The sequence below is a fragment of the Coffea arabica genome, chromosome 1e (genome assembly GCF_036785885.1).
Source record: "Coffea arabica cultivar ET-39 chromosome 1e, Coffea Arabica ET-39 HiFi, whole genome shotgun sequence".
Taxonomy (NCBI): domain Eukaryota; kingdom Viridiplantae; phylum Streptophyta; class Magnoliopsida; order Gentianales; family Rubiaceae; genus Coffea; species Coffea arabica.
The window spans coordinates 17028629-17100717 of record NC_092311.1 but is presented as its reverse complement, the minus strand read 5'-3'; the positions used below and the strand labels follow the sequence as shown (position 1 = coordinate 17100717).

The 72089-nt window shown below is 38.5% G+C and overlaps 2 long non-coding RNA genes across 2 annotated transcripts; both read left to right on the top strand.

The window, feature by feature from the left end:
• The first annotated feature begins 29273 nt into the window (after nucleotides 1-29273).
• Nucleotides 29274-47127, top strand: LOC140021337 (uncharacterized). The gene is made up of 3 exons (XR_011825139.1): nucleotides 29274-31381; nucleotides 34894-34956; nucleotides 46936-47127. It is a non-coding gene; the product is annotated as an uncharacterized lncRNA (long non-coding RNA).
• Nucleotides 47128-51219: 4092 nt separating this feature from the next.
• On the top strand, nucleotides 51220-54512 carry LOC140021334 (uncharacterized). Its single transcript, XR_011825138.1, has 2 exons — nucleotides 51220-51366; nucleotides 53161-54512. It is a non-coding gene; the product is annotated as an uncharacterized lncRNA (long non-coding RNA).
• Nucleotides 54513-72089: the final 17577 nt, after the last annotated feature.

Here is a 72089-nt window from a genome sequence, read left to right as displayed (position 1 = left end):
AGTTTTGCATATTTTTCGATTCTTCTTATTAAGAGAGATTCGAGTCTTAACTTGCTTTGGCAAGGGTGTTTGAGCAATCTCGTGCCTGTCCAAGATTGTTCTACCGACCTATCCACTAGAGTAACCACCTCTGTTGGAGTCGTCGTTCTACCACCTTAAACCAACTCGTGTCGTCCGTGTTGATTTTAGGTCCCGCAATCCAAGCGTTGGACAACCTCGCTAGATCCTTGGGCAAACGTGCTATGTGTCTCGAAACATGTTGATCGAGGACCGTATCACAGATGCTGCAGAATTTTTAATTGTAACAATAGTAATGTATTTTGTAGGAAATTGAAAAGAAGAGTTAAATGCGAATAAAACATTCTTAACAAATTTAAGATGTCGAACTTTGTCAGACTTTAGATGGTACAAAGATATGTTTTTAACAAATGTATTAAGAAGACCAGATTGTAATGCTTCATTTTGGAAAGAAAGATTTATTACAGGATTACCAAGTTTATTTTCACAAAGAATAATGGATAATTTACAAAAGGAAATAGGAACGGATGTTATTTCATTTGAAAATATTGCTTTTGGACAATTATTTGCTTTTGTGAAAAAAGAAGGTTTAATAATATGTTCAGAATTAAAACTTCAAATTAAGTATGGTTCCAAAACAAAAGAAGTAGGATCATTTTGTGAAGCATTTGGTATAAAAAGAATTAAATCCCCATCAGCACATAAAAAGAAAAGTAAAAAAGATAAAAAATACATAAGATATAAAAAATCCAATAAAGATGGAAATTATGAGAAAAAGAAAAGCAAAAAATTTTATAAAAAGAAGATTGATTGTTATAAACGTGGGAAAGTAGGACATAAAGCAAATAAATGTAAATTAAAAGAAAAAATAAATGAAATCTGTGCAGAAGACGAAGAAATAAAATATAAAATAATAAATTTATTAATAAATGAAAAAGAACAAAGTACAGAAAATGATTATTACAATGACGTAAGTAATTCAGAAAGTGAAGAAGAGTGTAATTGTTCAAGTAATCTAAAATATATAAATGTAATTACAAACCCAAAGTACATAAATGTAATTACAAAAAAGGAAGATAAAGAATTTTATTAGATATAATAGAAAAATTTTGATGATCCTTTAGCAAAAAAAGAATATTTGGAAAGATTAAAAGGTTTAATCATACAAGAAAACAAGATGCCAAAAATAATTGAACCATTTAGTATTTCAAAATTAATAGATAAATATCCTAATATAAATAGTATGAAAAAAGAAACTACAAAAGATCTTCAATCAGAAATTAATAGTTTAAAGACTCAAGTAAAACAATTACAACAAGAAATTATTGAATTAAAAACTAAAGATTTAGAAATAGAAGCTAAAAGACATTAATAGAAAATAAAAAAGATCAACCTTCTGCTTCAAAAACATTAACTACAGAAGAAATAATTATTCCAAAAAAACCAGTAAATGAACAACAATATTTAAATGTAATAGAAAAAATGACATTTCAAAAGTGGTATGCTTTAGTTACAATAATAGTAGAAGATTTCAAAGAAACATGTGTAGCTTTATTGGATAGCGGAGCAGATTCAAGTTGTATAGAAAAAGGAATAATTCCAACTAAATACTGAGAAAGAACAAATGAAACATTAATGGCAGCAAATGGAGAAAATTTACAAGTAAAATATAAATTTACAAAAGGATCAATATGTAATAATAATTATTGTCTTAGACATAATTTTTTAATTGTAAAAAATATAAGCAATGATATAATATTAGGAACACCCTTTTTAATTCAAATATATCCATTTTCAGTAGGATATAAAAGAGTCTCTACTAATATTATGGGAAAAAACTATTACTTTTAAATTTTTAACTCCAATTAAACAAAGGGAATTACAAATATTACAATTATCCTCTATTTATAAAACAATAAATACTATTACTAAAGTTAAACAACATATAAACTACATAAAGGAAGAAAAATCTTATTTAAAAATTAAAGAACAATTGAAAGAGATAAAAATGCAAAAAAGAATTTCAAAATTAGAAAATTAATTAAAAAAGAAGTTTGTACAGATATTCCGAATGCCTTTTGGGATAGAAAACAACATATGATAAATTTACCATATGAAAAGGATTTTAATTAAAAAAATATTCCAACAAAAGCTAGACCTATACAAACGAATACTGAATTATTAGAATTTTGTAAGAAAGAAATACAAACATTAATGGATAAAGGATTAATAACACCTTCAAAATCACCTTGGAGTTGTGCAGCTTTTTATGTAATGAATCAAGCTGAAAAAGAAAGAGGAGTTCCAAGATTAGTTATTAATTATAAACCATTGAATAAAGTATTACAATGGATTAGATATCCAATTCCAAATAAAAAGGATTTATTAAATAGATTATATAATGCAAAGATATTTTCATATTTTGATTTAAAATCAGGATATTGGCAAATAACAATAGCTCCTAAAGATAGATATAAGACAACATTCACAACACCCTTTGGTCATTATGACTGGAAAGTAATGCCATTTGGATTAAAAAACGCACCTTCAGAATTTCAAAATATAATGAATGATATATTCAACCCTTATAGTTCATTTAGTATAGTCTATATTGATGATGTGTTAATATTTTCAGAATCATTAGAACAACATTTTAAACATCTAAATATATTTTTAAAGGTAGTTAAGAAAAATGGATTGGTAGTATCAGCATCTAAAATGAAATTATTCCAAACTAAAATGAGATTTTTAGGACATGACATAGGTAAAGGAACATTAAAGCCAATAAATAGAGCTTTAGAATTTGCAACTAAATTTCTAGATGAAATAAAAGAGAAAAATCAATTGCAAAGATTTTTAGGATGTTTAAATTATATTGTAGATTTCTTTCCTAAACTAAGACAAGAGTGTTCCATATTATTTAATAGATTAAAGAAAAATCCTAAACCGTGGTCAGAAGAACATACTCAAAAGGTTAGATATCTTAAAGAAAAAATTGAATCGTTATCATGTTTATGTCTTTCTCATCCTAAAGCTTTTATGATAGTTGAAACAGATGCATCAGAATTAGGATATGGAGGAATATTAAAACAAAGACTAGATGATTTGAAAGAAGAATTAGTTAGATTTCATTCAGGAACCTGGTCTGTTCCACAAAAAAATTATTCAACTATTAAAAAAGAGATTTTATCTATAGTATTATGTATATCAAAATTTCAAGATGATTTGTATAACAAAAATTTTTTACTTCGAATAGATTGTAAATCAGCAAAAGAAGTTTTACAAAAAGATGTCCAAAATATTGTTTCAAAACAAATTTTTGCTAGATGGCAAGCAATTTTATCAGTATTTGATTTTGAAATAGAATTTATCAAAGGAGAAAACAATTCTCTTCCTGATTTTTTGACAAGAGAGTTTCTACAGGGAAATGGAGCAAAGTAAGCAATTGCTTAAGGCAATTCGAAAAGGATACAATGATAAAAATAATATGAGGAAATATCTTCGTATTATTTCGAGAGATACAATACATTATGTAGTTCAAAGGGAAAAAACTAAGAGAATTCAAGTATATGATATTCCTAAATATGATGAAGTGAAGATGAGACCTTCAAACGCTATTCTTAGCACTAGAGAACAATGTTTTGCAAAAAGGCGATTGAATGATCTTACTATATTTCAAAAAGAATGGGCCAAAAGAGTTCATGGAAAAGAAGATGAGTCAATAGAAAGATATAATTGTGAGATTAGAGAGGAAAAACAAAAATTGAGTTGTATTATTTGTTTTAAATTTTGCAGGATCATGGATTCAAAAGCAGGAAGTTCTAGACTTAAGACTCCTCAAGACTATGAGATGAGTCTTACTCCTGTAACTCAAAATAGATTTCAATTATTGCAAGATTTTCCAGCATTGACTTATAGTCAAGCTGCTCGTACCCCAACTTCTTCTCAAATAAGACCAATTCAACAAATTCCAAGAACTCTTGAGAAATCTAATGAAAATCCCTATTTCACAAAACCATTTACTCAACATATTACTTTAACTAGATTTCAAGAAGTGCCTCTTTACAATGCACTCAATTCCTTTACTCAAAGACTTTTCCCTTCAAAATGTTTTTGGCAACCAGATGACCCATCCAAAAATTTAGACTATTATGAATTGATTCTCACAGATACTCAATCTGTGGAAATTTTCCCTATTCCAGATAAAAAGAACCAGAAATAATTAGCCATTCAAAGTGCATTATAAAGAAAGTTTGTTCTCCTAATGAATGGACTTCTCTTTATTCAAAAAAGTCCTTCTCAGTTAGATTCATTCCAGATGGATTTACTTATCAGGATTACAAAATGGCATGGTATCGTGCTTTTTTGTATAGACCTTTCAATCATTCATGGTTTTTTACATTCAAAGAAAGTTTCAGCAGAGAATTGCTAATTCGGTTTAATCACTGGTGGCAATAGTTTGGGCTTCAAAAAGAAATTCTACCTCCAAACGTTTTAATGGGATTACAGACCTATCTCAAAAAAGCAAAGGAGGATTCAATCAAGAATTCTGTGATCAAAAGAATGTTTTAACATTTTTAGAAACAGGAGAAAAGCTCAAATGGACAAATCCAAATCAACAGAATGCAAAAGGAGTTAGTACCCCAACAACTCCACAAAAGAAGGAAAAAGAATTAATCAGTTCAGTCTCAGAGACGATTGCAAATGATTTCTTAATGAAGAAGATGATGCAAAATCCGGAAATGCTTAAAGAATATTTGAATTATTTGCAAAATCAAGACAAAAAAGATGAGTCAGCTGGATCATCGTCAGAATTTACTTTTGATCCTTTCGGTGGTCCTTGTGCTCAAGACCCGGCAGATTTTTTATAAAGTTGTCGGCCAATTTCAACAAATAAGGATAAGAATCTCAAAACCAACCAATCAAAATAAGGTGTCAACAGAAAAAGCAAAATGAAAAGGTGTCGGCAGCAAAAGCAAATCAAATTCAAATAAAAGTGTCGGGAACCAAATGAAAATGAAATTACAAAAGCCTCTATAAATAGAGTTCAAAACCAGAAGAGGAGGCATCGAGTGTTTTAGCTGTTCTAAGAAACTCTCTGAAAGCCTCTTACTTCCATTCAGTTTTAAATTCCTTTGTACTTATATTTCAATAAAGACTTGAAGTTTGATTTCATCTCAAAGGTTCTACAATTAAAAGCTTCCGTTCCAAAGATTACTCTGAATTTCTGTAAGTTTTTTATGCTTATCTATTTAACATTATTAATTAGCTTTACTTTATATCTGGGTTGGTTTGTTGCTACTGTATAAGCTTACACCCTTCAAATTTTTAAAAAATATTATTTGGAATAATTTTTAAAAAAAGGTATTGTAACACTTTTTAGTGCGATGTATATGAGATGAAAAGGATGGTTAAAAAATTGTTGATGATGGAAGTAAACAAATTTTGACAAAGAATTCACTATCCAAACAAACCAAGCTTAACAAATAAGATAACAGGAAGGGAAATTTGGAATAAAATTTTATCATCCCTCATTAATTGCATTTTTTAGGCTTGCTTACCCATGAAGGGCTAAACATGCACTACAACAAAAATGACCTTTCCCTGACATGCCTATAAGAATACTTGATGGTTTGTGTCATTATAGCACTTCTATCATGACACTTGTTATCAACTCAATAATATATACTCTATTTTTATTTTATTTTATCTGATATAAGAATAATAATGTGCCTTTAGACTACCTATCATGACACTTGAGAAAATGTGAGATACACCCAAATTAAAAAAAAAAAGACACTAAACGACATCGACTTGTTTTAGCGAAAGATTCATTTGCCATGAAATATTCAAAACTTTCAAATTGCCGGCCAAAAGACTTAGTCAAATTTTGCTTCATCTCATCTCTCTCACAAGAAACACTCTCTCCTCAACAAATTATCCTCAGCAAATTATCTCTAGCCAAAACACTTGGAGTTTTTTCTGCTGAATCTCCCTGCAAACAAACTTTCCTTGCTTTTCCATTGAAGGTATGTAATTGCATGGTAATTTTTTTTTATTTTTTGAGCAATTAGATAATGTTTTTGCTAAATGTCACCGTAAAGAAGCTGTCCATTCTTCAAGCTTTCCTATTACTGCTAGCATTTATTTCGAGCCAAACAAAACACAATCCAATTGCCAATTGCAAATTGCAGCAGATGAGAGGAAAAAATGCTTCTGTACCTGCACTCGAGTACAGCCCCCTTACTTATATGTTCGTGTACATGGCAGCCAATCACTATTTTGCATATAAGGTAATGTTTAAGCTTTTTTCCGGACATTATTAGCTATTCTTGAAGCTGTGTACTGTATTGTGTTGAATTATGAGGGTTAAGTTTCAAAATTTGCCCTAAATTGATTACATTTGAGATTACTCCCGTCTGTTTGACATTGGAATGAATATAGTAATAGTTTATGATTTAAGTGCACTTGTTGTTCAACTTTCTTCCTCTCGGTTGTCTACTTGATTCATGTGACTATTTTGTTATGCACTTACTGCCCATAACCTGTTCGATAAAATGTGGCAACATAGCAAATAGACACTGTACTTGGTTGGCTTACTACTTAATATCCAGGTTATTTTGTGAGATTTTTGTTGACATATATATACACAGGTTTCCTTTACATATTACACATGTTATAGTCCATTGAAAATGAACACAGTGCCGGCAAATTGCTGACTAGCCATGGCTTTTTAGGTTGTCATTGATGATGCTCAAACCTGTGAATTTCTATACAGCCAGAGAAGTCCTACTCAACACAGGAACTTTGCCATCTTCTGGAAACTGTAATTGTGAAGAAGGCACGGGTGCAATCTATATTGGGTGGGTGGTCCTACTATCATAGGTATGGTAAATACTAGAAAATTTTTTATTACTTTCTATACGAAAGTCACATGTGCGCATAGTGTGTAAACAAACTACTGACTCGAATTATTGGCTCTGCATGACTTTAAAAGTCATTTTCCCATTTACTAGCAGGGTCAAGCTCTATAACTACATGTTTGAGAGACCTCATATATAGGTGATACGCTAGAGCAAGGCATCCCCAAAATATGCTGGAGTGCTAGATACGAGTGAGAAACAATTCACTGTGAGGATTTGGAGCTTTTTTTTTTCAATTGGATAAAGGTATTTTTGCCTTCTGTAATTTTCAAAAGCTTGAAGGGATTTTTTTTAATTGCTGGGAAGGAGCACATTCAGCTTAGTTGCAATTTACGATGACTAATCTGGAAGGATAGAACAATGCACAGTTCAGTGAATCCAGATTAGATATGGACAAGGTTGCACATAAAAGCCACTCAAGAACAGTGAGAATACAACACGAGGAGTTTGAGCGTAGTTGAAATGGAACATATTGACGTTTGCATCAAAAGATGAACTCTGTTGCAACAATCTGTCCAATTAAGAACAAGTTAGGATATGGGGTAATTGCAAGCAACTAGCCTAGGGAGATTGTAGAAAGCTGGGCAATATCAGAAGCAAGTCAAGGCAGCAAGGATCCTGCAGAAGCTGAAGCTAGCAAATATGATTAACCAAAGCCATTAATTTACAATTACTAATTTGAGGCTAAAGCTGCAAACATAGCCGAAGATATATTGGTCTTGAGTCCTCTGTTTTGTATGTGGTCGGTTTCAAAAGGATGTAAGGGTTCGAGAAGAGCAATGGATAAAACTTTGGGGTTATTGGAAAAGTGAAGAAGCAAAGGTACAAATCAGCTACAACATTCTTAATAAAGTTGTGTTTATTCAATGTTGTAATCTTGGTTATGATTTTGAAATTTAGAAACTAAGTTTGCACTTGTTAGGGATTTGCTATGTTAGTACTTGTTACTGACTTTTAGTTCAACAAATTATATTTGAGTATTGACATTTGCTTTTAGATTACTATATGCATTCTGTTCTTCGGGATAATTTTACAAGTCCTTTGGGTTTCTGATTGACGGAATGTATAGCAGGGAGCACTACCTGCAGGTTGCTTCGATATAAAAAAAAAGAAAAAAAAACTCCTGGCAGTTAAAAGTGTCAGCATAGAATTTGATATTCTAATTGTGACAGCCCCACCTTCCCCTAAGGCATACCAAAGGGGTTAGCGGACTGCCTGTCCAACTCTTGCCAGGACTACTAGCGCGATGATGTACAGTCTAAATCGTTCCGGAAGGTATTAGCGCGGTCAAACGAAACAAAACCATGAAATGAAAACGGAATATCGGAGCCACACATGAACAGTGCCAATCACATTTATACATGTAAGGTTCCCAACTTACAACTCAAAAGATAGTGTTAAAACAAAATACATTTAGGTTTTCCAACCATCAAGGAGTTATACAAAAGTATATTCAACTAGCTCAACTCGGCTTCAAATTCACAGTTTCCAAAAGGTATTCACATCCCTGTAAGGAAAACAAAGGCAATGGAGTGAGCTTTCGCCCAATAAGGTACACTCATGCAGATCAATAAAGTTCACATAAGCACAAAGTTGTTCAGTCCAAATGTTCAACAAGTAATCCGAACTAACATTACATTTAAATTCAATAAAAGGATACGGGCGGCTCTCAAGAGCCCTTTTCCTCGCTTGCCGTACTTGATCTCGCTCCGTTGACCCTCCGTCAACGCTTAAAGAAGTAATCAATACCGTAGACCCCACTTTCTTCAATTTCCATCCACCTCACATACCCCTACCGGGCCCGAACTCCATTCAGTTTACAATGGTAATACTCGAGTATACCGGAATCAAGGGTCTCATACCTAATGATTCCATAGAAACAGTCCCCATGGCTTATCAATCTCCTCGACCATGCCCTTGCTGACTCGAGTCAATCGACCGCCAATGGAGTTGAGCTCAGAGTAAACAGTAAGAGTCGTTGGATACATGTCCAAACGACACCAATTCAGGTATATTCAAAGACATTCAATTGATACAGTAACAGTCACATAAGCCCTTGAGTGTAAGAGTGATAAAGTACACCCTTAACTCAACCAAGCTCAGCAATACACACAAGCATTCAAGCCATAGATTTCAAGTATAGCGAAGCCATGAAGTAACAAGTATGTGAGTAATACACTCACCAATCAAACAAAAGGAATTTCACAAATTTCCGTCCAATGAGCGCCTTGGGTCACCGGCAGACCCTAAAACATTCAAGTAAACACAATGAGACTCGAATACGAGTCATAAACCGAATCCACAAACTACTAGAGTAAAATCAAATCGAACGTATAAGTGCAAAATCAAACTAGGACATGTGCGGAAATGAAGTTTAGGTTGGAAAACAAAAGGCAGATTTGACGTTGCTTAGCGGAACGAACACAACTGAAGCTACACTCATCGGATTGAGGTGCAAGTTATACCGTTTTGAAGCCAAGATAAAGGGCTACAATGTTGAAGAATGCCACTCAGTCCAGTTTGTAGTGCAACTAGGTCAAAATTTCAATGTACCAAACCAGAATCGCACAAATAAGTTAGCTAACCATATTCTGGTTAAACGACCATAACTCAGGCTACCGAAGTCCAATTAGGGAATTTTTAGGGCCATTAGAAAATTAAGATAGAGCACTAAAACTTTTGTGTTTTGGCCAAAATCAAACTCAGTACGCATCAAGGTGAACGGTCATGGTCAGTTTGGGTGAACTGCCAACCCTGACCTCCGAACTCCTACCTAGGGCAGTCTGGGTATTTTCGTCTTTTCACAAGATACCGAGCTCAGATTGGGTTGAAATTTTACAGGAAACTATAAAACATTATTTCATACAACTTTCATGTTTTAACCTAAGGCTAATTCGGCCTCTAACTGGGTCTAACAGTACCGGGCAAAACAGGGGAAATTTACAACCCTAAACTGTCATTTTCTGTGCTAACCAGAAATTTCCGCAACCAATCGTATCCAATATATATTAGCTCAAAATTACACTATAATAAGCCCTAAATCCATGACCCAACCATGATTATCATACAAAATAGAAAAATAACAATAATAAATCAAAATCCATCATAACTTCACTTCCAACCATAAACAAACCATAATCACACCATATGTCATCATATTAAGCCACTAAAGCCATCAATTGAACATTACCAAGGCTAAAGGGAAAAGTTCTTAACAACTCATCTTGTAACCTCAAGGAAACAAGCAACTTAGCACCTCTTTCTTCCAACCCACTTCACCAACTACTTCAATACCACCTAACTAAGGGTTTTTATGGAGTGATTTGAAGTTTAAACGGTTGATTTGCTAGATTGAGCAAGATTGAGGCAAGAAAATTGAGAGCTTTTCCTTTCTTTTCTTCCTAGAGAGGGCCGGCCAAGAAGCTTGCAAATAAGGATGATTTTTGGGTCAATTTTTGTTTAATTGGTAAAGTGATGAATAGTGGTCAAAGGTAAGATTAAATCACCAAGTGACACTTGTCACTCTCATTAAATGCAAAGCTATCCTTTTGTTTCTCCCACACTAATCCATTTGGTAACCTCTAATTATCTCTTAACACCTAGTAAAATAAACCCGGTATACAAAACTTAACCTAACTGGCCGAATTTTCCCGAACTTTCCGCACTAGCTGGTCCCACGTCCGGTATACGCTCTTAATTTCTCAAAGACTAACCGATACTAGAAAAATAATTTAAAAACTATATTTACTCATAAAAATTATCTAGAAAATTTTTCTAATAAAGAAAATGCAGAAAAGCATGCACTTAAATAGAATAAAACCTAGAAAATGAGAAAATTTACGGGTTCTCACACCCTCTCCCCCTTAGAAGAATTTCGCCCTCGAAATTTCTCACCTTGACTCACGAAAAGTTCAGGGTATTTCTTTTGCATTTCTTCTTCCACCTCCCAGGTAGCTTCCTCTACCCCATGATTTTTCCATAATATCTTTACCAAAGGAATCTGCTTGTTTTTCAGCTCCTTCACTTTTCGATCTAGCAACTGTACAGGTTTCTCTTCATAAGTGAGCGATTCATCTATTTTGATTTCCTCTGGCTGTAAGATATGAGATGGGTCGGGATAATACTTTTTAAGCATCGAGACGTGGAAGACGTCATGAATTCGGGATAGACTGGGTGGTAGTTCTAGCCGATACGCTGCTTTACCCACTCTCTGGAGAACCTCGAAGGGTCCGACGAACCTCGGTTGCAACTTCTTACCTCTGCCCGCTGTGACGCTCCGTAACGGTGTGATCTTGAGGAAAACACGGTCCCCGACTTCAAACTCCAAGTCTTTTCTTCGATTGTCCGCGTAGCTCTTTTGCCGGCTTTGAGCTGTTTGGAGCCTTTGTCGTATCAACTTGACTTTTTCTTGTGCCTCCTCCATCCATGGAATAGTCGTTGGATCTAGTGCCTTCCTTTCGCCGACTTCGTCCCAATAGATCGGTGACCGGCATTTTCGTCCATATAGTGCCTCGTATGGAGCCATTTGAATTGACGAATGGTAGCTGTTATTGTACGCAAACTCTACTAAGGTCATGTGTTGACCCCAGTTACCTCCAAAATCCAGAATGCAGGTCCTTAACATGTCCTCGAGAGTTTGGATTGTTCGCTCCGATTATCCATCCGTCTGAAAGTGATAGGTGGTGCTTAGGTTGAGTTTAGTCCCTAGAGCCTCTTGGAATTTCTGCCAAAACCTAGATACGAAGCGGGGATCTCTGTCCGAAACGATACTCACAGGAACTCCATGCAGTCTTACTATCTCGTCCATGTACACCTGAGTCAATTTCTCCATGGAGTATTTCATGTTTACCAGCAAGAAATAGGCCGATTTGGTTAATTGATCAACGATCACCCAAACGGCATCATGTCCTCGTTGCGTTCGCGGCAATCCTGAAACGAAGTCCATTGTGATGTTTTCCCACTTTCACTCGGGTATCTCAAGGAGTTGTAACAAGCCCGATGGTTTTTTATGTTCCGCCTTAACCTATTGGCAAACGAAACATTTTTGCACGTACAGAGCGATCTCCTTCTTCATGTTATCCCACCAATATGTTCCTTTTAGGTCTTGATACATCTTGCTACTACCCGGATGGATTGTGTATGTGAGAACCCGTAATTTTCTTAATTGCTAGGTTTTATTTTCTTTTAATTGCACGCTTTTCCATATTTTATTTATTTGAAAAATTTTAAAAATAATTTTTATGAGTAAATATGGTTTTTTAAATCATTTTTCTAGTATAAGTTTGTTTATAAGGTTTTAAGAGTGTATACCGGATGTGGGACCCACTAGTGCGGTAAGTTCGATAAAATTCGGCCAATTAGGTTAAGTTGTGTATACCGGGATTAATTTACTAGGTGTTAAGAGATAATTAGAGGTTACTTAGATGGTTTAATCTTGGGGAGACAAAAGGATAAGTTTAAACAAAAGGGATGCTAGGTGTCTTCACATGGTTGGAACTTGGACTTTGACCTTGTTTACTTTACCTTTCTTAAAGACTAAAATTGTCCAAAAATCATCACCATACTCCAACCCCTTGGCCGAGAGCTCTTGGAGAGAAAAGAAAAAGAAAACCTCCAACTAGTTTAAGCTATTTCTTGCTCAAATCTTGTGATCCAACCGTAGAATCTCAAATTCACTCCGTAGAAATCCTTTGTTAGGTGGTAGTGACTAAGTTGGTGGAGTGGTTTGGAAAGAGGAGGTGCTAAGTTGCTTGTTTTCTTGAGGTTACAAGGTGAGTTGTTAAGAACTTTTCCCTTTAGCTTTGATAATGTTCAATTGGTGGCTTTAGTGGCTTAATATGATGACATATGGTGTGATTATGGTTTGTTTATGGTTGGAAGTGAAGTTATGATGGATTTTGATTTATTATTATTATTTTTCTGTTTTGTATGATAATCATGGTTTGGTCATGGATTGAGGGCTTATTATAGTGTAATCTAGAGCTAATATATGTTGGATATGATTGGTTGCGGAAAATTTCTGGTTTGGTGCGGAAATTCCAGTTTAGGGTTTCAATTTTCCCTGTTCTGTCCGGTTTTATTTGAGCATGTTAGAGGCTGAATCAGGCTTAGATTAAAACATGAAAGTTGTAGGAAATGATGTTTTATAGGTTCCTGTAAAATTTCAGCCCAATCTGACCTCCGTACCCTGTGAAAAGACAGAATTACCCCTGCTGCCCTGTTCCTGTAAAAAATGATCATCAGCCTCTGTAAGTGGTTAGTTTGACCAGGAATATTACTGAATTGATTGTCAATGTCTTCTGAAGAATTATAGCCTTGTATCTTAGCTTTCAAATGGCTTTGGAATTACCTGAATCGGAGTTGTGTGTGCTGAGATATGCTTGAATGAATCAGGACTGCTAGTTGAATTTCACAGTGAGCTTCGAACTGGAAAATCTGGAGTTGTTTTGGTAAATTTGACCTAGTTAGCATGAGAACTGGACTGAGTGGTCTTCATCAAAGTTGTAGGCCTTTGTCTTAGCTTCAAAACAGTATAAATTTAACTTCAATCCGATAAGCGTAGTTTCGGTTGTGTCTGATACGCTAAGCAGCGGTGAATGTACCTTTTTGGTTTCCTAACTTAAAGCTCATTTCTGGTCATTTTCCTAGCTAAGTCTTGTACTTGAATGACTTTGAGCCTATTGAACGGCTGTTATGATGAATTTATATTGTGTATGACTTTGGGATTGATTGAAGCAAATAATGAAGCCATAAGTGGCTGGAAAATAGGTAAATACAGAGGGCATGCTGCCCAAAATTTTAGGGCTACGCGATTCCTTCAAGTTGCGTTGCTCTTAGTAAAAATGAAGGATTTCGAGGGTTGTTTATATCCCTAGGACCAACTGTTATCTTTTTACTCAAAATTCATATTTTTTATTCTTTTGTCCCAGTACTTAACCAGGAAAGGCGTGCGACGTGTAGTCGAGCCTCATTTATGCATTTCATTTACTGGGTTTGTGGATGTGCGAACTATAATTGTTTTATCTTGATTATTTTAGGGTTTCGTGGCTAAAAACTTTTGAAGTATCTGAACTGGAACCGGTGAGTGTACCACTCCCCTCATTTGTTGCTTAATTTGATTTCTGTACTTGCAATCTGTGATCTGAATGACTGTACTATCTGTTTATTCTGTTTGAGACGAGGGTGTACTTTATCACACTTGTTCTCTTGTCTGTCTGTATGCCTATTTACTGTGTATAATCTGCTATCTGTATCTGAGACTGTTCGGACGTCGTTTGGAGGCTGGTATCCAACGACCTTTCTGTGACCTCTGAGCTCAACACCTGTGGCTAGTTACTCGAGTCGAGCCGGCAAGGGCCTGGTTGATTAAATAACGAACCACAGTAGTCTGTTCTAGGAATCTTTGGGTAATGAGACCCTTGATTCCGGTATACTCGAGTATTACCATTACTGTACCTGTTCGGCGTTCGGGCCCGGTAGGGGTATGTTTGGTGGATGGAAATTGGTGTCAAGTAGGGTCTACGGATATGTTGGTTCTATTTACGTTGACGGAGAGTCAACCGGTTCGGATCAAGTATTGTAAATGGAAATCTGGCTCCTGAGAGCCACTTGTATCCTTTTCCTTTGAATCACTGTGTCTAACTACTTTCCTTTATATCTGGTATATGTATCTGATTGATTAAACGTGAAAGACCATGATTTTACCCCTATATGTTTGGTATCTCATTGAGCACAAACTCACCCCTTTCTGTTACATTTGTTTTCCTTACAGGGGACAAACTTGGAATCACGGTTTTGGAAGAAAAGGGTCAAGCTAGTATATATGTCATGTTGTTAAGCTTTTTTGAAAACAAAGCCCTAATTGTATTTTGTGTAGTATGAATACCTCGGATTGCACTGTATGTTAATTTGTTCAGACTCCAATGTAAATATATGTAGTTTCTGATTGTTCGTTTTCTTTGGATCCTATCGCGCGTACTATGTTGGGTTTGTGTGAACCGACTCCGTAGTCCTGGCGAGAGTTGGGCAGGCGGTCCGCCGAACCCTTTGGTTTGCCTTAGGGTGAGGTGGGGCTGTCACAGTATATCTGGACCGATGAGTTTCCTCTAAGATCTCTGTTCTTATCGCTTCATCTTTAGGCACCACCACTCGGTTTCGGTATTTTAGAATACCCTCGGGACTAAAGTTGAAGTCAGTTGATTCCCCTTTTTCCACCTTCTCTCCCCACTTTCGCACCATCGAATCCTCCTTTTGCGCTTCTTTAATTCGCTCCAGTAGGGTGGATGTTATCTTAATATTACCAAAAACCACCTTATGACTCCCAAGGCAGGGTTTCCACTCACAAACGGATTCTAACAAATCCATTCCTTCATCATTAACCCTGCTACCTGAGCCTTTCGACTTAAGACATCAGCCAGCACGTTCGCCTTCCCCGGATGGTAGTTGATAGTGCAGTCATAATCCTCCAGGAATTCCATCCATCGTCGCTGCCTCATATTCAATTCCTTTTTTGAAAAGAGGTACCTAAGGCTCTTGTGGTCTGAGTAAACCTCGAAGGTCACCCCATACAGGTAGTGTCTCCACTTTTCCAGGGCGAAAACAACCGCGGCTAACTCAAGATTATGGGTCGGGTAATTCTGCTCGTGGGGTTTCAACTTCCTAGAAGCAAAGGATATCACATTCCGGTTCTGCATTAACACGCACCCCAGGCCTTCCTGCGACGCGTCGGTATAAATAGCAAACCCATCTACCCCGTTAGGCAAGACTAAAACTGGCGCCATGGTTAATCTTTTCTTCAACTCTTGAAAACTCGCTTTGCATGTGACATTCCACACAAACCAATCATGTTTCTTCGTCAGGTCGGTTAAAGGACCGGCCAGTTTGAAAAAGTCTTTAATAAAATGCCAGTAGTACCCAGCCAACCCTCGAAAGCTACGAATCTCCGTGGAATTTTCTGGCCTCTTCCAATTGGTCACGGCCTCTACTTTTGCCGGGTCAATCGAGATGCCCTCATGAGAAATTACGTGCCCTAAGAAAGAGATTTTCTTCAGCCAAAACTCGCACTTACTGAACTTGACGTATAACCGATGCTCTCTTAGGGTTTGCAGAACAATTCTTAGGTGCTGTTCATGCTCCTCACGAGTCTTGGAGTAGACCAAAATGTTATCAATGAAAACAACAACAAATCGGTCCAAGTAGGGGTTAAAAACCCTATGCATTAGATCCATGAAGGCGGCAGGGGCATTGGTCAGTCCAAAGGGCATAACTGCGAATTCGTAGTGCCCATATCTCAAATTGAAAGCAGTTTTCGGAATATCCTCTTTCCTAATCAACAACTGGTAATACCCCTGTCGAAGATCTAATTTTGAGAAGACCACTGCTCCTTGCAATTGGTCGAACAACTCATCAATATGGGGTAGTGGATACTTATTTTTAATCGTCACATTGTTTAGCCCCCGATAGTCTATGCACATTCGCAGACTCCCGTCCTTCTTCTTCACAAACAGTACAGGGGCTCCCCAAGGAGACCCACTCTCTTGGATGAACCCCCGCTCCAAAAGGTCTTGTAACTACAATTTCAGCTCCTTAAGTTCCGCAGGGGCCATCCGATATGGGGTTTTCGAGATGGGTGACGTTCCCGGTAACAGGTTGATTTGGAATTCGATCTCTCTTTCCGGAGGTAGGGTTATTAACTCATCGGGGAAAACATCTGGATATTCCTTCACTATGTGCACATCCTCGATCTTCAGTTTATCAGTGGGGGTATTAATTAGAAAGGCTAAGAACCCTTGCGCCCCTCTACTTAGCAGTTTCCTAGCCCGGATGCCCGAGATCAAGGCGGATGGGGCTAACCTGCCCCTTATATCTAACTTTAAGGTTGCCTCACCAGGAATGCGGAACTCTACCACTTTCTTCTTGCAATTTAGTTGGGCATTATACCTGGCTAACCAGTCCATGCCCAAGATCACGTCATACCCCTTAATGGACAAGCTTATCAAATCCCCCAATAATCTCCTCTCTCCTACCCAAACCTCACAATTCTTATAAACCAAGCTAGTAACCAAACGATGATCCCCCGTAGGCGTACTAACTTTTAGGTCGTATGGTAAACTAACAGGTTTTATATCAATGCCACACATGAAATTAGTGTTAACGAAAGAATGGGTGGCACCGGGATCCACTAAGACCTTCGCAAATTGATGGAATACAGGGATCGTACCTTCTACGACCTTGGAAGAGTCAGGGACCTGTTGTGGCTCTAATGAGTACACTCGAGCCGACACCTTGGGTTTCATCCCGTCCACCTTAGCTGGTCCAGAATTGGTCTTCGGCGACGGTTGACTCCCCTTTCCATCTTGCTTTAGAATCGGGCAGGTAGCAAGCTGGTGGTCTGCGCTTCCGCAACGCAGACACTTTCCCTCCTTCTTCCAGCAGTTGTCCTCCGAGTGGTTTGGCTTTCCGCAATACCCACAGGGTCCACGGAATGCCGAACCCGATCCTCTCTGGAGGCCTCCTCTCTGGCTTCTTCCAGTTGGGCCACCTCTTGACGGAGCCCCTCTACCTACGCCCGACTGCTTTCCACCTCCTGCTCCCCGTCCAAATTTGGAAGGGACACTCTTATCCCCCAGCCCTAAACTGCTCCCAGGTAAGCCTCGCTTCTTTGTCTGGAAGTTTCTCACTTGTAACCTAGCGCTTTCCACCCGCTGGGCTTTTTCTACGGCCTCGCTAAAAGCATTAATCTGGGCCACCGCGAGATCCTTTTGTATTTCCACGTTCAGGCCCTGAATAAAGCGCCTTATCCGCCGTTGCTCGGTCATGATTAGCTCGGGGGCAAATTTGGATAGGCGGGTGAACTGGCTCTCGTACTCTGCTACGGACTGAGCTCCCTGACGCAGTCGAATAAATTCATCTTCCTTCCGTTCCTGAACTAGATGAGGGAAGAATTTAGCGTTGAACTCTCGCATAAAGTTCACCCAAATCCGGGGCGTTTGCTCCCGTTCCCACTTCTGCCGGATGACGTTCCACCAGGAACGGGCCGCCCCTTCTAGCTGAAAGACGGCGAAGGTAACCTGCCTCTCCTCGGTGTAGTGCAGGGCAACAAAATATATCCACCATTTTCTCCAGCCACCTTTCAGCTACATTTGGATCGGGCCCCCCAAGGAACTTTGGTGGGGCAAACTTCTGGAATCTTTAAAGAGCCCTGTCCTCGCTCTCCACGTGGTTGCCAGGGTTAGGATTTGGGTTTTGACCCTGCTGCTGCACCACTTGGGCCAATAAATTAGTCATTTGCTGCATTGCAGTAGCTATTTGAACGTTGGGGTCAATCCTAGATTCAGGGTCTGGTCCGGAGGAAGTTTCCCCAGCGCCCCTTTCAGACGTGGGTTGCCTACTCCCGCGTCCACGGCCTCGACCACTACGAGTGCCTTCCATAAAGTCTAGTCGATCTAGGGTAAAACGTAGATATAACATTAAAGGAAACGGTAAATTTAAATAAGGAACCAAAAAGGTGTGCACATTCAAAACATAGTCACATATCACACATCAGTGTCAAACAAGTCACATATTAACAATCAGTCAAGTACAAACAAGGAAGTCCATGAGAAAATGGCGTCACCAAAAGTTATATATACAAAGCTAGTCCAAACATATAAAAACGGCTAGTTAGGGGTTCTTTCCCCGAACTACAGTTCCCATGGAATCAAAAGTGGTTCAAAAGCGGTCAAGCCTAATTCCCTACCGAGGCCACCGACTCTCCCCCGTGGCTAGAACTAGGGGTGCTCCCCTCATCAGAGGTTCCATCACTAGGAGCCTCCACCTGCGCATTGGCGCCAATCACACCTTAGATCAACGCCTCACACTCATTAATAATGCCGCCGGAACGGTCTCTAACCTCCCGGACGACATTGGTAAGACGATGGTTAACCCCTGCAACTGCTCTCTAAGAGCGTTAGTGCGTTCTTGCTCCATAGCTATGTCCTCCCGGAGCTTCCCTATCCGGTCAGCTTGCATCCTCATGATGCCCCTCAGCCTAAGTAGCTCCGCGTGATTCCTAGCAGCGGCACGCCTAAGTCTCCTCCTTTCACCTAATACCGCCACGACCACATGATCGACATAGGAGTGATTTTGGCAACGGTCACAACGACGAGCCCGACTAGCGGTATACCAAAGCCGGATCGGGCCTCCCGGCCTCTCCTGGTAATCAATGACTCGTGGCCGCCTCTGAGGAGGCTCACCCCCACCCTCTCCGCTTGCTCCAGCCATGGCCTACAACGATAGTAAAAAGATTCATAACTTAGACAACGTAAACATCGTCACACTTAACAGTATCTTAACATTTCCCGCACACCGGTCCTAAGGAACAAAAGTCAAACTTGCCTAGGTCATTTCTAACCTAGGCTCTGATACCACCTATGACAGCCCCACCTTCCCCTAAGGCGTACCAAAGGGGTTAGCGGACTGCCTGCCCAATTCTCGCCAGGACTACTAGCGCGATGATGTACAGTCTAAATCGTTCTGGAAGGTATTAGCGCGCTCAAACGAAACAAAACCATGAAATGAAAACGGAATATCGGAGCCACACATGAACAGTGCCAATCACATTTGTACATGTAAGGTTCCTAACTTACAACTCAAAAGATAGTGTTAAAACAAAATACATTTAGATTTTCCAACCATCAAGGAGTTATACAAAAGTATATTCAACTAGCTCAACTCGGCTTCAAATTCATAGTTTCCAAAAGGTATTCACATCCCTGTAAGGAAAACAAAGGCAATGGAGTGAGCTTTCGCCCAATGAGGTACACTCATGCAGATCAGTAAAGTTCACATAAGCACAAAGTTGCTCAGTCCAAACGTTCAACAAGCAATCCGAACTAACATTACATTTAAATTCAATAAAAGGATATGGGTTCCTCGCTTGTCGTACTTGATCTTGCTCCGTTGACCCTCCGTCAACGCTTAAAGAAGTAACCAATACTATAGACCCAACTTTCTTCAATTTCCATCCACCTCACATACCCCTACCGGGCCCGAACTCCATTCAGTTTACAATGGTAATACTCGAGTATACCGGAATCAAGGGTCTCATACCCAATGATTCCACAGAAACAGTCCCCACGGCTTATCAATCTCCTCGACCATGTCCTTGCTGGCTCGAGTCAATCGACCGCCAATGGAGTTGAGCTCAGAGTAAATAGTTAGAGTCGTTGGATACATGTCCAAACAACACCAATTCAGATATATTCAAAGACATTCAATTGATACAGTAACAGTCACATAAGCCAGTCACATAGGCCCTTGAGTGTAAGAGTGATAAAGTACACCCTTAACTCAACCAATCTCAACAATACACACAAGCATTCAAGCCATAGATTTCAACTATAGCGAAGCCATGAAGTAACAAGTATGTGAGTAATACACTCACCAATCAAACAAAAGGAATTTCACAAATTTCCGTCCAATGAGCGCCTTGGGTCACCGGCACGCCCTAAAACATTCAAGTAAACACAATGAGAATTGGATACGAGTCATAAACCGAATCCACATACTACTAGAGTAAAATTAAATAGAACGTATAAGTGCAAAATCAAACTAGGACATGTTCGGAAATGAAGTTTAGGTTGGAAAACAAAAGGCAGATTTGACGTTGTTTAGCGGAATGAACACAACTGAAGCTACACTCATCGGATTGAGGTGCAAGTTATACCATTTCGAATCTAAGATAAAGGGCTACAATGTTGAAGAAGGCCACTCAATCCAGTTTGTAGTGTAACTAGGTCAAAATTTCAACGTACCAAACCAGAATCGCACAAACAGGTTAGCTAACCGCATTCTAGTTAAACGACCATAACTCAGGCTACCGAAGTCCAATTGGGGCGTTTCCAGGGCCGTTAGAAAGTTAATACAAGCACTAAAACTTTTGTGTTTTGGCCAAAATCAAACTCAGTATGCATCAAGGTGAACGGTCATGGTCAGTTTGGGTGAACTGCCAACCCTGACCGCCGAACTCCTACCTAGGGCAGTCTGGGTATTTCCATCCTTTCACAAGCTACCGAGCTCAGATTGGGCTGAACTTTTACAGGAAACTATAAAACATTATTTGGTACAACTTTCATGTTTTAACCTAAGGCTAATTCGGCCTCTAACTAGGTCTAACAGTACCGGGCAGAACCGGGGAAATTTACAACCCTAAACTGTCATTTTCTGTGCTAACCAGAAATTTCCGCAACCAATTGTATCCAATATATATTAGCTCCAAATTACACTCTAATAAGCCCTCAATCCATGACCCAACCATGATTATCATACAAAATAGAAAAATAACAATAATAAATCAAAATCCATCATAACTTCACTTCCAACCATAAACAAACCATAATCACACCATATGTCATCATATTAAGCCACTAAAGCCATCAATTGAACATTACCAAGGCTAAAGGGAAAAGTTCTTAACAACTCACCTTGTAACCTCAACGAAACAAGCAACTTAGCACCTCTTTCTTCCAACCCACTTCACCAACTACTTCAATACCACCTAACTAAGGGTTTTTATGGAGTGATTTGAAGTTTAAACGGTTGATTTGCTAGATTGAGCAAGATTGAGGCAAGAAAATTGAGAGCTTTTCCTTTCTTTTCTTCCTAGAGAGGGCCGGCCAAGAAGCTTGCAAATAAGGATGATTTTTGGGTCAATTTTTGTTTAATTGGTAAAGTGATGAATAGTGGTCAAAGGTAAGATTAAATCACCAAGTGACACTTGTCACTCTCATTAAATGCAAAGCTATCCTTTTGTTTCTCCCACACTAATCCATTTGGTAACCTCTAATTATCTCTTAACACCTAGTAAAATAAACCCGGTATACAAAACTTAACCTAACTGGCCGAATTTTATCGAACTTTCCGCACTAGCGGGTCCCACGTCCGGTATACGCTCTTAATTTCTCAAAGACTAACCGATACTAGAAAAATAATTTAAAAACTATATTTACTCATAAAAATTATCTAGAAAATTTTTCTAATAAAGAAAATGCAGAAAAGCATGCACTTAAATAGAATAAAACCTAGAAAATGAGAATATTTACGGGTTTTCACACTAATGTTGTACTATAACTATTCTGACACTTTCGATTATCAAGAAAAGGGATTTTTGTTGGCAAATGGGATGCTATAACAGTATAGTTTTCCTGATACATTTGAATGCTACGAGCCTATTCCAACATTGGAAGGGACGACACTCGTCCGAGGTGTGAGGAAAGGTAAAGTGTTAGGTTAGATTATCTATACTGACATCTTTAAATGCCGTTAAAGGTCATTTTTGTTGTAGTGATGTTGCAAAACTAAAAAATTGAATTAAGGGAGATCAGTGTGATTTTTTGGAGTTCAAAGGTTTTGCACTTTTGATTGAATATTATCAAGTTTTTTGTCAAAATAACTCTTTTTCTAAAAAAATATTTCCAATGTGATTGACTTTCAAATTTTATATCCCTAAAAATGTTATTATTGCGGCCTAATTATCCTGATTGCCATATAGAATAATAGGAAAGAAAAGCTTCAATCCAGTAGTAAATATTCTCAAAAAATAATCCCCAATTAATATTGTTTCGAATTTTGTTCTCATGTTAATCTATTTATTGCCACATAGATTCCCAAATTAAAAGAATATGATCATGTGTGAAAATTTTGCCGGAAATTTCCAATCTATCAACAGTTGTACTCTTGTTTTCTAGTGCCATTATATCTCTTGGAATTCTACTTATGTGAGAACCCGTAAATTTCCTTATTTCTAGGCCTTATTTTAATTATTTGCACGCCTTTTATGCATTTTCTTTATTAGAAAAATTTCTAAATAATTTTTATGAGTGAATATAGTTTTTAGAAGATTTTTCTAGTATCGGTTAGATTTTGAGAAATTAAGAGTGTATACCGGACGTGGGACCCACTAGGGCGAAAAGTTCGGAAAAATTCGGCCAGTTAGGTTATGTTTTGGATACTGGGTTTAATTTACCGGGTGTTAAGAGATAATTAGAGGTTACCAAGTGAATTGATGTGAGAGGAACAAAGAGATAGAGATGCATTTAATGAAATGACAAGTGTCACATGGAGAATAAGTCTTGAGTTATGACTACTATGCATCCTTTTACCATTTAAATAAAAAATTGACCAAAATTCACCCTTATTTCCAAGCTTCTTGGCCGGCTCTTTCTCAAGAAAAAAGAAGAAAAACTACTCAATTTTCTTACCTTCAATCTTGCTCAATCTTTCATTCCAACCGGTTAATCTTCAAATTACTCCATAAAACCTATTAGTTTAGGGGTATTTAGGTGATTGGTGAAGTTGTTTGTAAATCAAAAATTGACCAAAATTCACCCTTATTTCCAAGCTTCTTGGCCGGCTCTTTCTCAAGAAAAAAGAAGAAAAACTACTCAATTTTCTTACCTTCAATCTTGCTCAATCTTTCATTCCAACCGGTTAATCTTCAAATTACTCCATAAAACCTATTAGTTTAGGGGTATTTAGGTGATTGGTGAAGTTGTTTGGAAGCTTAAGGTGCTAAGTGGTCTCTTTTCTTTGGTTACTAAGGTGAGTAGTGAAGGAACTCCTCTCCTCTATCTAATGATGTTTAATTCATGACTTGTGGTAGTTTAAGGGATGTGATTAGGTGTTATTTCTTGATTTTGGTGGAGATTGATGACATTTTCTATTTAATCATGATTTTTCTGATTTAATATGATTCATATGATGTGGCATTGTATGATGATGGGAATTGATCTAGAATGAAGCTAGAAGGTGTAAATTGTGGTTAATTGCAGGAAATTTCTGTTTTGGAAGGAAATTGTGAAAGTTAGGGTTTCATTCCCCCCCATTCTACCCAGCACTGTTCATCATAGTTAGAGGCCGAATTAGCCTTGTGTTAAAACATGAAAGTTGTAGGGAATGATATTTTAGAGATGCTTACAAAATTTCAGGTCAATCTGAGTAGCGTAGCTTATGAAAACACTGAAATACTCCTGCTGCCCTGTTTCTACCCGAACTTGATAATTGCTTCTGTAGTTGGTTAATTTGGTTGGGAATACTTCTGATTTGGTTGTTGACGTCTTCTTAAGAAATGTAGCCTGGTGTCTTAGATTTCGGATGGCTTTGGAATCACTTGATTTGGACTTAGGTAGCCTGAATTACGGTTCGTTAACCAGAATACGGTTTGTTCACCTGTTTTTGCGGTTCTGGTTTAGTATACTGAATTTTTGACCTAGTTTCACTATGAACTGGACTGAGTGACCTTCTGTAACCTTGTATCCCTAGCTGTTAGCTTCGAAACGGTGTATCTTACACCTCCATCCGATAATCGTAGTGCCAATGGTGCCAAAACTGTAAAATGATGTCAAAACTGTTTTTATGGTTTAGAGCTTAATTCCATTTCCGGATTTCCCTGGTTTACTCTAGTGCTTATACATGCTTATGGAGCCCTATTTTGGTAGTATGTGGAATTGGTTTATGACTTGTAATCGAGTCTTATTGTGCTTATTTGAATATTTTAGGGCGTGACGGTGAGTAAAGACGCTTTTTGGGCGGAAGTTTACGAAATTCCACTTGCTTGCTTGGTGAGTGTACTACTCACTTGCTTGTTACTGTGTGGCTTTGTTTATTTGAACTGGATGCCTTAAATGCTTATTTGCACTGTTGAAATTGATTAAAGTGAGGGTGTACTTGATCGCCCTCACCCTCTTTTGTATTATACACGACTGTCTACTGTTTCACTGTGGTACTTGAAATGTACATGGAAAACTGGATTTGGTGTCGTTTGGACGAGGATCCAACAGCTTTTACTGTTACTACTGAGCTCAACCCCATTGGTAGTCGATTGAATCGAGCCAACGAGGGCTTGGTCGTGAAAGTTGACGAGCCATGGGGACTGTTATATGGAATCTTGTAGTAGTGAGACTCTTGATTCCGGTATACTCGAGTATTACCAAATTTTTACTGTTTGGAGTTCGGGCCCGGTAGGGGTATGTTGGGTGGAAGGAATGGAAGTAAAGTGGAGCCTACGGTTGGTTACTCGTAAACATTGACGGAGGGTCAATGAAGTCCGATCAAGTATACAAGCAAGGAAAGGGGCTCTTGAGAGCCGTCTGTATCCTTTTACCAACTTTATTGATGTGTACTCTTGGCTTACTTTTATTAGATGAATTGGAATGAAATGCTATCTGCTTATATGATCTTTGTTGCTTGAGTGGTAGTGTCTCACTGGGCGTAAGCTCACTCTATTCCTTTTGTTTTCCTTACAAGAATTTGAATACTTTTGGAAAGGCTATCCATGTTGGTTGACGAGTTGAGCTTATGTGAATGTAATTTGAATAGCTCCTTTTGGACAAAACCCTAAATGTATTTTGATCCAATTATCTCCCTTTCATTTTGTAAATTTACAAACGTATGTGTATAACACGGTTTTAACCCGTTTATGTGTCCTATTTAGTTGGGAATGTTTTTCCGAATTATATGACATGGCACCCACTATTCACCGACGGTTTAGTTTGCGTTTGGCTATTTTGCGATTTCGGCTTGTGTGAGCGCGTATTATTTTCCCGAAACATCTTAGATCGTGTTTGCCTGCACCGTTAGTCCTGGCGAGAGCTGGGCAGGCAGTCCGCTAACCTCTTTGGTTCGCCTTAGGGGAAAGTGGGGCTGTCACAACTTAACTATTGTATTGTAATTCCTTTCTTTTTGTCTTGTTATTTGTAATTATATGTATAACATTTTAGTATTTTGTAGTATTTTATATTAGAATACGTGCACATAAATTCTTGATAAAAAAAGTAATCAAAACTGAATTTGACATAAAAGAATTCCATGTCTAAAGCAAAATGAAGTGAATAAAAATCGCTTGCATTCGAAAACCCCAGATTATCGCTAGAAACTCAGAAATTGCCCAAATCTTTCTTGTTATTATTCTCTTATCCATACTGTGTGGTGTAAGCTGCGACCATGCGGACCTTCTAGATTTCCAACACAGTCTGTCAATGAGAAAAGTCAACACACAATATGTCTTTCATGTTGTTGAGTTTTCCAACATTTAGTGGTGCATATTTAGGTTTAGGGATAATTTCAGAAACCTCCCTTGAGGTTTCATGAAATATCACCTAGCTCCCCTAAACTTTTCAAAATCGCACTTAGCACCCTTGAAGTGATAGTAGGGCCATATACTAATATCAAAGGTGATAAATTGTCAACAATACCCTCATATTTAAATTTTCTGAACTTGTTTTTCTTTCTCTAAATTTCCTACTTTTCGTTATCAATGTCTATACAAACATACATACATATATACATACATATATATATGTATAATTGAATTGCAAATGTCAATGAAATATAGGATTTAATCAATGAAATATTCAATGCATTTGGAGAAGAATAGCTGCAGGTTCTTTTTATGTTTTCCCTTTTTTGGTGTTTCCCAACTTTATTTATTTATTCCTATTCATGTAGAGCGCAAGAGAAATAACGTAGTTCCAAAGAAGCTTTTATTTGAGGTTGACAGATTCGTATGAAGGAATTGCTTCAATTCAAGGTCATTTCTTCTATCCATTGATTACACTCTGCAATTTTAGTGCTTAAATTTTGTTCTACATTAGTGCACCATCCACAATATGATAACTAAATGTATGCGTCATATGACTATTTTTTTCACATTTTGCCTTGTACTATTTAATCACTCTAATTGGTCGAATATGATAATTTCAAACGATTAGTTTGCACCTTTGTATCTCTTGCTCAACTGCTCCTATGTAGCAGTTTGCATTTTACATATATATAATTTATTATCTCTCTTGATTACCTATTATTACTCACATTTTTCTTACTACTACTCTCATTAGGATGCAAAGAAAAAGGAATGCAAGTGAAAGCTTTAGTTTAGTAGATGAGTGGTTTGATGAATGCTACAATGCTGAGGCTTCACTAAAAAGGAACCCAAATAGCTCTCATAAAACAATACAATGTCAAGAGCTATCAAGAAATCTCCCACTTTCTCAACATCATCCTCCTAATAAAATTCATATCCATTCTGATGCTGGATATGCAGATATTGAGACTTCAACAAATAACACTCATCTAATTGGTCTCGTTCTCCATTCTATGACAGACCTAACTAATAACATTATTGGGAAGGATCATGAAAATTATAATAGTGGAATTCTGCCTGTTTTGAACCATTTATCCACTCCCAATATCACAGTTATGCCTACATTAGATGGTTCTCATCTAAACACCTTAGATCAATTTAATCGTGACTAACTCTTATTAACCTTTAATATTGATGAGGTTTTTGCTCACTCTCAATATTCACCTCCCATCAATTTTACATGTGTCCTTGAAATCCATACTCCTTATATCAGGAATTATCCTCAACCTAACGATATCGATCTTAGATCAACCTCAAATAGAACATCCTCATGTCAAAACACCTTTAATGAAAACTATAATCTAACGGTCATGCGACCTCATGATATAAGTGAAACACAAAACGTTTCCACTTCTCAACCACCTTCTTCCTTACTACCTTTTTCTGCTATACCTTCTCATCTTCCTCCATATTATCTTCAAGAAGCACACTTGGAGAGAAAAAATTATAGAAGACAAGCATACATAAAGTAGAAATCTAAGAAATTATGCACACATGTTAGAGCTAAAATGCAACATATACCAACCATCAGATTGGAAAGGGTTCAGAGTTGCACAACTGCTGCCAATCTTGCATTACAACCTGACGTACAATCACTAATACGAAAAGGTAATTAATGCTCTATCTAATATATGTCTATTTCTACGTTCTTCTATAAATGATTTCATGCAAGAAAACGTTTTCTCCAATAATAACCATTCAGCTTTATACTCACTTCTATTCAATTTTTACCATACAAAAAATTGCAACATTTGAGTAATACTAATCAATGAATGCAAATCACGTTATAGGTAAAATCCATCCAACTAGAAGATAATTGTTAAGCTTCATACCTAATTGCCCTAATAGGTTCCCGTTAGAGCCACAATGTCAACATTTTGGAGCAACAAAATTCTATTTTGAGACAATAAATTTCTGCTGTTCCAACGGTGAAGTAGTCCTCTCTCAAAATAAATTCCCCGATATTCTAAAAGAGCTCTTAACTTCATCCTCAGAAGAAGCAAAAATCTTTAGAGCTATGATTAGAACTTACAACAACCACTTTAGCTTCACTTCTTTTGGTGTTAAATATGACAAAAAACTCTGCAGAAGAAATAAAGGAGTTTATACATTTAGAATTCAAGGGTAAGTTATCATTTTCTAAACGACTTAAATTCAACCAATGATCATGGCGAAAACCTTCAATTATATTTCTGTGATCCTGAAATTGAGTTAGCCAATCGAATATTGTCTTGCTCGAGATTATCAAAAACTTTAGTTAGGAAACTGATGTGCTTATTGGAAAACAATCCTGATGCTAAATTTTTTAGAACTATAAGTGGAGTGCCTAACCTTGATAATCATCACATCGTCTTAAAGACCATTCGTGGTCTAGACCAAAGAGTCTACAATAAACCTACAACTTCACAAGTAGCAGCTTTGTGGGTTGAAGGTGAAAACAATGGTTAGACAGGAATGTGAAACATTAGAGTGGACACTCATAGTGGGACTCAAAGAATATTCAATATTATTACAGATGTTATAATCTATTTCAATACCCACTAATGTTTCCTTTTGGTGATCTAGGATGGCACCAAGGTATTCCCAAAAAGGGAATAAAAGCACAAACTAAGAGATTGAGGAAAAAAAACTTACAACTGAATCTATTTGCCCAATGAATATATGTGAGAACCCGAAAATTTTCACATTTTCTAGGCATTATTTTATTTTTGCCTATATTTTTTTATTTGCCTTTAAAATATTAAAGTTTCTATGCATTTTTATAAGTAAGTACAATTTCAAATCATTTTCCTAGTTGTAGACACCAAAATTTGGCTTTAATTTTTTTAATTTAATTTAATTTTTTTAATTTTTAAACTTTATCGATATTTTTATTTTTGTTATTTTTGTTTTACTAATCTCATTTTTAGACATTTTAGCATAAAATTGAAAAAAAAAAGAGAAAAAAAGAGGTCAAGTCATGCTGCAAAAAGAAAAGTCAATTAAAAGATACATGGAACTATTTGGAGGATGAGATCTTGGCCTTTCATCTTAGGTTTAGTTTCTTTGGGTGCCTTTAAAATGAAAGGAGCCGCAAGCCAAGGGGAGGAAGCTTCAGCAGGAGGAACGGAAAAAAGAAGAGCAGAAACAAAAAGGGGGAAAATAGGGGGGGCTTCGGCGAGGAGGAAAAAAAAAACAGAGGAAGGAAGGGCTACGGGGATAAAGCAACAAAAGATAAAAAGGCTGAAAACAGAGAGGAGGGCAGCGACTGGAACAAAAAGAACAGCGGATGAAAAAAAGCAAGGGAGATTGTGAAGGAAAGGAAAGGAGGGGCGGCCAGATGGAGAGGAGGTAGCTGCGGCCGGTAGCTGCTGGGTAGAGAAAAGCTAAGGAAAATAGAGGGGGAGGCTCTCGGTTGAGCGGAAGAGGAGAGCTTCGTGAGGCAAAAGGGAGCCGGTTGGGGAAGAGAAAGAAAGCCGAGAGAAAGCAAGAGGGAGGAAACTAGAACAGAGGGCTTCGGCTGACAAGAAAAGAAAAAAAAAGAAAACGAGGCAGAGGAAGGAAACAGGGAAAGGGAGAGAGAGCAGGTGGAAAGAAACAGAGAGGTGAGGGCTTCGGCCGAAGAAAAGAAAGAGAGCTACGGTTCAAGGGAGTTTGAGAAAGCTTCGGGGTCGGTTGAAAAACAGAAACAGAGGAGGAAGACAAAGGCGTTGAGCAAGAGGAGAAGGGGTAGTCTGAGGAAGAAGCCACGACCGGAGCCGCCACTGCCGCCACCGAAATCCACCATCGTCGCCAACTTTGCTCCCACTGCCAGCTTCCCGTCCCTTGCCACCGCCATCAGCAAAGCCTCGCCGAGGAAACGCGTATGGTAAGTGATCCTTTCTTCGAATTTCATTTTTTTGCTCAAAATTCATATTGTTAAAGCTCAAAGCAGAGGATGATTTCTGCAATTGTTTGTGTGGATTACCCACAATTTTTGACCGAGTATGTTTTATGGGTTGATTGGAATGATTTTTCTTTGCATTTGACGAAATTTTGGGGGCTGTTTTATGTCAATTGAGCGAGAAATTGGTGAAATTTTAATGGCCGTTTGTTTTTCGACGAAATGTTCCATCGAAAGTTCGGCCTGAAGGATGGATTAATTTCTGATTTGCATACGTTCGACTGTTTCATGCTTGTCAAAATAATTGTTTCGAATGGTTTTGTTTGGGCATCCGTTTGTTCTGGCACTCTGTTCTGCTTCTCGTTTGCTTGGTGTTTGGATTTAAATTCATGACATGAAATGGCATGCGAGGAGATTCATGTAAGTGTTTTGTTTTGGGGAGCCTGAAGATGACTTTCACTGAGAAGTTACGAATTTTGCCGTGTAATTTTGCTGAATTGATGAAGCATCAAAAGTTGCAGAAACTTTTCCTTCTCATTTGCATCAAAAAAGAAAGCTTCTGCGAGGCATGAAGCATAAATTTCTGCTTTAATCCCTCATTTTCTTTCTCATTTCATTGTGGCCAAGAAATCTGGAAAAATCAAACTAATTTCCCCCTCTTAAGCTTAATCCTCTGTTTGCATATTGTATGTGATTTCTGGATAGATTAATGCTGCGACTTGATGCATAATCAGAGGTTAGCAAGTTTTAGTTGGGTTTTTTTTATTTTGTGGGGTTTTATTAAATAAAATTAGGTTTGGTTTGGACTTATTGTTTGGGTTTGACAAGTGGATTAATGACTTATTTTTCTGGATTTTGATTTGGGCTTAGGAGACTGGTATCTAATACTTTTGCTTGGGCTTTATTTGGGGTTTAAAATTGGGTTTAATTGGCAAAAACAATTAGGCTAGCCCATCAGTTTTGCTTGGGTTTCGATTGGGCCAAGTGACTTTTGGCCCCAACAAATAAGAAATGACCCAAGTGGCCTGATCCATTAAGAAACCAAAAAAATGCATTTGCGAGTCAGTCCCTGGATTTTTCCTTAACTATACAGTGGCCCTAGAAACTTTCCATTTCTTTCAATTGGGTCCCTAGTTTAATTGTAAATAGGTCCCTCAACTTTATTTTTCTTTATTTGTGACCTTGAATCTTTGTGATAACTGTAATTGAACCCCCAAAGCTTTGTTAATTCTTGCAATCAAGTCCTCGCTTGCTTTAATTTCTTGAATGTAGGGTGTTTACATGATTTAAATGCTTCAATTTCATGATTATTTGTTAATTAAAGTGGTGCCTTGACCTTTTCTTTGTATTTTGGAGGGCAAATAAGTGATTCTGTTTCATTGGAACTCCAACTCAAGGGAGGTACACTCTATCCTTTATTCTTGACTTTATTTGACCTTATGTGCCTTATGTGACTTTATGTGCTCAATTGCATGCTATTTGAATGCTTTCATTTTATTTATTTATTTATTCGCTTTATTTGTTTTAATTTAGTATTTTAATTTAGTTCAATTTTTGATCATTTGAAAGGCACTTGAATGCCACAATTGTAATAGTTAGGCTATTATATCATTTCATTTAATTCCTTCCCTCTTAGATTGTAGTAGGTTTCTCCCCCCGAATGTAATAGTTAGGGTTTTATTTGTCTTAATTGCCTTATGTGTTTTGCATGCTTAGGTGCTATGTGTTTAATCGCTTTCCCTAGGTTTTGGCATCTAGATAAGCATGCTTATGTGCTATGTGTTATGTGAAAATACGTGCCTCGCATGTCTACTTGCTTTTATTTATATTTGCTTATATAGATGAATGTACGTCACCGTGGCTAGTCCAATGCTAGTCATGGTCTTCCCCCTCGAATTCTCGCAAGTCCAATGCTTGTGAAAAAGCGTTAGTGAAGGGCTAGTCCAATGCTAGATCCATTAGGGCCGTCCACGCGCAAGCACATACTTGCATGCCTTCATTACATCTTCATTCATTCTTTCCTTTTAGCTTTGCATTTTTGCATGACCCTTTACTCCTTTTCCCTTACATATTTAGGATTACATTTTCATTTAGATTTGCTCATTTGCTTGTATAGGTTAGGGAGTCACTCTTTTGGTAAGGGGGATGAGCGAGTATGGCTACACATAGCCTTAGCACGCTAGTTTTCCCTTCTAACCAAAAGGTAAATCAAGTCACGATTTAGGGGCCCCCATACCCATCTTGCTTGCATTCCTCTAGGGCTCATGCATTTCATATTGCACATGACGCTTATCTTACACATTCTCACTCTACCACTAGCACTTTATATGCTATCACGTGCACACATGCACTTCATACTATCACTTTACTTACCTCACTTTGCACATCCATTTGCACACCATTGTTTTTTATATATTACTTTTCCACTTCACACAAACTCAAATTTTCACATTGCATACATTCATTCCACTCATTTTACGTCATTAGCATTATTCGTGATCTCTCCAAAGGGTCATTATTGGGCATCACTATTAATGTGATTGGCACCACTCAAGCTTTGAAGAGAAATTTTGCCCCCCGATGTCCCCATAGGTCTAGGTTTTGCATTCATATAGTGCATCCAAATGTGATAAATTCTTTGGTTAAAAATAAGAGAATCCTTGACTAAATTACGCAACTAGCCTTGGCTACGTCGAAGGGGTGCCTTGGATTTTTATCCTTGCCTTCCCCTTCGTCAAATGTGACTCCCGAACCTTTCCTTTGATTTTCGTGGACTAGGAGTCGTTTAAAAGGGGTTTTTCTACTTTTTTCCTTTGAAAACTCATTTTAGGTGACTTGGTACACCTTAACTCAATACCAAGTGGCGACTCCGATTTTTGTTCAAAAAAACCCTTTTTAAACTATTATTTTGGGTCAAATCGTCGCATTTTCAAGTCCCATTTAGACCCATATTTTTTTTCTTCATTTTCTTTGTAAATCAAAAATTCACTTTTCAAACTATTTATTTTTCTTGTAAAAAATGGGGCGCGACACTAGTATAAGTTAGTGTACGTTAAATTTGAAGTGCATTATAGACGTGGGACCCGCTAGTGCGATAAAATTTTGGTGACTAAGTGATTTTTGTGCTAAATGTTATTATTTTATACGGTTCTAGGAGATGATTAGAGGTTAGTTAGATAGATTAACCATTGGGAGAAGGAAGATAAGCTTAAAACATTCAAGGTGCCACGTGTCGCGAACCGATTGGATGTTGGACTTGACCAAGACTTTCTCACCTTTACTAAACCAAAATTTGACCAAAAATTCCTTTATTTTTCTTGCTTCTTGGCCGGCTGTTTTGAGGAGAAAAACAAGAAGAGAAACTTTCTTTTCTAGCTTCCAAATTTGCTCAAATCTTGAGTTTTAGCCAACCAAATTGGAAACTACACCATACAAGTGTTCACTAAGGAGGTTTAAAGGTTTTGGTGGAGTTATTTTGGAGGAGGAAGGTCTAAGCAACCATTTTTCCTTGTGGTCATAAGGTATATTGTCAAGAAAATCCTTCTTTACATCTAGTAATGGCATATTAGTGGTTTAGAAATAAGAAATATGTAGTTTTATGAGAAATATTGTGATTTGAAGTAATGATTGAGGAATTTTCAGTTTTCTTAGAGAATTTTCTGCCCTCATGTGATGATTAATGGTTGGCCATGATTTATTAGCTTTGATATGTGAAAAATCTAGTGTTTTGATGTTAGTTTAATTTGCCTAAAGGAATTTTCAGCTTGGGTGTTAAATTTCAGCTTTAGTAGAGAATTCTGCCCTATTCTGACCAGTTTCATTTGGCCATGATAAAGGCTGAATTGGGCTTAGCATAAAACATGAAAGTTGTAGGAAATGATGTTTTATAGCTGTCTGTAAAATTTCAACTCAATCCGAGTACTGTATCAATGAAATACCAAAAATACCCTTGACTGCCATAGGTAGAGTTTTGCGGAAAGTTTTGACATTTCATCATTTTGGCTTCATTTTTTACCTTGATCCGTATTAAATCAGCAGTTGACCAAAACATGAAAGTTGTAGTTTTATGTTTTAGCTTTCCAACGCATCTGAAAACGTCTCAATCGGACTTGTGTAGCCTGAGTTATTGTCATTTGAACCCAGTGCTGTTATCCAGCCTAACAGTGAAATTCTGATTCTGTAATCTGTAAATTCGACCTAGATAAACTATGAACCAGGCTGAGTTGTATTCATGAAAGTTGTAGCCCTTTGTCTTAGTTTCGAAACGGTATAAATTGTACTCCAATCGTATCAGCGTAGCTTCAGTTGTGACCGATACGCTAAGAGACGTCAAACCTGTCATTTTGTTCTTTACCTTAAACCTTATTTCCGGTCACTTTTCTAACTTGGTTTTGGAATGGAATGACTTTTAGCCTATTGAACGGCTATTGTAATGAGATTATTTGTGGGTGATTTCGGGGGTTGATTGAGGAAAATAATGAAGCCATAAATGGCTGGAAAATAGGTAAATACAAAGGGCGTGCTGCCCAAATTTGCACTCGAGGGCTAGGTAGATGTACTCGCGACTTGAGTAAGGGTTGAGGATGAAACTAACTTGAATCATCTAAGGTATTCAAATCTTCTTTATTAGAGGTATATAAGTTAGAATCTGGTCGAAACTTGTACCCTTGGAAAAATGAAATTTACGACTAATAGAAATACGTTTTCTTTGTTTCTTCGATTCAAATGGAGATTTCAAAGTTTTACGAGCGAGCATAAGTTTTACAAATATTTTACTCATGGCCTTTGGTTTAAATGTACTCTTTTCACTTCTAAAACTATACTTATACTTTGTACTAGTAGTTATTCGAATTTTCTTTGGTTCACCTAAACTTTGGATGGTAACTGTAATATTTTCTCATGGTTATTATTAGGGTTCCTTGGTGATTGAGGGTATTATCCGGAAAGAAACTTTGGACATTATTTTGCTTAAATAGGTGAGTGTTCTTTGTACGTTATGTTTCCAATGACTATGTGGATTGTTGTGACTATGTGACTATTTGTGAATGTTGGATTAAATGTTAAATGTTTTCAATGATTTTTAAAAATGAATTTTGCTAGGCGAGTGTTTATTTTATCGCACTCGACCTAAATGAATGTGAAATTTACAATGATTAAATGTTTAAATACTACTTGTACATGAATGTAAGCCTTTTGGCTGAACTGGACCCTTGCCTTTTGTTGCCGGTCGACTCGAGCTAGAAGCGGACTCGGTCGAGCGATTGGTGACCCTGGGTTAATGTTTGGTATACTCGAGTATGACCACGAAGTCTGGTGGAGACTGGCCAATGTCCAGTAGGGGGAAAATGAAATGAATGAATGAATGGCAAGAATAATGGGGGGATTTTCACTTACAAATATAATTTTTAATGACTGAAGGAATAAGGAAATGATTGGTGGAAGGAATGAACGAAGGGCTCCACGTGAGCATGTATCCTTTTAATGAGTGTGTTATCATTGCTTTATATTGTAAACGTTTTCTAGATTACTTGTTATTACATGATTAATGTCCTTGTTTAATTACTTGGCTATGTGTATGGAACCTCACTGGGCTTTTAGCTCATTCCGTTAGTTTTGTTTTTGTGAGAACCCAAAAATTTTCACATTTTCTCAGTATTATTTTATTTTTTTCCTCCATTTTATACTTTCCTTGGCAATATTAAATTTTCTATGCATTTTTATAAATAAGTACAGTTTTCAAATCATATGAGTTAGTGTACGTTAATTTGAAGTGCGTTATAGACGTGGGACCCGCTAGTGCGATATAATTTTGGTGACTAAGTGATTTTTGTGCTAAGTGTTATTATTTTACAAGGTGCTAGGAAATGATTAGAGGTTAGCTAGATACAAGAATCATTGGGAGTGAAAAGATAAGTTTAAAACATTCAAGGTGCCATGTGTCGCAAACCGGTTGGAGGATGGCTTTTGACTTACTATTCATCACCTTTACTAAAACCAATTTTTGACCAATTTTCTCTCATATTTCCTTGTCTTGGCCGGCTGCTCTTGAGGAGAAAACAAAAGGAAGAGCTCTTCAATTTTAGCTTCCAAACTTGCTCAAATCTTGTGATCTAGCCAACCAAACTTGAATCTACTCCATACAAGTGGTCAACTAGGAAGCTTGATGGTTTTGGTGGAGTTGTTTTGGAGGAGGAAAGACTAAACCACTATCTTCTTGTGGTTTTAAGGTATCTTGCCAAGAAATCTCTTTTTACTTTTAATACTAGATTTGTTGTTTGCTTATTTGTGGTTCAAGGGTGCTTGTAATGCTTATATCAAGTGATTTTGGATGGTTGGGGGGTGATGAATTTGAGTTAGGGTTTGAATGAGTCACTTATCATACTTATTGTGTGGATGGTATATGATGTATATAAGCTTGTATATGAGGTGGTAGTGATGGTTTTAAGCTAGAAATGTGACTTATACCTTGATTGTAGCAAATTTCCAGAATTGAAGTTAGTATGCACCCTGTTCTGCCTGGTTCTAGTTCACCATGTTAGAGGCCAAATTAGGCTTAACATAAAACATAAAAGTTGTAGAGAATGATATTTTATAGTTGCCTGTAAAATTTCAGCTTAATTGGAGTAACGTAGCCTGTGAAAAGACCGAAATACCCTGACTGCCCTAGGTGAATCCAGTGATTAGTTTTGAATATTTCACCAATCTGATCGTATCTTTTCACCTTGATACGTACTGAACTAACATTTAGCCAAAACATGAAAGTTGTATTACTATGTCTTAGATTTCCAACGCCCCTGAGAACGCCTTAATCGGACTTTGGTAGGTTGAGTTATGGCCATTTGAATGTAGTGCAGTGAACTAGCCTGTTGGTAGGAATCCGGTTCTGTAAATTGGGAATATAACTTGGATACACTAGAAACTGTGTGACGACCCCACTTCTCCCAAGGGCGAACCCGAGGGTATCGGCGGGCCGCCTGCCTAGCTCGCGCCAGGACTCAAAACTTAAAACAATAAACGCCGGAAAATTCAAAAGATTTCTATATACAATCCCAAAAGAGTTATAATTACATTCTCAAAAGTACCTGCTCACACTATTACATCCTTATAATTGCCACCAAAACCAAAACATAGACCCTAAGGAAGGTCCTTATACAAACCACCAAAACTAGAACAAACATCCTAACTGTCCAACTATTACAAACGAGACCTAACTATACTAACGGCAGAGTCCCAAAGTTCCCCGCGTCGTCCCCTGCTAAGGAAAACAAAGGAAACGGGGTAAGCTAGAAGCTTAGTAAGTAAACAGGGTAAAACGTAAATTTCACGTAACCACATTTACACAGTAGGAATAAAGCAAAAGCAGAAAAGTAACATCACATAATAAGGATACAGGTGGCTCCAAAGCCAATTCATATGCCATACGTGATCTCCTGCCGACACTCCGTCGACCGCAAATAATAGTCCGTAGAACCCCGCTTGTACACCCACCGAGCACCTTATCACCCTCACTGGCCAGTCACCTCACAAACTTGCTCGAGCGAACGAAATTGAACTTGCGGCGCAAGCTCGGTTCACAAACTTGGTCACCTTCTCGGTGAATCGGATTCACAAAATTGGTTCATAACATGAACCTACAAACTTGGTGACCTCAGACTAAGTTGGACTGATTTCGACCAAGCCCTAACCGGCTCGAATAGTCCATACAGGTCTTAGATCGGGCCCACGAACTCACAAACTTTGCAAACTTCACAAACTTTACTCGAAAGTCACCCCGAGCCACAAGCTCAAGGGTTTTGGTTCCAAAAGGTTCATATACATATGCCAAGTACAATTATACATTCAAATTAGGGTTTAGGTCGAGTGCGATAAAGTACACCCTCGCCTAAGTACCCTTTTCACACATCTCAAACACATAGCAAAGAAAATACACCAAACTGGCCTGAATACTTACTCAGAATCTGAAATAGCAAAAACACGAAGTCGGATCGAAATGAACAGCTAGTAGTGGGCCCCACCAGTTCCGCCCAGCTCACCACCGTCTGAAATAGAAGATTGTGTCACATAATATCGCAAACGGCTACTATCGTACCTAAAACAAGCAAAACGGCAAAAACGACACGCGCGCACGTCAATACGACGGACGGAAACGGAAACGGCCGTTAGCGGAAACGGCAGATTTGACACTCGTTTCTAGTTTACTCATAAGTTGAGCTACGAATATCGGATTAAGGCGTATGAGATGCCATATCGAAGCTTAAAGGATGAACAACAACTGTTATGAAGACATCCAGAACTGAAACTGGAGGCTTCAGTCCCAAATGAACCAAACACAATCACTTACGAAATCTGGCCAATACACAAATGGTCAGTTTTGAGTGCAAACTGTTTTCCATGCTACACATGGTCAAAAGAGCTGAAAATTGGCAGTTAGATGGTTCATTCCAAATGGAACAACTTTCATGAAGGTCGACACTCCAAATTCGGAACGGAAATTGGTCATCAGGACCAAAACAGATCTGACCAGAAAATGGTCATTTTCACGGGCAGGCCTTGTTTGCTCGGCTATATCTCAGGTTTTATAAATTCGATTCATGAATTTCCAAGGGTGTTAGAAATCTCTGATATAGGGCTATAAGTTTGGTGTTTTGGTCACAAGCCTAAACAGCTTGTAACCTAGTCAAATGTGAAGCCAAAGTTCCAGTCGTAAACTGTCCGGATATAAAAACAGTTCTGACATGCATTCTTATTTCGATCATAACTGGAGCTACGGGACTCGGATTTTGACGTACTTTATAGCGTTTCAAAGCTGTGGCCAAGATCTACATTTCTTATGAAGAAGTCGACACCCAGATCATACTCTATCAAAATCGAAAAAAATCACGGTCAGAAACTTTCCAAAAACGTAACAGAATTTGACGGTCACAACAGGTCTGAGTATTTCGTTATAACTCAGGATATACTAATCCATTTAACCTGAAAATTTACAGGGATATCCAGGAATTAAGGGGCTACAATGTTGAAGAAGGAAACTTTGTCCAATTTTGAATGTAACAAGGTCAAAAATGCAAGACACTATACCAGAATCGCAAAACAGGATCACAAACCGTATTCTAGTACAAACATCATAACTCAGCCTACACAAGTCCAAATCCAGAAATTCCAAAGGCATATGATAGCTAAGACATCCAGCTACATTTCATCATAAGACACCAACATCCAAATCCAAAGAAATACCAGTCAAAACAACCCATTTCAAACACAGTTCGCACATTCTGATTAACCCAGAACAGCAACAGTAAAATCGACATATCTCACTCTACACTAATCTAAATGACCTGAAATTTTACAGGCACCTCAAACACATCAATACCTACAACTTTTATGTTTTAAGCAAAGACCAATTCAGCCTCTAACCACATGATCCAAAACCGGACAGAAAAGGGGGTTATGAAACCCTAACTTTTCCCATTTCAAACCAAACCCAAAATTGGTTGCATTTATCAATAATTCACACCTACTAGAGTCATAACCCCTCATCATAAACCATCATAAACAACCACAACACCATGATCAAATTAAACCAGAAAATTTCTCAAAAAAATAAAAACTTCACCAATTCATCACAAACCAAGAAATAAATCACATAATCCATCACTTTAGCTCCCATTAGGCACAAATTAAACATCATTAAGTATAGGAGGAAGTTTAAGCATCACTTACCTAGTAAACAAGAGAGGGGAAGTTGTAGGACACCTTAGCTCTCCAAGAAAACTTCACCAAATCACTCACTAACACCCAAGAGAAGGTTTTTATGGAGTGGAAACTAACTTAAGCACTTGTTTTGGTTGATTTGAGCTAAGTAGTAGCTAAACTTTGAAGAGTTTTTTCTTTCTTCTTGCTAGAGAGGGTCGGCCATAAGGAGGTAAGAAAGAGTGAATTTTGTGGTAATTTTTAAGATATTTAACTAATTGGGTCAAAAGTCAAAAACATGAATAGTGTTCCATAAGTCAAATCCAATAAAAGGTTGCCACTTGTCACTCCTTAAATGCAATCTTATCTTTTCTTTTTCCTCTCACATCAATCACTTCACATCCTCTACTTATCTCTTAGCACCCGATAAATTTTACACAGTATCCAGAATTTAACCTAATTGGCCGAATTTTTCCGAACTTTCCGCACCAGTGGGTCCCACATCCGATATACGTTCTTATTTTCTCAAAAGCTAACCGATACTTGAAAAATCATCTAAAACCCATATTTACTCATAAAAATTATCCTGGAAATTTTTCTAATAAAGAAAATGTAGAAAAGGTGGGCGATAAATAATCTTCCACTTAAACTTTCTAATATTGTAACACTAGAGGTTTGCTAATCATTCAAACTTACTAAACCTTTGTAATTAAAACAAATCCTGTATTTACTTACGTCAAGGCACAAACTAGAATACCGAATATAAATTATAGCTTGAACCTTATAATAATAATACGTAAACTAGGATTTTCAAACTTAACCGAATTAGGGTTTCCTTCCTAGCCATAAAACCCTATTTTCCATACCGAATATCAAATAACCCTAATATCGACTTACGATCGGACTGGGGCCTCACAATCTCCCCCACTTAGGACAATTTCGTCCTCGAAATTAATTCGTTGATCATAGCGTACCTTCGCCCTCTACCTCTACCTCGAGTACCGGAGGCCATTTAAATGCCAAAAGTCTATGGATCCAAGCATAACGTGTGCTTAGTATTCAAACTAGAAACAAAACAAAAACACAAAACAGATACACGAAAGGCACGCAAAGGATAGGTACAAAAGATAATACTCGCATATATACATTTACTTACAAAGTCACACCAAAAGATATGCAAATTACCCGACCTCCAGTCGGGTCAAAACCCAATATACACACGAGCACTCCGGCTCCAAAAATCTAGTCAACCAACCAGATAACAAAAGAAATTAGCCAGGCCAGTTCTAACAAAAGTAATCTGCCAGCTAATCAAAATACAAAAGCGACCCTAAACGCCTCCCCTAGGGCCCCGGTTCCCTACGGAACCTAACGTACCAATCTCACCTATCTGCTCTGTCCCGGTAGCTCGTGGGGGTGCCTCCGTGGCCAGATCTAGTAAGACCCCACAATCAAACGTGATACTCCGGGCCCTCTCCCTGAGCTGCCTCTTCATAGCGAAGAGGTGCTGGTGTGTGTCTCGGAGATCCCGCTCCAGGTCTCTAACGCGCACCGCCTGCCAGCGGCTAAACTCTCTAGCCTCCTCCAGCTGCGCCCGCAAAGTCTCGACCGTCTGGTCTAGGTGATAACGCTCGTCATCCAACGCTAAGACAACCTCGTCAGGATAGCTATAGGTATACCAGCACGCACAGGGTCGGCGCGACACCTGGCCGAAGGGAGAATACAAAGTATAGGGCTCCCCAAGCCTCCTCCGATAGCGGATGGCCCGCTTACGCAGAATCCGGTCATCCGGGCCCCTCCCACTCGGAGGTCTCGGTCCCGGTCCCACGCCGCTAGAACTGCCCAGATCCATACCTACAAACATTAATTCGTTAGTTGACCGACATTTCAGCTTAAAATATATCATTCAACTTAAAGAGAATCACATAATCCTAAGTCATCCTAATAAACCTATCACGTATGTCCCACAATTGCCCAAGTCCTCTAACCTAGGCGCTCTGATACCAACTGTGACAGTTCTCAGGGTCACATCACAAGGTACCTATCAGCTTGCCACCCGCACGCGGGCATCCCCTACGGAGAGTTTCGCTTCGTGACTCTTCACGAACGAGAGGCTCGGGGCTTTTCCAGTAAAAGGACGTAGAGTCCCAACCGTCGGCATATGGCTCTGATACCAACTGTGACGACCCCACTTCTCCCAAGGGCGAACCCGAGGGTATCGGCGGGCCGCCTGCCTAGCTCGCGCCAGGACTCAAAACTTAAAACAATAAACGCCGGAAAATTCAAAAGATTTCTATATACAATCCCAAAAGAGTTATAATTACATTCTCAAAAGTACCTGCTCACACTATTACATCCTTATAATTGCCACCAAAACCAAAACATAGACCCTAAGGAAGGTCCTTATACAAACCACCAAAACTAGAACAAACATCCTAACTGTCCAACTATTACAAACGAGACCTAACTATACTAACGGCAGAGTCCCAAAGTTCCCCGCGTCGTCCCCTGCTAAGGAAAACAAAGGAAACGGGGTAAGCTAGAAGCTTAGTAAGTAAACAGGGTAAAACGTAAATTTCACGTAACCACATTTACACAGTAGGAATAAAGCAAAAGCAGAAAAGTAACATCACATAATAAGGATACAGGTGGCTCCAAAGCCAATTCATATGCCATACGTGATCTCCTGCCGACACTCCGTCGACCGCAAATAATAGTCCGTAGAACCCCGCTTGTACACCCACCGAGCACCTTATCACCCTCACTGGCCAGTCACCTCACAAACTTGCTCGAGCGAACGAAATTGAACTTGCGGCGCAAGCTCGGTTCACAAACTTGGTCACCTTCTCGGTGAATCGGATTCACAAAATTGGTTCATAACATGAACCTACAAACTTGGTGACCTCAGACTAAGTTGGACTGATTTCGACCAAGCCCTAACCGGCTCGAATAGTCCATACAGGTCTTAGATCGGGCCCACGAACTCACAAACTTTGCAAACTTCACAAACTTTACTCGAAAGTCACCCCGAGCCACAAGCTCAAGGGTTTTGGTTCCAAAAGGTTCATATACATATGCCAAGTACAATTATACATTCAAATTAGGGTTTAGGTCGAGTGCGATAAAGTACACCCTCGCCTAAGTACCCTTTTCACACATCTCAAACACATAGCAAAGAAAATACACCAAACTGGCCTGAATACTTACTCAGAATCTGAAATAGCAAAAACACGAAGTCGGATCGAAATGAACAGCTAGTAGTGGGCCCCACCAGTTCCGCCCAGCTCACCACCGTCTGAAATAGAAGATTGTGTCACATAATATCGCAAACGGCTACTATCGTACCTAAAACAAGCAAAACGGCAAAAACGACACGCGCGCACGTCAATACGACGGACGGAAACGGAAACGGCCGTTAGCGGAAACGGCAGATTTGACACTCGTTTCTAGTTTACTCATAAGTTGAGCTACGAATATCGGATTAAGGCGTATGAGATGCCATATCGAAGCTTAAAGGATGAACAACAACTGTTATGAAGACATCCAGAATTGAAACTGGAGGCTTCAGTCCCAAATGAACCAAACACAATCACTTACGAAATCTGGCCAATACACAAATGGTCAGTTTTGAGTGCAAACTGTTTTCCATGCTACACATGGTCAAAAGAGTTGAAAATTGGCAGTTAGATGGTTCATTCCAAATGGAACAACTTTCATGAAGGTCGGCACTCCAAATTCGGAACGGAAATTGGTCATCAGGACCAAAACAGATCTGACCAGAAAATGGTCATTTTCACGGGCAGGCCTTGTTTGCTCGGCTATATCTCAGGTTTTATAAATCCGATTCATGAATTTCCAAGGGTGTTAGAAAGCTCTGATATAGGGCTATAAGTTTGGTGTTTTGGTCGCAAGCTCAAACAGCTTGTAACCTAGTCAAATGTGAAGCCAAAGTTCCAGTCGTAAACTGTCCGGATATAAAAACAGTTCTGACATGCATTCTTATTTCGATCATAACTGGAGCTACGGGACTCGGATTTTGACGCACTTTATAGCGTTTCAAAGCTGTGGCCAAGATCTACATTTCTTATGAAGAAGTCGACACCCAGATCGTACTCTATCAAAATCGAAAAAAATCACGGTCAGAAACTTTCCAAAAACGTAACAGAATTTGACGGTCACAACAGGTCTGAGTATTTCGTTATAACTCAGGATATACTAATCCGTTTAACCTGAAAATTTACAGGGATATCCAGGACTTAAGGGGATACAATTTTGAAGAAGGAAACTTTGTCCAATTTTGAATGTAACAAGGTCAAAAATGCAAGACACTATACCAGAATCGTAAAACAGGATCACAAACCGTATTCTAGTACAAACATCATAACTCAGCCTACACAAGTCCAAATCCAGAAATTCCAAAGTCATATGATAGCTAAGACATCTAGCTACATTTCATCAGAAGACACCAACATCCAAATCCAAAGAAATACCAGTCAAAACAACCCATTTCAAACACAGTTCGCACATTCTGATTAACCCAGAACAGCAACAGTAAAATCGACATATCTCACTCTACACTAATCTAAATCACCTGAAATTTTACAGGCACCTCAAACACATCAATACCTACAACTTTTATGTTTTAAGAAAAGACCAATTCGGCCTCTAACCACATGATCCAAAACCGGACAGAAAAGGGGGTTATGAAACCCTAACTTTTCCCATTTCAAACCAAACCCAAAATTGGTTGCATTTATCAATAATTCACACCTACTAGAGTCATAACCCCTCATCATCAACCATCATAAACAACCACAACACCATGATCAAATTAAACCAGAAAATTCCTCAAAAAAATAAAAACTTCACCAATTCATCACAAACCAAGAAATAAATCACATAATCCATCACTTTAGCTCCCATTAGGCACAAATTAAACATCATTAAGTATAGGAGGAAGTTTAAGCATCACTTACCTAGTAAACAAGAGAGGGGAAGTTGTAGGACACCTTAGCTCTCCAAGAAAACTTCACCAAATCACTCACTAACACCAAAGAGAAGGTTTTTATGGAGTGGAAACTAACTTAAGCACTTGTTTTGGTTGATTTGAGCTAAGTAGTAGTTAAACTTTGAAGAGTTTTTTCTTTCTTCTTGCTAGAGAGGGCCGGCAATAAGGAGGTAAGAAAGAGTGAATTTTGTGGTAATTTTTAAGATATTTAACTAATTGGGTCAAAAGTCAAAAACATGAATAGTGTTCCATAAGTCAAATCCAATAAAAGGTTGACACTTGTCACTCCTTAAATGCAATCTTATCTTTTCTTTTTCCTCTCACATCAATCACTTCACATCCTCTACTTATCTCTTAGCACCCGATAAATTTTACACAGTATCCAGAATTTAACCTAATTGGCCGAATTTTTCCGAACTTTCCGCACTAGTGGGTCCCACATCCGATATACGTTCTTATTTTCTCAAAAGCTAACCGATACTTGAAAAATCATCTAAAACCCATATTTACTCATAAAAATTATCCTGGAAATTTTTCTAATAAAGAAAATGTAGAAAAGGCGGGCGATAAATAATTTTCCACTTAAACTTTCTAATATTGTAACACTAGAGGTTTGCTAATCATTCAAACTTACTAAACCTTTGTAATTAAAACAAATCCTATATTTACTTACGTCAAGGCACACACTAGAATACCGAATATAAATTATAGCTTGAACCTTATAATAATAATACGTAAACTAGGATTTTCAAACTTAACCGAATTAGGGTTTCCTTCCTAGCCATAAAACCCTATTTTCCATACCGAATATCAAATAACCCTAATATCGACTTACGATCGGACTGGGGCCTCACAAACTGGACTAAGTGGTCTTCGTCAAAATTGTAGCCCTTTTTCTTAGCTTCGAAACGGTATAAATTGTACCTCAATCCGATAAGCGTAGCCTTGGTTGTGTCCGTTACGGAAAATAACGTCAAATCTGTCTTTTGTTTCTTGACTCAACCTTCATTTCCGCACATGTTCCTAGCTTGATTTTGTACTTGTATGACTTGGAGCCTATGGAATGGCTATTGAAATGAGATGATTTTGTGTGTGACTTTGGGATTGATTGAGGAAAAGAATGAAGCCATAAATGGCTGGAAAATAGGTAAATACAAAGGGCGTGCTGCCCAAATTTACGCTCTAGAACTAGGTCGATATACTTGCGACTTGAGTAAGGCTTGAGAGTGAATACCACATGAACTATCTAGGGTATTTACGTCTTCTTTTATCGAGGTATATAAGTTAAAATTCGGCCGAAACTTATACCCTTGGAAAAATGAAATTTTACATTTTCTTTGTCACTTCGACTCACATGGAGATTTTAAAGTTTTACGAGTGAGCATAAGTTTTACAAATATTTAACTTATGTCCTTTGGTTTCAATGTACTCTTTTCACTACCAAAACCATATTTATACTTTGTACTAGTACGTATTAAAATTTTCTGTGAATCACTTACATCTTTGATGGTTGAAGCATAATGTGGTCTTTTGATTATATTAGGGTCCCTTGGTGATTAAGGGTAATACCCGGAAGAACACTTTGGATTTTATTTTGCGTAAATAGGTGAGTGTTCCTTGTTTGTTATAATTTCGTTGACTATGTGGCTTGTTCTTGATTATATGACTTGTTATGAATGAATGGTCACATGTTAGATGTTTTCAATGATTGCTGAAAAAGAGTTTTCTAGGCGAGTGTGTACTTTATCGCACTCGACCTAAATGAATGTGAAATTTACAATGATTGAATGATTATATGTGCATGAATGTAAGCCTGATGGCTGAACTGGGCCCTGCCCTTCGTTACCGATTGACTCGAGCCAGAAGCGGACTCGGTCGGGCGATTTGGTAATCCTGGGTGAATGTTTGGTATACTCAAGTATTACCTTGTAGTCTGGTGGAGCCTGGCCAACGTCCAGGAGGGGGTGAATGAAATGAATGAACGATTGTCAATGCAAATGAGGGGTTTTACTTATCAAAATGCATTTCAAATGATTGGAGGAATAAGGGAATGAAAGGAGAATGAACGAATGAATGAATGAATGACTCCCTGTGAGCACGTATCCTTTTAATGAATATGTTAGTACTGCTTTCCATTGTAAATGTTTCTTGAATTATTGATTATTTATGGTTAATACATTGAACTTATTGTTTGATTATGTGTTCGGAACCTCACTGAGTTATTAGCTCATCCCTTTAGTTTTGTTTTCCTTAACAGGGGAAGGCGAGCAAGGACGAGAGTTCGGTATAGACTAGCCTAGACTAGTTTCAGATTTTTGTAATGGTTCTCGCCCTACCTTTCGGCACGGGCTGGATGTATGAAGGATTGAGAACCTTTGTATATTCAGTGTTTGTACTCCCTTTTGAGACAGCAATGTATATAAGTTTCACTTTAAGTTTTGAATTGTTATTTCGTTTGATCTTGTGGTTTTATTTCGGATTTGATTGAGGTATGATTGAGTCCCGGCGAGAGCTGGGCAGGCGGTCCGCCGAACCCTTTGGTTTACCTTAGGGTAAGGTGGGGCTGTCACAGTTTTCCTTACAGGGGATGCGAGTGAGGGCGTGAGATTTGTGCAGACTAGCCTGGACTAGTTCTTTTGAATTTTATTTTTTTTCGATTTTCTCGCGCTAGTGTTTGGTTAGGGTTGGATGTATTGAGGATTTAAAGCTTTTGTTATATCTGGGACTGTATATTTTGGTTGAGATTGAAATGAATGTAAGTATACGTTTCAAGTTTGGGAATTGTTATTTCACTTCCTCGAGGTTATATCTTATTTTGTTTGAGGAGAGCGTTTGAGTCCTGGCGAGAGTTGGGCAGGCGGTCCGCCGAACCCTTTGGTTCGCCTTAGGGGGGAAGTGGGGTTGTCACAATGTATCTAATGTAGACGAATTAATTGACAACGAAGAGGCTTGATAGTTGCAGCAGAACCATCACTAACTCATGCCAAGATGCTTGAGAGTCTTTTCAACCCAATCCATGACATTCAAAACTCCATTGGAATAAATGAAGTCATGGAGGCGATTGAACGCCAGTTATGTGATTTTCGGATTTTTAATTTCTTTTGTTTTGCTTATTTTTTCTTATTTAGTTGGTTAGTTAATCATTATTATGAATAAATATGGCCAACTATGTGAGCTATTTGATCCATTTAAAAGTAGTTAGGGAAATAAGTGACTAAATTCTTGTCCAAATTGGATTAGTCTTAGTAGTTTAGGTTTTAGCTATAAATAGGCTTCTTCTACTCCATTGTAAGACAACTTTTGATAGATGAATTAATAAAAAGTAAGTTATTCTTTTTTTATGGAGTTTCTTGATGGAATTTGAGTTTCTTCTTGAATTGTATCAAGTATTTAGCTTGGATATTTGTCGTGTCAAGGCAAGATTGTGAGGACCCGCAAATTTCCTACATTTTCCCTCAAAAATGCCTTTTATTCGAAAATTATTATTTATTAAGACCCCTACCTCATTATATCACACTAAGTGTAAATAAACCTAGAAAATACGGTTTTACGCTTTGGTTTCAAGTTTTGAGCAAAATTAGGGTTTTTGCGATTTTTCCGCCAGATGAATTTTCGGTACTGGCCAAGGATCAATTTGATGATTAAAAGTGACTCTTAAGTGAGAAATAATATGTGAGTAGTAGCAATGATATAAGGTTAGTGAATGGGAGGTAAAAACCCTAGTACGTGAGTTTTTAAGAAAAACGGCGCGAACCGGCGGGTCCCGCGCATTACCGATTGAACGCACCGCTTGACCACCATTTTTTTTTTTACCCAACAAGTTGTTGACTTTTGCACATAATATCTTCTCTCTTGGCAGCATGTTGACCGAAAATTGGTGGCTAAGAAAGGCAAGAAAGAAAGAGAAAAAAAGAAAGGGTGGTGGTGGTGACACTTGTCACCACCTCATGGCTTCTTACCAAGACAAACTCCATCCATATAACCTTAACACTTAGCCAATTCTTCCTCATTTCTGCTGGTGCTGGCCGAACTTAGCTTGGAGAAAACACCAAGGAAGATTTCTTCATTTCACCTTCAAATCCAACAACTTAGTGAGAAAATCCACAAAGTAAACCGATTAAACCTACTCTTGAGTGATTATCTAGTGATTGGTGGTGGAAATTTGGGAAGAGAAGGCTTGGGGCTGCTCTTAGGGACTTCTAATCAAGGTAAGAGGATGATATCTCTCTAACTTTCTCTTTCAATCATGGTTAAAGTAAGCTTGGTAGCTTGATTGGTGGTAGATTCATGGATGCTAGCATGTGTAGGAGTTTTTCCCCAATTTATTTGATGAACTAGGGTTTCTGAATTTCTGCTCAAGTTGAAGTATGATGCATGAATGTTGCAATTAAAGTTATATAAGGTTGTTTAGTGGTGATTAGAACCAGAAATTTGAGGAAATTACACTTAGAGCTAAAAATTCCAGATTTCTGGAAAATTTCCCAAGCATTCTGTCCGAAATTGTACCTATATGTTAGAGGCCGAATTGGCCTTTGGTCAAAGAAGGAAAGTTGTAGAGAATGGTGTTTTATAAGTGCCTGTAAAATTTCAGCTCAATCGGAGCAACGTAGGACGTGAAAAGTCCAAAATACCCCTACTGTTTTAAGAATTTCCCAGCAGTCCGTTTCTTCAGTTCAGTCCAGTTTATCACGATTTTTGACCAGGATCCATTCTGATTTAGCTCTGGGCCAAAACATAAAAGTTGTAGTGTTCTGAAGTAGCTTTAAAATGCCTCAAAGAAAACCTGATTCGGACTTGTGTACACTGAGTTAGGTCCGTTACAGCATAATGCGTTTAAACTGCCGGTGAATTGGTTTCTGGTTTAGTAATCTGAGATTTTGACTAAGTTACATTAGGAAATGGACTATGTGACCTTCATGAATGTTTTAGCTCTGTGTCTTAGCTTCGAAACGGCGTAGGTTTCATTTTAATCCGATAAGCGTAGCCTCAGGTATGGTATTACCGCATTTGTACGTCAAATCTGTCTTGAACTACATTGCGTTTCTGCACTTGTACTTGATGCGATTCTTGTTGTTATGATATTGTGAGCCTATGGAACGGCTCTTGACATAAATTGCTTATTTGTATGATGTTGGGATGTTGTTGAAGAAAAATAATGAAGCCTAAATGGCTGGAAATTAGGTAAACACAAAGGGCATGCTGCCCAAATTTTTACTCGAGGTCTAGAAAACCATCTTTGCGATTTGAGTGAAGGTTAAGTGATTATCACTTGATCTATCGAGGACCTTTGTCACTTGTTTATCAAGGGTTATATGTTAGGACTTGGCCGAACTTGTACCCTTAGGAAAACGATATGAATCACTACGAAACCGTTTTACTTGCACTTTTGACTCAAGAGTCATCTTCAAGCAAAAATATTATCAAATTTTTCAGTTTAAAGAGCGAGCAACTATTTCACGACTCTTCTCCAGTGAATTTCAATTTCTTGATTCTTATTGAACGAAACGCTTAAGTTTCGAACCTTGGTTGATTTCAAAGTTCTCAAGTAAAGTTTTATCGCAGATTTGGACTCCCAACCCGGAGTACCACCTCGACGCGAAAACTAGAAGCACTATTGTGGTGAGTGCTTCCAAATATCCGATTTTAATTGATATGTGTACTCCCTACTTGACTTGCGTGATTACATGACAATGAATGAAAGGGCAAGGGTGTACTTTATCGCACTTGCCCTAATATGACCTGTTCTTGCTATTGATCATACTTGACTTGTTGTACATGTACTTGAATTGTATCTTGCCTGGAATTCCAGAAACCCTGTGGCTAGTTAATCAAGTCGAGCCTGTGAGGACTCGTAAAAACTATTATTTTTTTTAGCCTAATTTGTGGCTTAATAAATTATTTAATTGGATATTTGCCTCGAGGAATATTTTCTAGTCTTATTAGACCTAAATACATGGTAATATAACTTCGTTATATTTTTAAAGTAACTCATTTCATGAATTAATTTCCTGGAGCGCGTTTAGTAAAAACAGTGAATAGTGCTTGAAGATTTTATCCGCTTGAGAGTACAATAAGTTTGGAATATTGGAGACATGTATAATGGACCTAAATTCGGTATTTTAATGTTTAAATACTCAAGTGATAGTTATTAGTACTATCGTTATAAGAATTTCCCGGAGGTTTCGCGTTATAGCGTAAAAAATTGACGGTACGCGTTTTCACACGCGCGACTTTATTTGAGGGACTTTAGACCTTTATTTCGGGACAATTAAGAGTGAATATTATCTACATGAATATAAATACATTGGAGGTTTAGTGCACTAGTGAACCAAACGCGCGAGAAAATCGAGCCCTAATCGCGCCAAACGCACCCTAATGTGAGTTGACTAATGGGTGACTTGAGGCCACAAGTTAATGTCTTCTCTTGGAAGCTAAAATCTGATCACTCTCTCTCTCTCTTGAGCTTCAAACAGCCGGCCAGCTCCCTCCTCTCTCTAACTCATTTGCAACAAAATTTCTGCTCACTAATCTCATTCAAAACCACTCCAAATCATCTCCAAAATTAACCAAACTTGCACCACACCTAGCTTGACACTTGAGGATCATTTTGAGCTGCAAACAAGGGCTGGAAATCACGGTTTTTCTGGGGTAATAGAGGGCCGAAAATTCTGCTGAACATCAACCCAAAGTAAGTGATGATCCACTCTTGAAAACTTGAAGTTTGGAAGCTATCTTACCTTGTTAAGTTCATGCATGCATTTGGTTAGCTTGTGTATGGTGTAAAAATGTGATAGTGGGCTCTTGGAATTCCCACACTTGGGTTATTGTTGCTGATGTGATGATTGATGGTGATTATATTGTTGGTTTAGTGGTTATAATGATGCATTAGTGGTGGGTAATTAGTAGAAACTTCATTGGGTGTAAGAAGCAAAAACTTCCGATTTTGCCCCTGCCATGTTCGGCCATTTCCAGGCCAATTTTTAATGGTTTAATGGCTTGAATTAGATGTTTATAGGATGTATTAGATGTGTGAAAAATTTCATTGGAAAATATTGAGGTTTGATTGAGCAAATGAATTTTTCTTGAGAAACTAGCAATCTGGAAAACTGTTCGCGTATGATTCTGACCAGTGGTAGTATTTTGGCTATAACTCTGTCCTCGGATGTCGAAATCATGTGCCGTTGGTGGCGTTGGAAACTAGACATTCCTGGCTTTAATTTGGTATATAATGCACGTTCTGATTCTTTGTGAGCAAGCCGAACCAAATGTTTTAAGTTCGCTGTCCTGTTGCTCTGTTCATCTGGAATGAAGTGTTCAGGCAGCAACTTGATGCCCGATTTTGAACCAGATTGGTGCCGAATTTGGAAATGATTTCTTCTGTGATATTTTACCCCTATGAACGTATTTTCCAACGGCGTAAGCCATGCTCTATTTCGAGTTAAATTGACTGAGTTGTGACTGAAACAAGTGGACTGCTCTGTTTTGGAAAAACCCTAATGTTGGACTGGTTTGGAACAAGATATTGGAGTGAACTTGTTAATTGATGTTCTTGATACTAAACACTTACCAAAGGCATTATGGATGTTTCTTAGGCCTTTATTTCACAAATGAACCATGATTGTATAGTTTGCTTGATTAGACGTTTTGAATTGGGTAATGAAAGTCTCAAGGCAGATTGCCTTATAATTTTCCTGAACTTTGGTTGACTAATTAACTATCTTACCGAAAGTATTTTTCCCTGAAATTTGATAGAGTGGTACCTTTCATATGGGAGTAAAATACTGCCAATTTTGGTACCAATCCAAGTTCGTTTCGATACCCAATTAAATTTCTAGTGTTGGAGGTTCAAAACTGGAAATTCTTCTTCAGTCTTGAATCTTCCTCAACTTGGGGCTACTATATCTTGGTGCTCGAAACTCCGTTTCTCAATCCGCTTGTTTTGTTATACTCTTGGATTGCAACACTATTTGATTTCCAAATTTCAAAGGTTAGTTCAAAACAAGTGAATTTTACTGAATTTCCAAAATTGGCCAAAAACCAACCTTGAAACTGTCTTAGTATTCTACAGCAGTAACTTTGATCCAACTTTTGAATACCTTCCATTTCGAATCATGGAAAAGTGTCTTCTAGAAACTTGTAGTACTCGGAATGTAGTTTCCAATGGTATCAAGCTTTCCAATTTTGGACCTACGTAGTGCAAGATACGATTTTTCTAGAATTGACACCCAAAGCTAAAATTTGACAATTTCTTAGAAATGAGATTTTGGAAACTTGCCTTCTTTTCTCGATACCGATTGAACATTTTGAACTCGATTTCATGAAAAATGTTAGTCTCTTTCTTTAGACTTTAAAACTTTACTCTTGAGCCTCGATTATTAATAATTAAGGCCCAATTCATGAATTCCCTTTAGATTGTACAACCTTCTTTGATAAGTAGGAGTTCTAAGTGATAGTGTATAATAGTTAATGGTTATTTGCTCAGGCGCTCAAGGGGACCTTCAAGAAGAACTCGAAGTGGACGCCTAGACACTTGTTTGAGTATTACTCTCTTGTTGCTATAGGTGAGTGTTCCATATAGGAATACGTAATTGGAATAAGTCTATGACATGCATAACCCATGATTATTAAGTGTTAAGTGCTATATGTTAAGTATTTACCACACTCATGCATATCTGAATAAGGTATACTTGAATTACTCGACATGAAATACCTGAAATATGTATATTTGAACTATTCGATATGAAATGCTTAAAGAGCATATTTATGTGATTACTTGAAATACTAGATATGAAATGTTTGGAGAGCATATCTACATGATGTGTTTAAATGATTAATTATGCTATGACAGCATAAGTCGGTTGGAGTGAATCTCCTCGACCCTTATGTGGAAAAAGTGAAAATCGGCCAATGGTGGCCTATTAAAATGACATATGTCTGCCAATTAACCGTAATTACCACCGTTTACCGTTTACCGTGTTTACTTACCGTTTTCTAATCCATTCGGCTACTTGCTTACTTGATTATCTGCTTACGTGATCACCAACTTACTTGATCACTTGATTATCATGAATCGCATGTTATATGAAGTTGTCCATCATTGTTAGGCGAGTGTGTACTTTACCTCACTCGACCTACTCAAATGATGAATTTTACCTTTTGCCGAATTACTTGATTACTTGTGCATGTTGTAAGCTCTAAGCTGAACTTGGGCCCTGCCTCGGTTACTGACCTACTCGAGCCAGGACTGGGCTCGGTCGGGTAGGTTGGAACCCTGGACAACCGTTTCGGTATACTCGAGTATTACCACTGGAGGGATAAGGTGATGGCCAGTCAAACCGAGGGGATCCGGAAGTCATAAGGTGCAGATGACCGACAGAGTTCCACTGGAACACCGTATCCTTCAATGTGTGTTTATTTTACATAATGATAACCGTTTTATGAAAACGTGCCATACCTATGATATGCTCAAATTACCTGTACAATGATTATTGCCTCATGATAACATGCCATTGTGTAACCTTGAACCATGCGTATGATATGCCCAACTTATTTGATTTATTTGAACTGTTAGAGTGTCTTGGAACCTCACTGGGCTGTGTAGCTCATACCACGTTGTGGATTTCTTTTACAGGGTTCGAGACCAAGGGTGCTCGTGAGTAGTACTAGATTGTTTTCTTTTGAAGACTTTAAGTTATATTATAACGGATGGCTATAGTACCCCTTTTCCATTGGGTTGTATTTAAGCTTGACAGCTGCATAATTGTAAGTGTGAGATATTCGAAGTACTTTAATTATGTATTGAGGTTACTTAAAGTATTTCGAGCTTTTGAATGATCGATTGTAGTGAGTCCCGGCGAGAGCTGGGCAGGCGTCCCGCGGATACCCTTTGGTTCGCCTTAGGGAGAAGTGGGGGCGTCACAGCCGGCAAGGGCCTGGTCGATTAGATAACAAACCCTGGGTCACTTGTAATGTCGAGTGGAGTGTTATCTCCTCGACTAACGGTATACTCGAGTATTACCACCCATGTTTATATGGCGTGCGGGCCCGGAATAGGGGGTTGATCGGTGGACGGAAATTGGCGTGTAGTGGAGTTTATTTGGACTTGAAATTACTTGAAAGTTGACGGAGTGTCAACTACCACTTGACCAAGCTGGAATGGAGCCGTAACATGAATACCGTATCCTTATATGTGAATGTGCATCTAATACTACTTGACTAGCTGAAGTACTATTTCCTTTATTTGACTTGTTTGCTCGCCATTTCACTTTTATTTTGCTATAACTTGGTTGCTGACCAATTTGATATTTGGGAACTTCACTGAGCTTTGGCTCACCCCATTAGTTTGTTTTCCTTACAGGGGTACGGGTGACGCGAGAGACTTGTAAAAGACTAGTGTAGCCTTTTGTTTTGACTTTTGACTTTTGGTCTTGTACTCGCGTTTTTCCTCGAACGAAACATGTTGTACTAGGATCGTATACGTTTTGTACTAGTTGGTGTATTAAGACTTTGTACCTGATTCCTATCAATGTAAATTATAAGTTTGAATCGTGAATATTATTTATGGTGCATGGTTGTGTATATATGATTCGATTGAGATAGTGAGTGAGTCCTGGCGAGAGCTGGGCAGACGGTCCGCCGAACCCTTTGGTACGCCTTAGGGAGAGGTGGGGTCGTCACAGGTGGTATCAGAGCTTAGGCTTGAATTGATCTGGATAGATTGAGTGCTTGACTTGATAGGCTAGGGTTTTATTATCGCGTTTAGCCTTAGCCTTGTTTTGTGCTTGATGTGTACTTACCTTTGCAATGTTATTTGCAAACTTAGGTGATGGCAGACACTGACTCTTCTGGGGGTGCTGGACCGTCCCAGCCTGCACCTACTGACATACCGACCGAGATACCTACTGAGGTGCCTGAGGTGTCTGAGGTGCCTGAGGTGCCTACTGACGCACCTACTGACGCTCCCGTGGTCGAGCCATATCTAGCGGGCCCTGTATGTCGCGTGATCACATACCAGGAGGTTCCCGGCGGGCCAGTGCAGCGGTGGTCCCCAGCGCGCAAGATCTGGCGCTGCGATTGCTGGAAGACCTACTCTTACCCTGACCGAGTAGTGCTTGCTATAGATGACGATCGGAGACGATTGGGTAGCACCAATCGTAGGTGCTTTGCGGAGATAGAGCGTCTCCAGGCCACTCTCCTAGATCAGGGAGCTCGGATACGCGAGTTGGAGGCCGCAGTTCTGGCAGAGCAGCAGCAGTCTGATGCTTACCGTGATCAGGCTCATGCGGTGACTGGACGTTTGATGCACATAGTTGGACACATACGAGACCGGACCGACCACATCCTGACTGAGTGCGAGGCACTTGTAGAGGATGTGATGCAGGACTTGGCCGAGGAGGGCCAAGCCCCTGTAGCTCCTGCCGCTCCCGGTGGCCCTGAGGAGGATCCTGAGGAGGACATGGAGGAGGAGCCGAGCGCGTCCTCGGAGTCAGTTGGGTCGGCGTCTAGCCAGACCACTTGTTAGGATGGAGGTTTTAGGAGTTTTGTGGGCTAATTAGGAACATAGTGGGACGACATGTCTTCTTTTGGTTTTGTTTTAGACGTGTCCTGGTGGATGTAAATATCTTTTGTTCTATGTTCCTTGGCTGTCATAGCCTCTGACTACGTGACTTGTTGGCTGTATATATGGCTTGGTTGTTATATGTATAAAGTGCTTGTTTATTACATGCTCGATTGCCTCTATTTATTCTGTTGCAACGTGTTATACGAGCCGTACCTTATTTTGTTTATATGCGTATAGTTGGTTGACTCTCAACATGGAAGATAAAAGGAGTCGGACCAAGAAAACTAATCGAGAACGCGGTTCTAAGCGAGGCCGTGAGGGTGAGCAAGTACAGGAACCGGTGCCTGAACCGATAGAGGAGAGGGAGGCAGCGGTTGAACAGCAACCTGAACCCCAGACTGCCGGGGGAGATCAGGTGGCCACTGCCATCCAACAGATGACTAATATTTTGACTCGGTTGGTGGAACAACAGGGTCAAGGTTCTGTAAATCAACCTAGAGACCCTGATTCAGGGCAAGATAGAGCCTTGGAGAGATTCCAGAAGTTCTCTCCACCCAAATTCTTAGGAGGACCAGACCCGTATGAGGCTGAGAAATGGCTGGAGGCCATGGTAAATATCTTTGCTGCCCTAAACTACACTGAGGAGAGACAAGTCCAATTTGCCGTATTCCAATTTGAAGGGCCAGCTAGGGCTTGGTGGAATGTAGTGAGGGCCAAGTGGGAGAGAGAAGAAACTGCCTGGACTTGGCTAAACTTTGTACGGGACTTCAACGAAAAATACCTTCCACCCATTGTCCAGGAGAAGAGAGAGGACGAATTCATTAAACTCCGTCAGGGACTGATGAGTGTAACTGAGTATGAGACTCAGTTTACCAAATTGTCTAAATTCGCTCCCGAATTGATTGCTACGGAACCAAGGAAAGTACGAAGGTTTATACAAGGGTTAAATGTGGAATTACAAGAAGCCTTAGCAGCGGTCCAAATCAATACTTTCACGGAGGTTCTGGAGAAGGCTTTAAGGATAGAAACTGCTAGGACGCAAGTGAGGAATTTCCACGCTAAGCGGAAAGGGGCACCTAGTGGAGCCCAAGGGTCGGTACGAGGCGAGCGGAGCATGCCACCTGCTAAATCCGGTCGTGGAGCTGGAGGTGGACGATTTTCGAACACGTTTAGGGGTAGTGCTCCGAGAGGGAATGCCCAGAGGGGAGGCCAAGGCGGTAGAGGTCAAGGTAGAGGTTTTACTCAGGGAGGTCAAACCTCCACTCCTCGAGTGACATGTGGGTATTGTGGAAAATCGAACCACACTGAGGACGAGTGCTGGAGAAAGGCTCGGAAGTGTTTGAGGTGCGGAAGTGCGGATCATCAGATGGTCAATTGTCCGCTAATCAATGACACTCAGTCGACTGCCAGGTCAAACCCAAAGCCGACTACTGCTGGAGGGGCCAGGTCGAGGGTACCGGCCAGAGTGTACTCGCTAGATCAAACAACTGTGCCTGAACCAACCAGGGTGGTAGAAGGTACAATCCCTGTTTTTCACCGGTTAGCTAGAATTTTAATAGACCCCGGTGCTACTCACTCTTTTGTTAATCCTGCATTTATGCTTGGAATTGACTCGAAAGTTGAAAGGTTACCTTATGACTTAGAGGTAAGAACACCTACAGGTAATCAAATTTTGCTTGCGAATGAGGTGTATAGGAATTGTGATATTTGGATTGGCGAACGGAAATTGGTAGTGGACCTTATTAGTCTAGCCATTAAGGGGTATGATGTTATCCTAGGTATGGATTGGCTAGCTCACTATCATGCTCGGGTAGATTGTAAGATGAAAGTGGTCGAATTTGGTATACCAGGAGAGGCAACCCTAAAGCTTGATGTGAGGGGTATGATAGCCTCTTCTGCACTTATTTCGGGTATAAGGGCTAGGAAGTTGCTTAGTCGTGGGGCTCGTGGTTACCTAGCTTTCCTAATTAACACTCCGGGTGAAAAGACTAAGTTGGAAGACATGCCAGTAATCAGTGAATACCCGGACGTATTTCCGGAAGAATTGGGGTCTTTGCCACCCGAAAGGGAGATTGAATTTAAGGTTGATTTAGTACCCGGAACCACTCCCATTTCTAAAACTCCTTATCGTATGGCACCTGCTGAGCTTAAGGAATTAAAGGTGCAATTACAGGACTTGCTAGAACGGGGGTTCATACATGAGAGCGAGTCGCCGTGGGGAGCTCCAGTGTTATTTGTTAAAAAGAAAGACGGAAGTTTGAGGTTGTGTATTGACTATCGAGGGCTGAATGCCGTAACGATTAAGAATAAATATCCTTTGCCCCACATAGATGAGTTATTTGATCAGTTACAAGGGGCTGTAGTGTTTTCCAAGTTGGACCTGCGACAAGGGTATTATCAATTGAGAGTTAGGAAGGAGGATGTGCCAAAAACAGCGTTTAATACTCGATATGGGCATTTTGAGTTCGCAGTGATGCCTTTTGGTTTAACCAATGCCCCAGCAGCATTCATGGATCTGATGCATCGAGTGTTCAAACCTTACTTGGATAGGTTTGTAGTGGTGTTCATTGATGACATCTTGGTGTATTCGATGTCAAGGGAGGAGCATGAACAACATTTGCGGATAGTATTGCAAACCCTAAGAGAGCGCCAACTATTTGCTAAGTTCAGTAAGTGTGAATTTTGGTTGGAAGAGGTGGCGTTTTTAGGTCATATAATTTCAAAAGATGGCCTTGCTGTAGACCCGGCGAAAGTGGAAGCTGTGGCTAAGTGGAAGCGGCCAGAAAATCCCACCGAGGTGCGAAGTTTTCTAGGTTTAGCAGGATACTACCGCAGATTTATAAAGAATTTCTCGAGAATTGCAGGACCCTTGACTAACCTGACCAAGAAACAAGGAAAATATATTTGGGATGTTAAGTGTGAAAGTAGCTTTCAAGAGCTTAAGAAACAACTGACTATGGCTCCAGTTTTAGCTTTGCCCAGTGGAAAGGATAGTTATACGGTTTATACCGATGCTTCAAAAGAAGGGCTAGGGTGCGTGTTGATGCAGAATAGGAATGTGATTGCCTACGCATCCCGAAAGTTAAAAACTCATGAGCAAAATTACCCGACCCATGACTTGGAACTTGCAGCTGTAGTGTTCGCTTTGAAGAAATGGCGACATTATCTCTATGGTGTAACTTTCGAGGTTTATACGGATCATAAGAGCCTTAAGTATCTGTTTTCTCAGAAGGAGTTAAATCTAAGACAACGTCGGTGGGTAGAGTTCTTAGAAGATTATGACTGTACAATTAACTATCATCCTGGAAAGGCCAACGTTGTAGCAGATGCTTTAAGCCGGAAGGCTCAACTAGCAAGTTCTATAGTGAGAGAGTGGAGCCTATTGGAAGATCTATGTGAGTGGAAACCTCGTTTGGAACCGAAAAAGGTGGTTTTTGGAAATATTGAGGCGAAATCGGCATTGATGGAACGAATCAAAGAGGGCCAAGTGAAGGATCCAATAGTGCAGAAGTGGGTAGAGAGAGTGAAGAAAGGGGAGTTACCTAATTTTAATCTAAGCCCTGATGGAATTTTAAAGTTTCGAAATCGTGTCGTGGTACCTAGGGATGAGGAATTGAAAAGGGAGATTTTAGAGGAATCACATTGCTCTAGGTATACGGTGCACCCAGGGAATAATAAAATGTACCAAGATCTTAGGAATCTGTATTGGTGGGAGAAAATGAAGGCGGAGATTGCCCAGTTTGTGCAAAAATGTCTTACGTGCCAACAGGTAAAAGCTGAGCATCAAAAGCCGTCAGGTTTGTTACAGCCTTTAGAGATCCCTGAGTGGAAGTGGGAGCACATAACGATGGATTTTGTGTCAGGATTGCCACGAACACAAAAGGGGCATGATGCCATTTGGGTAATAGTGGATCGATTGACTAAGACTGCACATTTCTTGCCAATAAATATGAAATATCCTTTGGAGAAACTTGCTAAAATTTATATGGATGAGGTAGTGAGACTACATGGGGTACCAGTAAGCATTGTATCTGATAGAGACCCTAGGTTTGTATCCCGATTCTGGCAGAAATTACAAGAGGCTCTAGGAACTAAGCTGAGTTATAGCACAGCGTATCACCCGCAAACTGATGGACAATCTGAGAGAACTATTCAAACCCTTGAGGATATGTTGAGAGCCTGTATTGTGGATTTTAAAGGAAGTTGGAGCCAATACTTGACTTTGGTTGAATTCGCGTATAACAATAGTTACCATTCCTCTATTCAAATGGCTCCATATGAAGCTTTGTATGGACGACGGTGTCGATCTCCAATTCATTGGGATGAAGTAGGGGAGAGAAAGTCATAGATCCGGCTACTATACCATGGGTTGAGGAAGCCTATGAAAAGGTGAAAGTGATTCGCCAGAGACTTCAAACCGCCCAAAGCCGTCAGAAGAGCTATGCCGATCATAGGAGGAAAGACTTGGAGTTTGAAATAGGAGATAAGGTGTTTCTTTGGATCACACCATTGAAGGGAAAGATTAGATCCGGAAAAGGGAAAAAGTTGCAACCACGATATATAGGACCTTTCAAGGTGCTTCAGCGAATAGGAAAGGTGGCTTATCGACTTGAGTTACCAGCTAACTTGTCTAGGATCCACGATGTCTTCCACGTCTCTTTGCTTAAGAAATACCATCCGGATCCGACTCACATTTTGCCACCCGAAGATGTTGAACTTGACGAGTCTTTAACCTATGAAGAACGACCTATTCAAATACTGGATCGAAAGGTGAAGGACTTGAGAAACAAGCAGATTCCTTTAGTAAAGGTACTATGGAAGCATCATGAAGTGGAAGAAGCAACTTGGGAGCTAGAAACGGATATGCAAGAAAAGTATCCTGGCCTGTTCGCGACAAAAGGTATGAATTTCGAGGTCGAAATTCTTTTAAGGGGGAGAGGATGTGAGGACCCGCAAATTTCCTACATTTTCCCTCAAAAATGCCTTTTATTCGAAAATTATTATTTATTAAGACCCCTACCTCATTATATCACACTAAGTGTAAATAAACCTAGAAAATAAGGTTTTACGCTTTGGTTTCAAGTTTTGAGCAAAATTAGGGTTTTTGCGATTTTCCGCCGGATGAATTTTCGGTACTGGCCAAGGATCAATTTGATGATTAAAAGTGACTCTTAAGTGAGAAATAATATGTGAGTAGTAGCAATGATATAAGGTTAGTGAATGGGAGGTAAAAACCCTAGTACGTGAGTTTTTAAGAAAAACGGCGCGAACCGGCGGGTCCCGCGCATTACCGATTGAACGCACCGCTTGACCACCATTTTTTTTTTTACCCAACAAGTTGTTGACTTTTGCACATAATATCTTCTCTCTTGGCAGCATGTTGACCGAAAATTGGTGGCTAAGAAAGGCAAGAAAGAAAGAGAAAAAAAGAAAGGGTGGTGGTGGTGACACTTGTCACCACCTCATGGCTTCTTACCAAGACAAACTCCATCCATATAACCTTAACACTTAGCCAATTCTTCCTCATTTCTGCTGGTGCTGGCCGAACTTAGCTTGGAGAAAACACCAAGGAAGATTTCTTCATTTCACCTTCAAATCCAACAACTTAGTGAGAAAATCCACAAAGTAAACCGATTAAACCTACTCTTGAGTGATTATCTAGTGATTGGTGGTGGAAATTTGGGAAGAGAAAGCTTGGGGCTGCTCTTAGGGACTTCTAATCAAGGTAAGAGGATGATATCTCTCTAACTTTCTCTTTCAATCATGGTTAAAGTAAGCTTGGTAGCTTGATTGGTGGTAGATTCATGGATGCTAGCATGTGTAGGAGTTTTTCCCCAATTTATTTGATGAACTAGGGTTTCTGAATTTCTGCTCAAGTTGAAGTATGATGCATGAATGTTGCAATTAAAGTTATATAAGGTTGTTTAGTGGTGATTAGAACCAGAAATTTGAGGAAATTACACTTAGAGCTAAAAATTCCAGATTTCTGGAAAATTTCCCAAGCATTCTGTCCGAAATTGTACCTATATGTTAGAGGCCGAATTGGCCTTTGGTCAAAGAAGGAAAGTTGTAGAGAATGGTGTTTTATAAGTGCCTGTAAAATTTCAGCTCAATCGGAGCAACGTAGGACGTGAAAAGTCCAAAATACCCCTACTGTTTTAAGAATTTCCCAGCAGTCCGTTTCTTCAGTTCAGTCCAGTTTATCACGATTTTTGACCAGGATCCATTCTGATTTAGCTCTGGGCCAAAACATAAAAGTTGTAGTGTTCTGAAGTAGCTTTAAAATGCCTCAAAGAAAACCTGATTCGGACTTGTGTACACTGAGTTAGGTCCGTTACAGCATAATGCGTTTAAACTGCCGGTGAATTGGTTTCTGGTTTAGTAATCTGAGATTTTGACTAAGTTACATTAGGAAATGGACTAAGTGACCTTCATGAATGTTTTAGCTCTGTGTCTTAGCTTCGAAACGGTGTAGGTTTCATTTTAATCCGATAAGCGTAGCCTCAGGTATGGTATTACCGCATTTGTACGTCAAATCTGTCTTGAACTACATTGCGTTTCTGCACTTGTACTTGATGCGATTCTTGTTGTTATGATATTGTGAGCCTATGGAACGGCTCTTGACATAAATTGCTTATTTGTATGATGTTGGGATGTTGTTGAAGAAAAATAATGAAGCCTAAATGGCTGGAAATTAGGTAAACACAAAGGGCATGCTGCCCAAATTTTTACTCGAGGTCTAGAAAACCATCTTTGCGATTTGAGTGAAGGTTAAGTGATTATCACTTGATCTATCGAGGACCTTTGTCACTTGTTTATCAAGGGTTATATGTTAGGACTTGGCCGAACTTGTACCCTTAGGAAAACGATATGAATCACTACGAAACCGTTTTACTTGCACTTTTGACTCAAGAGTCATCTTCAAGCAAAAATATTATCAAATTTTTCAGTTTAAAGAGCGAGCAACTATTTCACGACTCTTCTCCAGTGAATTTCAATTTCTTGATTCTTATTGAACGAAACGCTTAAGTTTCGAACCTTGGTTGATTTCAAAGTTCTCAAGTAAAGTTTTATCGCAGATTTGGACTCCCAACTCGGAGTACCACCTCGACGCGAAAACTAGAAGCACTATTGTGGTGAGTGCTTCCAAATATCCGATTTTAATTGATATGTGTACTCCCTACTTGACTTGCGTGATTACATGACAATGAATGAAAGGGCAAGGGTGTACTTTATCGCACTTGCCCTAATATGACCTGTTCTTGCTATTGATCATACTTGACTTGTTGTACATGTACTTGAATTGTATCTTGCCTGGAATTCCAGAAACCCTGTGGCTAGTTAATCAAGTCGAGCCGGCAAGGGCCTGGTCGATTAGATAACAAACCCTGGGTCACTTGTAATGTCGAGTGGAGTGTTATCTCCTCGACTAACGGTATACTCGAGTATTACCACCCATGTTTATATGGCGTGCGGGCCCGGAATAGGGGGTTGATTGGTGGACGGAAATTGGCGTGTAGTGGAGTTTATTTGGACTTGAAATTACTTGAAAGTTGACGGAGTGTCAACTACCACTTGACCAAGCTGGAATGGAGCCGTAACATGAATACCGTATCCTTATATGTGAATGTGCATCTAATACTACTTGACTAGCTGAAGTACTATTTCCTTTATTTGACTTGTTTGCTCGCCATTTCACTTTTATTTTGCTATAACTTGGTTGCTGACCAATTTGATATTTGGGAACTTCACTGAGCTTTGACTCACCCCATTAGTTTGTTTTCCTTACAGGGGTACGGGTGACGCGAGAGACTTGTAAAAGACTAGTGTAGCCTTTTGTTTTGACTTTTGACTTTTGGTCTTGTACTCGCGTTTTTCCTCGAACGAAACATGTTGTACTAGGATCGTATACGTTTTGTACTAGTTGGTGTATTAAGACTTTGTACCTGATTCCTATCAATGTAAATTATAAGTTTGAATCGTGAATATTATTTATGGTGCATGGTTGTGTATATATGATTCGATTGAGATAGTGAGTGAGTCCTGGCGAGAGCTGGGCAGACGGTCCGCCGAACCCTTTGGTACGCCTTAGGGAGAGGTGGGGTCGTCACAAAGATGATCACATAATCTTATTTTTTCAAGTCAATAATCAATCCACTAGGTTTTTAGAGACGGGTTCTCCTTAGATCTAGTAAAGTAGTTATTATTCCATAACTAGATCAAATTAGATCCTTCTGCTGCCTGATCAACTTGGTTCTTTAAGACAGGTTCTTGTTGGGTCGAATTCGTATCATTATGCTTACAAACTTCAAATAAGGACTATCGATGAATCATTCCTAAATCACTTTGCAAGGCTACTACAACAATACGTTGTAGATCAATATGTCAAATTAGAAAGTCAAAGACTTGACTTCTTTAGGAATCAGCAAGAGGAAATACGAAAGGAATTTTTACAAGGAATCATTGATGTTGTGACTACAGGTGAAACACGAGCATCAAAAGTTGGCCAATGAATCATATTACCACCCTCCTTCATTGGAGGACCAAGGAATGTGAGACATAAATATATGGATGCAATGACTTTAGTTCAAAAATTTGGAAAGCCAAATATGTTTCTGACTATGACATGTAATCTTAATTGGCGAAAAATAAAAGAACATCTAATTGATAGAGAAGAAGTACAAAATAGACCAGACTTACTTGCTAGAGTATTCCACTCAAAATTAGAAGTCTTAAAAGATGAATTACTCAAAATGTGTTTTCGGTGAAGTGGCTGCTTATACCTATGTAATTGAATACCAAAAGAAAGGAATGCTACATACTAATTTTTTTATTAATATTAAAGTCTAAATGTAAACTATATAGTCCAGGAGAATATGATAGAATTGTGTGCGCAGAAATTCCATGTAAAAAAACTCATTCTCATCTATATGAGATGGAAGTCAAACATATGCTTCATAGCCCTTGTGGTCCTATCAATCCATCAAACGCTTGCATGACAAAGAATGTTATCTGTCGAAATAACTATCCAAAAGATTTCTGTCAAGAGACCATTCAAACAATAGACGCATATCCTCAGTATAGAAGAACAAACAATGGTGTGCAAGTAACAATTAGAGGTGCTATTTTGGACAATAGATGATTGTCTCATATAACCCATATCTATTGGCCAAATTTGACTGCCATATAAATGTTGAAATATGTTCAACAATCAAAGCAGTCAAATATATATAAATATATATATATCTATAAAGTGCATAATAAGACAAGAGTTTTGCCTTTCAGCATCTACTTTTGATGGTGTAGTGGATGAAATCGAACAATATGTGTCAGTAAGATGGATTTCTTCACCTGAAACTATATGGAGAATTTTCAGGTTTTTCGCAACTGAAATCAAACCTGCAATTATCCATTTACAACTACATCTTGAAAACTACCAACCAGTAGTTTTCAAGAAGCGAGCTAATCTACAAAATGTCGCAAAAAATCCTCACTTTAAGAAAACATCGTTAACAGAATTTTTTCATATGAATAAGACAAATGAGAACCCACAAAGATTAAATTGTACATACTCAGAATTTCCAGACCACTTTGGTTGGAAACTAAGTCAAAGATATTGGAAACTCAGAGAAAGAGGAGACTCTATTGGGCGAATAATGACAGCACATCCAATAGAAGGTGAGAGATAATACTTTAGGCTCCTCTTTTCAAAAGTTCGATGTCCCACTTCCTTCAAAGGCTTACGAACTCACAATGATGTTACAGTAGACACTTTTAGGGAAACAACATTAATTCGAGATTTACTATAAGATGAAAATAGTCAAGAAATTTGTTTGCTAGAAACCTCACATTTTAAGATATCTTATGAAATGAGAAGGCTTTTCGCTACACTCTTGGTTTACTCTTGCCCCAATAATCCAAAATAACTATGGGAAAAATTCAAAGTATCAATGTTAAAGGATCTTGTGAAACGCTCAATATTAACATTTCAAGACATTGAACATAAAGCACTACAACAAATAGATGGTTTTCTACCAACAATGAGAAAGAGCATATGTTCTTACAATTTACTCCCACCTGATTTGCCATATAAAAACGTAAAAGACCAGACTAGAGAATTGAGAGCAAAAAAAAGCATTATTGTTACACCTCATGATTTGATTACAATTGACATGTTTAATGAAAAACAAAAACAAGCATTCAAAGTTATTACAGAGAGAATTTATCTAGGAAAAACTGGTGCTTTCTTTATAGATAGTCTTACGTTTCTTTATAGAACTTTATTAGCAGATGTGAGGACCAAAGGCTTTCTTGCACTCGCAACTACTACTTCAGGAATTGCAGCTTCTATTTTACCTGGTGGTAGGACTGCTCATTCTTGATTTAAGATCCCAATTGATATTTCTTAGGGTACAACATGTAGAATTAGCAAGTAAAGCTCTCTAGCCTTGATGATTTGGGATGAAGCATCAATGTCCAAAAAAATAGCAATTGAAGCATTGAATGACTTGTTAAAAGACCTCATGGATTCAATTGAAATCTTTGGAGGAAAAGTTGTTGTCTTTGAAGGGGATTTTAGACAAACACTTCTAGTAGTTCGAAAAGGAACAAAAAGTGAAATCATAAGTGCCTGTCTAATCAATTCTCCAATATGGGACAAACTTGAGAAACTAAGTTTAATAGAAAATATGTGACCAAGATTAGATCCCACAATTATAGAATTTCTATTAAAGATTGGAGATGGAATGATTCACACAGAAGCTAATGATTTAGTGAAAATTTCACATTTTATCTTAGTTCCTTACACTAACGAATCTGATGCACTTCAAAAACTGATCCAAATAGTGTATCCTAAAATCACCAATGGATCGCAAATCTCACATTCTTCCTTAAACAGAGCAATACTAACTACAAAAAATCTATTTGTTGATGAGATAAATGATGCTCTCATAGATGGATATCCAGGAGAAGCAGTTCAATACTTGAGCTATGACGAGACATGAAATGAGAATCACCAAGCTGCATATGTTGACTTGCTGAATATATTAACTCCCAGTGTTTTACCACCACATAGATTAGTTTTAAAACCAAACGCACCAATAATTCTCTTGAGAAATCTTGATCCAACTGAGAGGAATTATGCAATGGCACAAGGCTTGCTGTCAAATCCCTCCGTAAAAATATCATTCATGCTACTATATCATTTGGTGAATTCTCTAGAAAAGTTGTTTTATTCATAGAATTTGGTTTAATCATTAGTGGTAATGGTTTGGGCCTCAAAAAGAAATTTTACCTCCAAACGTTTTAATGGGATTATAGACCTATCTCAAAAAAGCAAAGGGGGAAGAGTATACAAGGCCAATTTTATTCCACATAGAATTCAAAGTACCATGGATTTTTTGCTGGAGTTTCAAAATTCATCAAGACTAGAAAGACCACTTCCAATGTCACTAGTCAGAGAATTCAAGATCAAATGGTGGACAGGATTCAATCAAAAATTTTGTGATCAAAAGAATGTTTTAAGATTTTTAGAAACAGGAGAAAAGCTCAAATGGATAAATCCGAATCAACAGAATGCAAAAGGAGTTAGTACCCCAACAACTCCACAAAAGAAGAAAAAAGAATCAAGCAGTTCAGAGACGATTGCAAATGATTTCTTAATGAAGAAGATGATGCAAAATCCGGAAATGCTTAAAGAATATTTGAATTATTTGCAGAATCAAGACAAAAAAGATGTCGGCAGAAATGAAAAGGTGTCGGCAGAAAAAGCAAATGAAATTCAAATAAAGTATTGGAAACCAAATGAAGATGAAATTACAAAAGCCTCTATAAATAGAGTTCAAAACCAGAAGAGGAGGCATCGAGTGTTTTAGCTGTTCTAAGAAACTCTCTGAAAACCTCTTACTTCCATTCAGTTTTAAATTCCTCTATACTCATATTTCAATATTTCAATAAAGACTTGAAGTTTGATTTCATCTCAAAGGCTCTACAATTAAAGCTTCCGTTGATTACTCTGATTTTCTGTAAGTTTTTTATTATGCTTATCTATTTAACATTATTAATCAGCTTTATTTTATACCCTGGGTTGGTTCTGGTATCAGAGCCAAATACCATAGTTATTGTTATTTTGAAATATTTCCTATCTTAAATTTCTAATTCATGCATTCATGTTTAGATATCTCATTTAAGATTTTATCTTAGCATTGGTAAGACTTTGAAGCTTTGTAAGTCGGTTGGTAAGTCCAGGATAGGATGTTCCACGCTTAGGCTTGGTTGTTCCTGATAAGATAAAAGATTAAACAAGATATTAAATATGGCAGCAATTCTTAGACAATTGAAGATAGGATCTAGTTCAAAACATACAAATATAGTACAAAGTCATGACTAGCATATGCCCGTAAATAATTCAGATTGGACTATTCCAGAAGAAAAAATATAACATATTTATAGAATAGGCCCCTTAGATTTTAAAACAGCTTTATCAGTTAAAACTCATGAAGAAACAATATCTATTCAAGAAGAATATCAATCCATTCCATTATTGAATCATAATACAATTCAAAAGTATCATAGTAAAGGGTATAGATATATTCATATAGGATTAATCCAAGTTGCAGGAAAACCTTTATTCCATCTAGGAGTAGATGCCCCTATATATCTAGCTTTAAGAGACACAAGACTTAAAAGATATAAAACTTCACTTTTATCTATGATCCAAACAAATGTATGTAATGGATCAATTTACTTTAATTGTGCTCCAAAATTTTCAGTAGATTTAACTAATCCACATGTTCTAAATTCAGTAATATTGGATATTCATTTACACGGTGATGAATTTGAAAAACATACAAAGAATTTTGTTGTGATTTACAGAATGTATTATAGACCTTTGTCTTCGCAATTAAATCCAAAATTCATTATGACTCCAACTTTAAAAGAAGAAACAACATTATTACAAGTTGATACAAATAGTGTGTCCCCCTGGGTATACCTTAGGGTTTAGCGGACCGCCTGCCTAACTCTCGCCAGGACTCACTCACTCGTATCACGTGCATACAACCGTCGACAATAAATAACATCGCAATTCACACTTACAATTCACATCGATGCATATTCAAAATACAAAGCCTCTATATATCCAAACTGATTCAAAGTGTATACAATCCAAGTACAATCATCCTAATCAAGGGATAGCGCGAGTACAAGTCAAAAGTCAAAAACAACTAGGCTACGCTAGTCTTTACATGTCTCACGCCTCGTTCGTACCCCTGTAAGGAAAACAAATGGCGTGGAATGAGCTAAAAGCCCAGTGAGGTTCCAAATAGCAAATTGACCATTATTTATAAGTACAAGTTTTCGATATAGCAAAGTAACGAGCATGAAGAGTTCATAAAAGTGAACAATAACACGTCAAATAGCAATCTCAAAATGAGCGAGTGTAAAAGTTTTTCAGAATAAACAATAATCCAATAAGCAATAATCATTCCAAAGTATAAGGATACGGAGGGCTCTCAGGAGCCAAATTCCCATTGCATCACCAGGAGCTTGATCACGTAATAGTTGACACTCCGTCAACTTTCAAGTAAGTAACCAATCCAGTAGGACACCACTTACACTACTCTCCGTCCACCATTCAAACCCCCTGCTGGGCCCAAAATCCTCAATAAACACGGGAGGTAATACTCGAGTATACCGATTAGTCGAGGAGATATCACTCCACTCGACAAACAAGAGACCCAGGGTTCGTTACCCAATCGACCAAGCCCATTGCCGGCTCGACTCGAGTAATTTGCCGCAGGGTTTCTGGAATTCCAGGAAGTGAGCACCTTATAAACAAGTATGTCAAGTCAATTGCAACAATAAACAAGTATATATCACGTAAGAGCAACTGCGATAAAGTACACTCTTGCCCTAACAATTCACGTATACAACATGTAATCACATTGGTCACGTATCAAATACAAGTATCAAGTTCAATTCGGTATTTGAAAGCACTCTGATACGATCCAAGAGACACCATTGCGAACTATTCGAGTTCTCCTAGGACCCGTGACTCGAGCACGAACTAAAAAGATGAGGGAGGAACTCCAAGGGCTTGTTCGTGACATACAAGGCCAAGAAATTGTCCCCAAGGTCATTGAGGGACTTGAGCATGAAGAAATGAAGGCCATCCATGTAGTGCATGTCAAAGAGAACCATGCGTGACACTTCTCTAGCCACATTTGCTGTTTTAGTTAAAGTCATTGTAATAAGGGCTTAATGGTCCATAGCCTTGCTTTATTTACCTAAGGGATGACCTCATAAGGTTATTTACTTAAGGGATGACCTCGTAAGGTTCGGTCAAGCCCACAATCCTTAGTCTTATGGAAATAGTCAAGCCTACAATTCTTAGTCTTAGTCAAGCCCACAATTCTAGACTAGTTTCACATTATTTAGTTTTTCATCTCTATGTAAGGCTATAAATAGCTCACACTTCCAATGGTTTTAGGCATTCAATCAATAAATCAGATTTTGAGAGTTTTCTTGGTTTCTCCAAGGCTTCTTGAATACCTTAGAATTTCTCTAGGTGTTCGTGACTTATCAATCTAGAATCGCACTAGGTTGTGGCGTCTTCTACCATCATACCAAGGTTCGTTAACCACGTGATTAACGGGTTGAGGTCATCCGCTCCAAACTTGGTGTCCTCTTGTCGATCCTGAAGCTAATCTTTTACGGGTTTCGTCACAAGGTTGGCGACATTCGTATCAGTTGGTAATCAGAGCTAGTTAAGAGGTATCACGTTATATCCCTTTATTTATTTCCTTTTGAGTCAAGTTGTCCAAAATTCTGTTTTCGTGTTCTAAGTTTGCTATCCGCAATTTCCAGATTTTTTGCATCGTGTTCTTGTGTTATTTTTCCAGATTTGTCGCATCATAAACTTGCGTCTAGTTGTTGTTAATTGCTGTGGTTAGCCTTGTTTGGTCCAGCCTTTTTTTTTGTGTCTTATTCTTGATTCTTTGTTTGTGTTTGTGTCTTGTTTCTATCCTGTTATATCTATTTAATTCCAGTCTTTTGTTCTATTTGATCATCCGAGGTTACTGTTCATCCGAAAAAAAAATCAGTTTGTAGCAAGGGTTTTAGAGTCCTATCTAGTTGTTACCTTGTGTTCTTGTTGTTTACATACAAAAAAAAAATATAGCTGGCTGACCTTACAAAATTCTTGAAAATCTGTCTTGATCAAAACTTGGGTTTCTTGAAGTTCTTGATTGTTTAAAACCACAATCTTGAAGTTCTTGGAACTTTAGTTGGGATTCTTGAAAGCCTCCAGAATTGACCATTGATAAGAAGAAGAACATTCAGCCATGAAATTTGACTCTTGAAAACCAGCCTTCCTAAGCCACGAAATTTGACCCTTGAAAGCTTCCAAATATGACCATTGATTGTGATAAATGCCCTCCTAAAAGCTGACCATCTTGATCTTGACCTTAGAATTCGTGGGAACCAGCAAATAGATAGACTAATCCTTGTTCCAAAGGATCAAGGAAGAAAAGTCAGCCTTGGGTTTCCAAAACAATCCCACCGCAACACAAATTCCTTTTCCATTCGGATTCCATCTTTGCAACCGTTGGGGAATTTCTGTCCAATCATTAATTCTGGAAATTTTCGTGCATCATTAGGTCAGTTTTAAGTGTCATTCTGAATCCTCTAAGTGTCCATTTACCTACCAAAACACTGACCAGAAATGCAGCAACCAGCAGCTCAAAATTCCAGTTTTGGGTAGAGTTTTGTCTAGGATTCTTAAAATTCAACTTTGAGTCATTCATTGAGTCGTGGTCAGTCCCTTCATCTTTTGTTTTTTTTTCGTTCAAAGT